General features: G+C 39.1%; 1 protein-coding gene across 1 annotated transcript; it reads left to right on the top strand.

The window, feature by feature from the left end:
• The first annotated feature begins 19,476 nt into the window (after nt 1–19,476).
• On the top strand, nt 19,477–29,531 carry LOC118247835 (endogenous retrovirus group FC1 Env polyprotein-like). The gene is given in 3 exon segments (XM_050708786.1): nt 19,477–19,489; nt 28,236–28,708; nt 28,710–29,531. Coding segments are annotated over 3 exon segments (1,308 nt in total).
• Nucleotides 29,532–72,089: the final 42,558 nt, after the last annotated feature.

The following is a 72,089-nucleotide window of genomic DNA, read 5'->3' on the forward strand; positions in this document are numbered from 1 at the left end:
AAATAGAATATGAGTGAATAAATAAATAAATAAATAAATAATAGCAGTTTTTCTCAAAAAAAAAAAAAAAAGTGCCTTCATTGGGTTCAAGGAATTTAAAAGATTATGTAATCTATGCAATCTATGATCTAGCAATCTATATTTTTATGCAATCTAGATCTAGCAATCTATGATAAATCACTAGAATTTTGCATAAAGAAAGCTTCCTTTTAGTTTCACCAAAAGATCAGAATCCAGCCCACTTCACATACAGGCCTAAAATAATGAGGATAACTTGTCTGGTTATTGGTTTTATTCTCTTCCATGATGGAATTTTTCATTAAATTCCACCTGTGCAAAACTAGTGTTTGTGCATGGAGAAACAGAAATACACATTCTCAGTTGATTTTTTTTTTTTTTCCGGAATTTTCAGACTATCAAATTATTAAATGACATATCTTACCTCCATGTATTTGTAGTCTTCTGCTTTGTAATTAAATCTCTGACCTGACCTAAAATCCTGTGACTTCTGCCTTTTCCTGCTACAGACTTTCAGCATATCTTTGGGCTGAATATACAGCCTCAAAGCCTCAAAGAGAGGTAGGTGTTAAAATTCAACTGACTTTGAAGCTTAGGAAAATTGTTATTCATTGAAGAAATCACTGAAAGTTTCACAAGCTGCAATCAATGCAGTCACCAGTGTTGTTTAGTGACAGCCATATATTACTCAAAATAATTGTTTAAACACAACCTGTAATTCGAAGAACATACCAAACAGTGGTAGACATTGCTAGGACAGTATTTTCTGTCTAGAAGACTAGAAATAGAAAGAAGCTTGAAAAAGCTTGGTAGATCCAAATGTTTTGCTGTAAAGGGTCCAGATTCCCTGGTTTTTCCTGACTTTGTGAAGCTTATCTAATCAACATGCAATATTCCCAAGCTTAAACCTAGAGTATTCTAAATGCTAAGAATTTTTTTTTTCTCAAACAGTAAAGCATCCTTCATAACTGTCACATTCTATCACAGTGTCATTGAACTACCTATCAAACAAGTTGAATGTATTCTAGATTCTTATCAGATAGGACTCACCTTAAATCACTCCTAAGATTTGCCATGTCACACAGAGCACAAGCAAGTGAAAGGGGTTATTACACAATACACTTCCATTAGCAGACAGCTCAGTGAAAGATTGGGAAATATCCATCTTCTAATAATGTTGTGGTTTAGCCCGGCTGGCAGCCAAACACCACACAGCCGTTCGCTCACCCTCCCCCCTCCCTCTCCGGGATGGGGGAGAGAAACGGGAAAGTGAAGCCTGTGAGTTGAGATAAAGACAGTTTATTAAGACAGGGAAAAGAATAACAACAACAACAACAATAATAATAATAATAATAATAATAGTATTAATAGTAATAATGTGTACGAAATAAGTGATGCACAATGCAATTGCTCACCACCCGTTGACCGATGCCCAGCCTATCCCCGAGCAGCCGGCCCCCCCACCCCGGCTAGCCACCCCTATATATTGTTCAGCAGGACGTCAGATGGTATGGAATACCCCTTTGGCCAGTTTGGGTCAGCTGTCCTGGGTCTGTCCCCTCCCAGCTCCTGCTGCATCCCTAGCCTGCTCGCTAGCAGGATAGAGCGAGAAGCTGAAAAGTCCTTGGCTTGGTGTAAGCACTGCTCTACAACAATTAAAACATCAGCATGTTATCAGCGCTCTTCTCATCCTAATCCAAAACATAGCACCCTGCCAGCTACTAGGAGGAAAATTAACTCTGTCCTAACTGAAACCAGGACAGATATCCACCCCTTATTCCATACCATTTATGTCATGCTCAGGCTACACTCTTTCCAATACCTTCTAATTAATCACCATTTTCATCTATGATATATAGCAACCATGGTAGTGATGACATACAGTGTTATATGATAATTAACATACTACAATTCAACTCATGGGCTATTCTCACCCAGTATTAGGTCCCCTTGAGGTACACACCGAACCTCCCCATTCTTTTGCATTACCCACCAAGTGCATCCAGGTCCCTGGGCAAAAGCAATCCCACAAATGGGCTTGCCTTTTCCTGAGGCAGGAGTAGCCCAGACTGTCTTACCCAGCATGTTTCTTACGTGCACTACAGGAACTTTATCCCCTTCTACAGTGCGTAACAGGTTTGATTGGGCAGGTCCAGCTCGGTTGGCAGATCCTCTAGTATTGACTAACCAGGTGGCCTTTGCCAAATGTGTTTCCCAATTTTTGAATGTCCCAGCACCCATCGCTTTCAGTGTAGTCTTTAACAGTCCATTGTATCGTTCAACTTTCCCGGAGGCTGGTGCATGATAAGGGATGTGATACACCCACTCAATACCATGTTCTTTGGCCCAAGTGTCTATAAGGTTGTTTCGGAAATGGGTCCCATTGTCTGACTCAATTCTTTCTGGGGTGCCATGTCGCCATAGGACTTGCTTTTCAAGGCCCAGGATAGTGTTCCGGGCGGTGGCATGGGGCACAGGATATGTTTCCAGCCATCCGGTGGTTGCTTCCACCATTGTAAGTACGTGGCGCTTGCCGTTGCGGGTTTGGGGGAGTGTGATGTAATCAATCTGCCAGGCCTCTCCATACTTGTATTTCAGCCATCGTCCTCCATACCAGAGAGGCTTTGACCGTTTGGCTTGTTTAATTGCAGCATATGTTTCACAATCATGAATAACCTGTGCTATAGTGTCCATGGTCAGGTCCACCCCTCGGTCACGAGCCCATCTGTATGTTGCATCTCTACCTTGATGGCCTGAGGTGTCATGGGCCCATCGGGCTATAAATAATTCACCTTTATGTTGCCAGTCCAGGTCCACCTGAGCCACTTCAATCTTAGCAGCCTGATCCACCTGCTGGTTGTTTTGATGTTCTTCAGTAGCCCGATTCCTGGGCACATGAGCATCTACATGGCGTACCTTTACAACCAGGTTCTCTACCCGGGCAGCAATATCTTGCCACAATGCAGCAGCCCAGATGGGTTTGCCCCGGCGTTCCCAGTTGTTCTGCTTCCATTGCTGTAGCCACCCCCACAGGGCATTTGCTACCATCCATGAATCAGTGTAGAGATAGAGAACTGGCCACTTTTCTCGTTCAGCAATATCTAAGGCCAGCTGAACAGCTTTCACTTCTGCAAACTGACTCGCTTCACCTTCTCCCTCAGCAGCTTCTGCAACTCGTCCTGTAGGACTCCATACAGCAGCTTTCCATCTCCGATGCTTTCCCACCATACGACAGGACCCATCAGTGAACAGGGCATATTTCTTCTCATTTTCTGGTAGCTTGTTGTACAGTGGGGCTTCTTCAGCACGGACCACCTCCTCCTCTGCTGATATCCCAAAGTACTTGCCTTCTGGCCAGTCCATAATCACTTCCAGGATTCCTGGGCGACTGGGGTTTCCTATTCGAGCCCGCTGAGTAATCAGTGCAACCCACTTGCTCCATGTAGCATCAGTTGCATGATGTGTAGAGGGGACCCTTCCTTTGAACATCCAACCCAGTACCGGCAGTCGGGGTGCCAGAAGGAGCTGCGCTTCAGTACCGACCGCTTCCGAAGCAGATCGAACTCCCTCATATGCTGCCAATATCTCCTTTTCGGTTGGAGTACAGCGGGCCTCAGATCCTCTGTATCCCCGACTCCAAAACCCCAGGGGTCGACCTCGAGTTTCCCCAGGTTCTTTCTGCCAGAGGCTCCAGGTGGGACCATTCTCCCCGGCTGCGGTGTAGAGCACATTCTTTACATCTGGTCCTGTTCGGACTGGCCCAAGGACTACTGCATGAACTATTTCCTGTTTAATTTGTTCAAAGGCTTGTCGTTGCTCAGGGCCCCTTTCAAAAACATTCTTCTTACGAGTTACTTGGTAGAGCGGGTTTACAATCAGACTGTAATTTGGAATATGCATTCTCCAAAACCCCACGACACCTAGGAAAGTTTGTGTTTCCTTTTTGCTAGTTGGTGGAGACATAGCTGTTATTTTGTTGATCACATCCATTGGGATTTGATGACGTCCATCTTGCCATTTTATTCCTAAAAACTGGATCTCTCGTGCAGGTCCTTTAACTTTATTTTGTTTTATGGCAAAACCGGCCTTCAGAAGGATTTGGACTATTTTCTTCCCTTTCTCGAAAACTTCCTCTGCCGTGTCACCCCACACAATGATGTCATCGATGTACTGCAGGTGTTCAGGAGCCTCCCCCTGCTCCAGCGCAGACTGGATCAGTCCATGGCAAATGGTAGGGCTATGTTTCCACCCCTGGGGCAGCCGATTCCAAGTATATTGGACTCTCCTCCAAGTGAAAGCAAACTGTGGCCTGCACTCTGCTGCTAGAGGGATGGAGAAAAATGCATTAGCAATATCAATTGTGGCATACCACTTGGCTGCCTTTGATTCCAGTTCATACTGGAGTTCTAGCATGTCCGGCACTGCAGCACTCAGTGGTGGCGTGACTTCGTTCAGGCCACGATAGTCCACTGTTAGTCTCCACTCACCATTAGACTTTTGCACTGGCCATATGGGACTATCAAAAGGTGAATGGGTCTTGCTGATCACTCCTTGGCTCTCCAGTTGACGAATTAGCTCGTGGATGGGAATCAGGGAGTCTCGGTTGGTGCGATATTGCCGCCGGTGCACAGTTGTGGTAGCGATTGGCACTTGCTGTTCTTCAACCCGCAGCAACCCCACAACAGAAGGGTCCTCTGAGAGACCGGGCAAGGTAGACAACTGTTTAACGTCCTCTGTCTCTAAGGCAGCTATGCCAAAAGCCCAGCGGAACCCTTTTGGGTCCTTGAAATATCCTCTTCTAAGATAGTCTATGCCAAGGATGCACGGAGCATCCGGGCCAGTCACAATACGGTGCTTTTGCCACTCATTTCCAGTTAGACTCACTTCAGCCTCCAATACAGTTAACTGCTGGGATCCCCCTGTCACGCCATAAATACAGATGGGCTCTGGCCCTTTACAGCTTGATGGCATTAGAGTACATTGTGCACCGGTGTCTACTAAAGCCTTATACTTCTGTGCGTCAGACGTGCCAGGCCATCGAATCCACAGAGTCCAATAAACTCGGTTGTCCCTTTCCTCCCCCTGGCTGGAGGCAGGGCCCCTCTAGTCCTGGTCAGAATCTTCGTTTCTGTGTTTAAAAGACTGCCTGCTAGAAGTTGGAGCAGCAAACTTTTCAGAGAACCCCTTTCTCCCGATTGTTTTCTTTTGCAACTCACGTACCCGTGCCTCTAGGGTCTCAGTAGATTTTCCATCCCATTTTCTCATGTCGGCTCCATGGTCACGTAGGTAAAACAACAGGGTGGCGCGGGGTGTGTACCCACCATATTGTCTTCTTTGCACGGATGCACTTTTACCCCTAATAGCCGAGACGCTGGTTTGTACAGGTGGGGAAGAAAATACACTCTCTTTAAGTTGGTGGACCTCTTCAAAAAGTTTCTCCAAAGTATTCTCTTTTAGTTGGTGGCCACTGGTTCGTTCAGGTGGGGGGGAACATAAATTCTCTTTAAGTTGGTGGACCTCTTCAAAAAGTTTCTCCAAAGTATTCTCTTTTAGTTGGTGGCCACTGGTTTGTTCAGGTGGGGGGGAAGATAAATTCTCTTTAAGTTGGTGGAACTCTTCAGAGAGTTTCTCCACAGCTGAGACGCAGGCCTGTAGGGAAGAGGAGAGATTTCCTTCGTACTCCCGGAGTTGTTTAGCCATGTCACCCACTGTGGGATCTTCACCGTCTTTCCAGGTTATTATTGACAATGTGCTGGCCCATGTTGATGGTGCATTCTGTACAAACTTCCGCCATATGGGTCGAGTACACTGGACTTCATCTGGATCTATGGATGTTTGTGCGTCGTCTAGGTCCTTATAAATTACTTCCCGTACGGCTAATTCCCTCAGGTACTGGATTCCCTTCTCCATGGTGGTCCACTTGACTGGTAGACATACAAGTTCTTCCTTGTAGGGATACCTTCCCTTCACAGCTAACAGGAGACGCCTCCAGAGGCTGTGAGATCGTGCTCCATCTCCAATTGCTTTGTCAATGCTTGCATCTCTAGCAAGGGATCCCAACCGCTTGGCTTCCCTGCCCTCTAATTCCACACCATTGGCTCCAGTGTCCCAGCACCGGAGCAGCCAGGTGACAAGCTGTTCACCTATACAGCGACCAAAATCTTTTCGCACATCTCGTAGCTCACGCTGGTATAGGGTTCGGGTAGTTACTGTTGATTTTCTGACATCCTCATCCTCATCTTCATCCTCCTGCACACTTGATGGCCCAGCCTCGTCTTCTCCACACCCAGACTTAGCAGAAGACTTTCTGCGTTCTAAACGACCTGAGTTTCTATACTATTTTTTCACCTTTTCTACAGGGGCAACTTGCACTGCTACAGCTCGCTTATCTGACCCAGCCACAGGGTCTGCCACAGGGGTTGGAATACCCTCTGCAGGGGCAACTTGCACTGCTACAGTTCGCCTCTCCGACCCAGCCACAGGGTCTGCCACAGGGGTTGGAATACCCTCTGCAGGGGCAACTTGCACTGCTACAGTTCGTTTCTCTGACCCAGACACAGGAGTGGGAACGGCTGCGGGAGCTGGAACGGTTGCGGGAGCTGGAACGGCTGTGGGAGCTGGAGCTGGAACGGCTGCGGGAGCTGGAGCCGGGACAGCTGCGGGAGCTGGAGCTGGAACGGCTGTGGGAGCTGGAGCCGGGACAGCTGCGGGAGCTGGAGCTGGAACGGCTGTGGGAGCTGGAGCTGGAACGGCTGCAGGAGCTGGAGCTGGAACGGCTGCGGGAGCTGGAGCTGGAACAGCTGCGGGAGCTGGAGCTGGAACGGCTGCGGGAGCTGGAGCTGGAACGGCTGTGGGAGCTGGAACGGCTGTGGGAGCTGGAACCGGGACGGCTGCGGGAGCTGGAGCTGGAACGGTTGCGGGAGCTGGAACGGCTGCGGGAGCTGGAGCTGGAACGGCTGCGTGAGCTGGAGCTGGAACGGCTGCAGGAGCTGGAACTGGAACGGTCGCAGGGTCTGTCACTAGGTTGATAGTAGCATCAATTGCAGCTCGATAGGCACAGGCCAGACCCCAGCACGCCACAGTGATTTGTGTCACTTTGGAACTGCCAGAGTCATGACACCTTTTTTTCAAGCATTCTACCAGTTTTTTAGGATTTTGCAGTTGTTCAGGGGTGAATGTCCAAAACACTGGAGGTGCCCACTGCCCTAGAAACCTGCCCATATCCTCCCACACTCCCTGCCACTCGCAAATATCCCGCCTCAAGACAGATCTCCGGATGAGATTCCTAAGTAGTTGTTTAACCTTAAACAAAACCTGAAGCGCATTCAGGAGACATAACAACAAGAACATGCTGGTCTGAGTATCCCAAGGATATTCAACATCTTGGAGAGCTACCGTAACTAGCTCGGGGGATAAGAGGGTGGTGAAGGAGGAAGGGAGAGTGAACAGGTAGGAAAAAATATCTTCCCCTGTCCCCTCCAGAGATTGACTCCCTGATGAAAAAAGGCAATAGGTGTAATTGCTAATAGTTTCTGAGATATGGTTTCCGAAGTATAGAGTCGACGACAGTGCTGAGTACAAATACCAGGTTAGAGTCATGACCAGATATCTCATCATTTCATAAGCCATCGTTACACCACACAGTACCATAACAATCTTAAACCAGGGCCCAGAAAGGATAAACAGCACGACAGGGAGCACATACAGAAAGTAACTTGCTATAAAACTCAATTTGGGAAACAGGCACAGCAGACTTGAGATTAAGGCAATCAACATTGTGACTAGCAACTATTAAGCAGGTCGAATGCTTATACCAATTTTAGTTTAACACACTCGGGTCAAATCTGTCGATATCTCAACCCTTCGAGCCCCACGTTGGGCGCCAAATGGACTGCTGTGGTTTAGCCCGGCTGGCAGCCAAACACCACACAGCCGTTCGCTCACCCTCCCCCCTCCCTCTCCGGGATGGGGGAGAGAAACGGGAAAGTGAAGCCTGTGAGTTGAGATAAAGACAGTTTATTAAGACAGGGAAAAGAATAACAACAACAACAACAATAATAATAATAATAATAATAGTATTAATAGTAATAATGTGTACGAAATAAGTGATGCACAATGCAATTGCTCACCACCCGTTGACCGATGCCCAGCCTATCCCCGAGCAGCCGGCCCCCCACCCCGGCTAGCCACCCCTATATATTGTTCAGCAGGACGTCAGATGGTATGGAATACCCCTTTGGCCAGTTTGGGTCAGCTGTCCTGGGTCTGTCCCCTCCCAGCTCCTGCTGCATCCCTAGCCTGCTCGCTAGTAGGACAGAGCGAGAAGCTGAAAAGTCCTTGGCTTGGTGTAAGCACTGCTCTACAACAATTAAAACATCAGCATGTTATCAGCGCTCTTCTCATTCTAATCCAAAACATAGCACCCTGCCAGCTACTAGGAGGAAAATTAACTCTGTCCTACCTGAAACCACGACAGTTTTAAATTACATATCCTTGTTCTGCGTGCTTTCTAATAATAGTAAAATTGGTACCCTTCCCCTAACACACAAAGAACTCATTTAATCTCACATTGGGCATTTCAGTTGTTCAGAACATAATCAGGAATATCAATTTTCTAAACAAACAAACAAACAAGGAAAAGTTTCATATTGTAGCACAACAGAAGCAGAAAGTCCAGGTATGGATAATTCAGATAATAAAGACAAATACACTTCTGCGAAATAAAACTGATTTCCTTCAGTGTTGTAACTCTTGTTGAGTTCCCACATTAGTCTTCTAACAAACTGATGTATGAGGTCCAATTTCCAGATTTGCTGTTATGTTGTAACACAATTTTTTCTCTATGGATGTCTCTGGCATGTTTTCTGAGCCCTTCTGTCTGTTACCCCTTCATAGTTAAAGGAGTCATAAATTTGCAAACATTCCACATGATGTCTTTGTCAATATCTCAATATCTAAAGAAAAAATAAATAAATAAAATAAAATAAAATAAAACAAAATAATAAAATTAAATTAAATTAAATTAAATTAAATTAAATCAGCAGATCAGCAGGGTGAAAATGGTCCTGGAGAACACTCTGTTTGTCTAATCTTTAAGGGAACAAATACAGCCAATGCCTTTTCAATGGAAGACATGCAATGGGGGAAGCTTGAATGGTCTCATCCACACATGGAGCCAAGTTGTCTGGGCTTCTGACCCCAGAAGCTATGACATTCCTTGGTGTCACAGGATGGCAATAACAGTAATACCTCTGGCATGAATTAGAATATAGAAGAGGTACACATGAAAATGAGTAAGTGGAAATATTGCAAGACTTATGTGAAAGAGTGAGGGAAAAAAATAGGGCCATAGGAGTGAGGCAAGTAGAGGGTCTGAAAGGTGATAAGAGATCAATATGCATGATACCCTTAACTAAAGCCACACAGACTGTTAATGAACTGCTTCTATCTCTAGCCCAGTCCACAAATGAATCAGAATCACCAGAACAGTGTCTATACTTAGTGACATTATATGAAGTGTGCTGAAAGTAGAAGAGTATGGAATTATACTTGAAAGGAGACTGAAAAAAAAAACAAATGTATGTGTGTGTTTTTTTTATAGCTTCAACTGGTTCTCCTTCTCTGTGCTTTTAATTGATAATTAAACTATGACAATTGTTTAATTATTGTCATGTGTATTGCCAAATGGTACTTTCCATAACAGTAATATTTTGATATATTATCTATTGATTAGCAGATTTCAAATATCTTGTCAAATATGTGCATTACTTAACAAATATAAGAATTATCACATTTTTCAGATGGGTCAACTAGGCTGTAAAAATTAAAATGACTAAAGGTTTTCAAACTATGAAGAGTAATGAGAAGTTTGAGATATTTAACCTATTTTGTTAATCTAAGAGAAGTCTAAGAGATAACATCATGATCACAAACCTGTCAATAGGGGTTATGAAATTTTATTAATTAAAAGTCCTTCATTTGGGAGACAAAGTTATAACACTATCCTATGACTTCAAATAAAGTTGAAGAAATTCAGACTAAGCATGGTTTCAGCTGACTTTTCTGAGCCATTGAAACAAGAGCTCAAGAATTCTGGTGGCTTCTATGATGTTGGGAACATTTATAGCAAGACTGAATGTTTAGCTAAAGTATGCTTTAGTTTAGCACCAGCTGTAGGACTGACAAATTGAATCAGGAAACTCATTAGTCCTCAGTTATGTCAGAGGTCAAACTGCAAGATTATAGCAGTTGCTTTGTGTCTAGAGTCTCTGAATGATGTGAAAACAACAACAAAAAAGTGTCTGTTTTACTTTCCACAGCTTTCCACAGCTTTCCACAGCGCTCAAGAGCAGTGAACCTGTTGTTACTCTTTACTAAGATCAGGATTTGTATATGCTATTCAGTCTCACATTGACATATATATCAGTGTATGCCAACAATAATAATAATAATAATAATAAATCATTATTTTCTAGTGCTTTTTCCCTTTGTTCAGTCCAAGAGATCCTCTTCAGGCAGTTTGACCTTCTACACAGGCAGAAAGCCTTTTCACAAAGTAAAATTTATGTAACATAAGTGTCTACTGATTAACATTTATTAATGAAGTTGTATTAATTTTAAACAACAGGCATAACATTTCTAATTGTATTTCTTATGTTTACTTTAAATACATTCAAGGTGTAAGAGAAAATGTCTGTCTCTGCAGATTAATTATTCCTGAACCATCTTGTTGGATTCTTTAACTAAGACTAACTTATAACTGACATCATGGAATTTATTTCTTTTTTAGTACAAAAGGATTTTGGTGCTGGTTTCATAAGCTGTACACTTACAGGTAAGTCTTTTGACTGTTCCACTCTGTACCTGATTTTAGGATCCTCCACCACACAGCTCAGTTTGAAAGTCTAGGATATTAAGAGAGATTCTGAACTACTTAAGTACATTTTTGCTGACCATTTCAATACCTTATAATTAATATTGTCAAGGAACCAAAGTATCTGAATACTGGGGGAATGCTTGCAGCAAGATTAATCAGCTATCAATAATCATATGCATTATTTCTTCTTTCATTTGCAAGTAAATTACTGTGTGTCAGGCAGACATTTATGGCATGGGTCCCAGTCCTGATATGTTGGTCTTTGCTCTGGAAGAAATCCAGGAGTAATTCAAGGACAACATTCAATCTTCAGTCTTCAAGAAAAATACTACCATCATTCAGCAGTGACTAATCTTAATTTGTAATTAAAGAACAAGTTAGTGATCTTGAAGGGTGTGATATCCAGTACTTTATAATGTTGACATTAATCGCACAACAGCTCACTAATGGAGGAGCACACAGCTCTACATGCCCTCTCCTTCCTTCCCCTCTCAACCTTGTTCTGACCTTTTTTTTCATGTATATTCCCTATGAAAAAGCTTCTTATCTCCAAATATTTAACACTATATTTTGTAGATTGTATAATACCAAAAAAAAATCTCAGGTCAGTCTTCAGAATGATGGAGATACGTTCAACATAACTCCATTTTCTGTCAGGTGCTCATTCCTGTAAGAGCCACATAATTATATGGGACATAGGTATCATATTCCATATACTCCACATTCAATTTTAATTGAATATTCACATATGTAATTATAATGTTCAATTATTTACACCAATTCAATTTTAATAAATATTAAATAATAAAATATTAATGTGCATAAAATGTATCTTTTTGTTGTTGTAGTTGTTTGAAAGGGTATCACGAAAATTCTTTGTTATTTTCTTTCAATTTAAGTATTCAAACTATAGTCTATGAACTGCTGTCAATTTTTGCAGATGTGAATGTGAATGCAGTATTAGCTCATTATTACAAAGCTGCTCTCACAGTTTCTGAGGTGAAATAAACAAAACAATTAACAAAGAAAGTCCATGCTTTTCCACAGATTAATTTGATTTTTTACAAGAGATGACTGTTTGTATTTCCTGTGGATTGGACTCAGTATAAAGGTTAATTTGTAGAAAAATTTTTTATAGTTAGAACTTTGGACTAACACTAGGATAGTTAAGCAGTGGACTAGACTACTTTTGCCACCTGCATCCATGGAGGTTATTGTTAATACTTAGGCAGATATTTGCTGGAATTTAGGATCTAAGGCCTCACTGTGACTTGAAGGTCATAGTGTGACCAATCCCTGCTCTTTATTGCTGTTTTCTCTTATGCTGCTTATTTTCTGTCATTAAAAAGGATCGGAATTTCTGATGGACTCAACAGCTGTATCCAAGGATTAAGGGAAAATTAATGCTGCATTTTGGAACTCCATCATAGACATCAAAGTGAATCTTCTATTACTGTCCAGATAAATAATAGCAATTATAGCTTAAAAAGACAATTAATTAATAGTTATTTATCATAAACTGAGAAACCAGCAAGGTATTTCTTAACTGTACTGATGAAAGAGGAAACCGTATTAGCTTGTGAAATGCTTTGCTACTTTGACAATAAATCATTAACAAGAAAAGACCATAAGTGAACCAAGTTTTGATGTCATTTGCAAATGGCAGCAATGAAGTGGAAAATTGTTATACTATGCAGAAGAATGCATTCTAGCAGTATAATAAATCATTTACCGAATACTATCACAGTTTAAATTAAATTCATTTATAATTAAGTTTAAAGGAACTTTGAATGTATTATTTGATTTCAAAGAGAAAGTTGTCTGATATAACTCCTCATAACTGTAATCCCACTGCGTATTTGCTTAGAAGAAAATACTAAGGATATCATTTTAAAAGATCCTATATATGTAACCAATGCAATCCTTGTTACAGAAATGAATAATTCTAAGAATTATTTTCTTAAATATTGCTCACAAGTAAAACAGTCCATATTAAAATGCGTACAAATTTAAACTAGGATGAAGTAGCATTTGAAATTTCATTATTTTGGTCAATTTTTTACTATATGCTATTTGCACTACATAACCAATGAAATAAAACAAGGAAAATTGTGTTCTGTCACAAAAGCAGAATCAAATGATATAACAGATTCACTTGACCTTCGGATGGTAATTATGGATTCCATAGCGAATAAGACAAAAGAGAAAAATTGTAATGTCAGCACTGAATAACAAGCAATTCCTAGAATAAAATGTGGAAATTATATGTATTTAAAATTTAGGGCAGTATCTTTGATAAAAGTAATATTGCTGAGAAGCTTTAAGGACTTTCCAACTTCACTAAAATCAAAATAGGTAAATAAATTGGTATTCTCCCTGTCATGTATTTGAAGATGTGAATAGGAAAGTTTCCAAACTGTATGACTAAGGGACTCCTGGTTAAACTGAATAACCATCAGTGCAATTCTTCATGAAATCATAAAGATATTTCTTGGTTTGAATGCATGTTAATGTGGAGCTATAATTTGGAATTAGATTTGTTTTACTCAGTGACATTTTGTTAAAATGTATCACAATAACCATAAATTTGCATATCACTTTTAATTCCCTTAACACTGTTTATAAAGATCATGTATAGTCAATATATGTACATAATAGATATACAAACCCATCTGGAATGTAAAAAGAGCTGTATTTCAAGAATGAACATTGCATTTTTGTTTACTTATAAAGACAATAAATATTGAAAACCATAAGCATAGCTTTTCATAACAGCTTATTTTTCTCGAAAAATAGGCAATTCTTGAACAAGCATTTTAAATATTTTCATGGGAGTTTTATCATCCAATTTTCACTTTATGAAGACTGAAGATAGTATTCTTATATTTCTCAAAATAATACATCATATTTTAATGTTTCCTGTTTTAAATTGATTAGAATATCCTTTTGTATACTTTGCTGATACATTTATTATCATGTGCAGATGTTTAGTAGTTCACAGCTTCACCAAGTATGATAAATTACCAATTCTGTAGACATAAACTTTGTTTCCTTAGATTAAAAGAAATCAAAACCACCACCCCCAAATTACTATCTTTCTTTCTGTACATCCATTTTCTCAACAGTAAAACATTTTATATGTTGTTTTCCCATCTACTGTATTGAGATAGATGACAGAACTAAATATTAAACCACAGGCATCCAAAATATTTATAGCTGAAACCTTTTGGGCTGTACTTACTGAAGATTAAAATTCTGAGAAAAAAAATAAAATCAAAATGCCTGCAATTAGAAGTAATTTGCCTGAATACATTTAACAAAAAATAATTAATTTCTAATATTTCATCCAAAAGTCTTCTTGTTGCGTTGAGCAATATGCTGTATTTCCCTCTACTCAGTATTGGTGAGTCTGCACATGGAGTGCTGTGTCCAGTTCTGGAGTCCCCAATATGAGACATGGACCTGCTGGAAAGAATCCAACGTAGGGCCACCAAGATGACAAAGGACTGTGGCATCTCTCCTATAAGGTGAGCCTGCTAGATCTGGACCTGTTCAGCCTGGAGAAGAGGAGGCTCAATGAAAATCTTATCAATGTGTATAAATACCTGAAGGAAGGGTACAAAGAGGATGCAGCCAGGCTCTTTTCAGTGGTGCCCAGTGCCAGGATAAGAGGCAATGGGCACAAACTGGAACACGGGAAAAAAAACGGAGCACTGGAATAAATTTCCCAGAGGTTGTGGAGTCTACCTCTTAGGAGATCTACAAAAGGCACCTGGTCATGGTCTTGGGGAACCTGTTCTAAGTGTCCTTGCTTGAGCAAGGGAGTTGGACCAGATGGACTCCAGAGGTGCCTTCAACTATTCTGTGATTCTATCACTCTGTAAAATGTTTAAATTTTGATCAGTCACTAAGGTCTATAACTCTGCAATGATTAGGCCAATTAAATTATTTCAAATCAGTGCACTGAACTACAGCATCAGTTTCTGTGGTTTTGGCCATTATAACCTGTTGTTTAAAAGCTAAGGGGAAGACTGTGGTATAAGGTTATTGCATCAGTAGCAGAAATATATGTGTAACATAAAAGAGAAGCTGCTTGCCCCATGTTCCACAGTGGTTCAGTGTGAGCTACCTACAGTCTAGAAGCCACAGAGACATTTTGAGAGATATCTGCACAATCAGCTGTAATAACCCAGCCCTACCACTAACAAAGCTATACAGTTAAGTATCTCCTGAGCAGAAACTGGTATGTATCTGTCTGACTGGGCTCAGGACACACCTCCTCTCTTTTTACATCCATCTGTGAGGAATCAGCTGGTCATTGGACTCTTCTGTGCCTTTGTTTCTCGTCTCCCAGCTATTTAGACAGTAAACTGGTAACTAACTATTGGTTCGTACTGTGTACGACATTTAGCATAATGGATCCCAATTTAGCTTAGAGCCTCTTCACACTCCTGTAATTCTTTCTGCTACTAACATTTGGCAGGATAGGGTTTATTTTGTCTGTGATGTGAATTCTGAATGCTCCTCTGAACTGCTGCTGAAAGGCTGCATAATATCATTCAGGTATGTGTTGGGACAGCACAGTTGTTGAAAACTCATTTTTCACACTTTTTTCTTATCTAGTCCAATTATCAAACAGGGTGAAATCTATAAGAGTTAGACTTTAGTCATTATTCTATGTAAATCTTAATTCCTCAGTTTCCTGACTCTGATAATGATTATTGCAAAATCAGTGGGAGAATACTAACGAGGACACTGTCCAAAGAACAAAGTCATCCTATCTTCACCAGATGCTGGATGGGCTTATTACTGCCTCTGCTAAGCCACAAACATATCACTGTAAATTTTGTGTTTTGAATGTTTCTGATCTTTAGTCATTGGATTTTTTTTTTTTTTTTAAACTGGTCTTCACTTTTGTCTTTAAATATGTGCAAGCCTTATGGCTTTTATTTCTCTTGACTATAACACCAATAACAAATAGAAATATTTTGATTTTATTTATTTCCCACAAAACTACCACTACCACCACCACCACCACCTGTTACTACTACTACTACTACTAATAATAATAATAATGCAATGGTAATAGAAGCAAAAAAATATATATATTGTTTCATTTCAAGTATGCTTTCTTTGATCTTTTCAAATTATTTTGTAGCAACTCCCTTGTTTGTTTATTTGTTTGTTTTAAATAACTTCCAGCAAATGTTTCTATTCTTTTGTAGGCAAATCTCATGCAAATCATGAAAATAAATATAGCTTTATGAAGTCTTGCTTATTGAATGCTTTCCAGTTACTAGGTCACAGATGTGTCCTTTCTTGCCTACAGCAGTGACTTGAAGAAAATAGTTGCATATTTAAAGTAGCTTCCAGGTCCTAAGTCAAAATCTAGATGATTCATCTTTCTTACAAGAAAACAAAAACAATTGTATTAAATATTCACAAAATGTAAACACAATATTTTACAAGGATAGATGCCAAACCAACAAAAGTGTCAAACAAGGTATCTCAGAAGAATCAACATAAACTTTTAAAAAACGTAAACACCCTCATAATATAAGTTTCTTTTTTATCACTGTATAATGTTTAAGGAATCTGACTCTGTTAGGGAAACAAAGAATCTTTTCTTTAGCTCAGCCTGAATTATATTAATATTAAAATACATTACTTGTCTACAGAAATCTGCATTTGACTTTCCAGGAACAATTTAATAATTGCTGCAATTATTTTAAAGGGATTAATTTACATTCTTATGTAGAACCTTGGTATGTTAGCACTTTGAAATTTAAACTGCAATCTGTTTTTTCTGTTGTTGTTGTTGTTGTTGTTTTTCTTTTTTTTTTTTTTTTCCCAAAATTAGCTACATAGTCGATGTTGAAGATGATAAAGATCAATAACATCATTCAAGTCAAAGAAAGCATATCTTAAACCTACCATGATTGGCTTAATTCCAGAGCATGGTTACTGCATTTTCATACGCATATTTAACGAAAAAAAAAAATCTGGTTAAAATAAACTTACGAATAAAAAATTAATTTAGTACCACTACAGATAATGTGTAAGTTTATGTAGCACAAAAGGAAATTTATTGTGGAGTCCCCATTGCTAGTTACACTTGCTTTGTCAGAGCCCTGCAGACGTTTTTTTTTTTTTTTTTTTTTTTTTTTTTTCCCTTTCTTTCTTTTATTCACCTCTCCACATGGTCCACAACCCTTTTCTCAAGTATTTTTCTTTCCAGCCATACATTTGCAGGATATATAGCTAAGGCATACAGTAAGGAATACAGTGCAAAATAAAGAATAGTATGAGTTTTGAGTTACCTAAGTGCACAAGTTATTCAGGGCTCAATATATGCAAAGACTTATTTTCAAGGAAAAAAAGTATTGTATTAATGATGTGCATTTATATTTGATATAATTACATGCAAACAAATCACATACTTGCATCCTATCCTTAGTGAACAGACACATTTCTTAGATTAAAAGAAGATGAATTTATAGTGTTTGTTTTGTTTTGTTTTGTTTTGTGTTCTTACTCTTCCTTTAAATACACAGACCACTTCAGTGTTCATCTAGGTGTTCATCATGGCTTTATGCACAAGCTTCAACTTTTCCTCTAGTTGTTCTTTTTGATTAAGACAGAAAACATCATGAAAAATAATGCTATCCAGATTCTACTGCTTGGTTAAATTACATAGTGTCTTCTGGATTACTTAAATTAATTTGCACACAGATCATACCTGAAATACAGGTTTATTTTTACAGATTTATTTTTAGTGTCATATTTGTTCTGGCAATATATTTTCTTTATTGCTGTTATTATTGTTATTATTATTATTATATTTTCTATGTAAGATAGACTGTCTACATATATGAATAGCAATATAGGCATGTCTGTGTGTTTATGTACATATATACACATACATAAACATACATATATATATATTCTATTTAAGGTTACATACACTTAAACTGGGACTTTATTTTTTTTTCTCACTCCTTTAAACTTTTCTTCAAACCCATCTTTTCATGTTGTATTTGCTAGATTTATAACCAGAAATAGGAGAATGTCCCTTGATTGCACATTAAATCAAAACTAGCTCTTTTTATTTATTTTTTATTTATTTATTTTTTAATAGCAAATTAGTATGGAATAAATTGTTACACTTACAAACAAAAATAAGAGAATTCATGATAGTAATTACCAATTTATTTGAAACACAATCGTATATATATCTAAAGATAGGGAGAAACATCTTTCTGGAATGACATAGATATAATAGATTCTTTCCATTTTGGGACAGCACTCTTGTCTGCTACCATACATCATCTATCTGGACTTCTGCAAAGCATTTGACACTGTTCCCCATTATATCCTTGTCTCTAAATTGGAGAAATGTTGATTTGATGGATGGGCCACTCGGTGGTTAAGGAATTGGCTCAATGGTGGCACTCAAAGAATTGCATTCAATGGCTCAATGTCCAAATGGAGGTCAGTGACAAGTGTCATTTGGTATTAGAAGTGGTACTATTTAACATCTTTCTTGGCAACATGGACAGTGGAATCGGGTGCACCCTCAGCAAGTTTGCCAATGCTATCCAGCTCTGTGTTGTGGTCAACATGCTGGAGGGAAGGGATGCCATCCAGAGGGATCTGGAAGGCTTGAGAGGTGGGCCTGTGTGAACCTCTTGAAGTTCAACAAGGCCAAGAACAAAGTCCTGCATCTGGGTTGGGGCAATCCCAAGCACAACAACAAAAGGAGTGGTGAATGGTTTGAAAGCAGCCCTAAGGAGAAGGACCTGAGAGTGTTGGTTGACAAGAAGCTCAACATGAGCCTGCAATGTGCGCTTGCAAACCAGAAAGCCAACCGTATCCTGGGCTGCATCAAAAGAATCGCGGCCAGCGGGTCAAGGGAGGTGATTCTCCCCCTCTACTCTGTTCTCATGAGACCCCACCATTGCATTCAGCTCTGGGGCCCCCAACATAAGAAAGACATGGCCCTGTTAAAATGAGTCCAGAGGAGGGCCACAAAGATGATCAGAAGGCTAGAACAACTCTCCTATGAAAACAGGCTGAGGGAGCTGGGGTTCTTCAGACTGGAGAAGAGAAGGCTCTGGAAACACCTCATTGCAGCCTTCCAGTACTTAAGGGGGAGGCCTACAGGAAAGCTAGACAGGGACTCATTGTCAAGAGCAGTCATAGGAAAAGGGGTAATGGCTTTAAACTGAAAGAGGGTAGATTTAGATTAGGTAAAAGGAAGAAATTCTTTACTATGAAGGTGGTGAGTCAGTGGCACAGGTTGCCCAGAGTTGTAGATATTCCATCCCTAGTAGTGTTCAAGACCAGGTTGGATGGGGCTTTGAGAACCGTGGTCTAGTGGAAGGTGTCCCTGTCCATTGCAGTGGGGTTGGAACTAGATGACCTTAAAGGTCACTTTCAACTCAATCCGTTCTCTGATTCTATTATTTGTACTGCATAAAACTTTTACTAGGGTTTTTTATGAGGGTGCCACCACAGATGGTCTAATGAAGATTTTCTGTGTTGTTCCATTGCTATCAAAAATGTAACAAACAGAAATCACGATGTACAGAAAAGGTATGACACAGGCCAAGAACTAGAAACAGATGTTTCAAACTGCTTTGATCAGGTAGCTCAGAACAGAAACTAGCTGCATGTCTAAGCAGAGGCAACACGGCTTTCCAAATAAGTTAGTGGAACTGCTAGAGGTACTTACGTATGTGATGTGCTATAGGCATAAAAGGAGTGGTTGCATAGCTTACTGAAATGATTAAGTATGAAAGACGAATTTGCTGAAGTCATATTAATTAAAAGAAATTTTTCACTCTCAACCCCCCCTGTGGTGGTTTTACTCGGGTGGGTGGCCGAGCTCCACCACAACCGCTCTCTCACTCCCCCTCCTCACAGAGGAATGGGGAGAAAATGCAATAAAAAGGGCTCAGGGGTTGAGTTAAGGACAGGGAGATCACACAGTAATTATCGTGACCGGCAAAACAGACTCAGCATAGGGAGATAGTAAGATTTATTGCTTATTACTAACAAGCTAGAGAAGTAAGAAACAAAGGAAAGAAACCAAAAGCACCTTCCCCCCCAACCACCCACTTCCACCTCCTCCCCCCAAGCAGCGCAGGGGAACAGGGGAATGGGTGTTACGGTCAGTCTATAGTGCTTCTTTCTGCTGCTCCTTCTCGGTCACTCTCGTCCCCTGTGCTGTGGGGTCCCTCCCACAGGATGCAGTCCTTGCCAAACTGATCCGACATAGGCTTCCCTCAGGCAGCAGCTCTTCAAGAACTGTTCCAGATATGGGTCCGTACCACGGGGTCCATCCCTCAGGAGCACACTGCTCCAATCTGGGTCCCCCACGGGCAGCAGCTCCTGCCAGGTCACCTGCTCCTGCATGGGCTCCTCTCCATGGGCTACAGGTCTGACCCGGAATCTGCTCTGGCAGGGGTCTTCCCCAGGCCACAGCCTCTGTCGGTGCCGGTCCACCTGCTCCACTGTGGTCTCCACAGGATGCAGTGTGGAACCCTGCTCCACCGTGGTACTCCATGGGCTGCAGGGGGACAGCCTGCTTCACCATGGTCCTCACCACAGGCCGCAGGGGACTTCTGCTCCGGCGCCTCGAGCACCTCTCCCCCTCCTTCTTCACTGACCTTGGTGCCTGCAAGGCTGTTTCTCACTCCTCTCACTCTCCCAGCTGCTGTGTGGCACAGCGTTTTTTTTTTTCCCTGTCTTAAATATGCTCTCACAGAGGTGCAAAACAACATCGCTTATTGGCTTGGCTCTGGTCAGCAGTGGGGTCCTTACTTAACATGGGGCAGCTTCTAGATTCTTCTCGCAGAAGCCACCCCTATGGCCCCCCACTACCAAAACCTTGCCACGTAAACCCACTACACCCCCATGGCCATTTATAGCAATAAATGAAAGGCACTTATCATGAAGGACAACTATTTTTGTTGTCTGTAGCAGAAAGGAACTTATCATATTTAATTAGTTAATGTTTGCAAAGCATTTTTGATCTTTGAGTGAAAATTAATAGATAAATACTAAGCTTGTTCATTATTCTGCTTTTTCCATGGAAAGTCTACTAACATAATTATGATGTCTGCATGGTCTTTCAAGCAACACGCTATGAGAAGTGTTGAATTTTGAGATATTTTTACTTAGTAGTGTTATACATCAACAAGGCTGAATTGTCTTTTTAGGTTCATTTACAAGATCACTTATCATTGCCTGCTTGGCACACAGCTAATGACTATTGCTGGATTTTCTTCAAAAAAAAAAAAATATATATATTCCTATATATTTGTGGAAATGTTTGTCAGCACCTGAAACTTTTTAGAGGAAGATTTATTCTTGATTATAACTTAGATGTTGACTATGGCTTCCCATGAAATAAATTAAGGAAAAAAAATCAGCTGTATGCTATTCTATTTTTTTCCCCTTTTTTCTTCATAAAATATGTAGACATTTTATTTAAGATGTGTATCATATGATTCCACTGATGAGGTGTTTTGAGATTCTTTGAACTTTACATAGTTCTTTGCAAAAGCCTAACCCTAAATACAGGATCCAATGCTATAACTGAGGCTTTTCAGTGTTTGATCTGAGTAGGTGATCTGACAGACCATCTCTCTCTTATATGTAATCAGAACGTTTTTAAGGATAATTCATCCCACCTACCTTGAATGTCCCCTGTCTTCCTTCTGCAAGACTCACTGAAGGAAGGTGATCCTTCTTCTAAAGAACTTCTATTTTAAAAATAACCAGAATAGCAAACACTTCTTCCATTAAGTATCATTTTGATGTTCCGCCTCAGGAGAGCAGCTGAAAGAGATTACGCCAGTACCTTCTTCCCCCTAAAAGATGCCTTCACCTTTAGATGTATGCTAGTTTGATTCACACAAGAAGCACTATCCATCTTTCCAGAGGAAGCTTTGCCATAATGAAGAAAATAAATACAGTTCAATAAGGAAACTGAAGTCAGATTTGGAGAAAAAAATGAAGGAAATGTTGCAGCAAGAACAAAATGGGACGTTGACTAGAAAGTAGGACACAGTCGCAGGAAGGTTAAGGAAACAAGGGCTCAAGTTTCTGCTCTCAAACACTTTCTGTATTTTATCCAGTGATAGTTTAGCAACAAATCTGGGACACTTGTGACTTGCACAGTGATAAATCTTTAGGAACCTGTGGACATGTCATGTTAAAAAGTTCAAAGAAGTTACTTAGCACCTTTTAAAAGTTTCAGCAATGGAGTTAGGAACATTGATCTAGGTAAGTACTTGTCCTGGTTTCAGTTAGGACAGAGTTAATTTTCCTCCTAGTAGCTGGTAGGGTGCTATGTTTTGGAGTAGGATGAGAAGAGCACTGATAACATGCTGATGTTTTAATTGTTGCAGAGCAGTACTTACACCAAGCCAAGGACTTTTCAGCTTCTCGCTCTGTCCTGTATATAACTTCCTGTACTTAATGCATAATTATCAGTAACCAAAGATAATTAAGACGATAACATTTTTTATGTAAATTGAAAGAAAAAAAAAAAAACCAAGAAATTGTGTAAAATAACATGACATAGGGTACAAGATAAAGAAATACCAAATAATGAGCAATATGGTTATGCTAGAAATTTCTTAATAGTAAAACCATGATGTAAACTGAAAGCCAGCACATGTGTATACTGATTTTATCAATTCATCATAAATTCATTCTCAGTGAAAATAAAAATAGGGTCACAGAGGAGACATGCATTAAAACAAACCAGATGAGTAATTATCACCATAACAAAGATAGATTAGAAAACAAGTGGGATTTCATTCTCTCACCTAATGTACTGAACAAGACAGAACTTGCAATGTACAGATGAAATAACAGACAGATAAATAAGTAAAGAAAGAGGTAGAGTGGGCAAGTAGAAAATATCTAACCAGTGTGGGAATAGAAATGTTTTTGCAGTGTTACATTGTTTAGAAGGAAGGAATGTGGTATTGAGATATGCTTACAGTGATAAGAAAGCTCAGCAGGTGACCTCGTAAATGCAGACAACCAGACTCCTTAGAGCAATCAGGTAAAAATCACTATGTTAAGTCAAGCCAGATAAGGGGAGAAAACATTACCACCTCAAAAACAGGCCGGCAGCTGAAGGCCAGGCATTGTCTGTGAAGCATCAGATAGATTGTGAACCTGGATTACCCACTCCAGTGGGGAAACAGGGGAGGGTCCTGTCATCAAAAAGTATATAAACTGTGTTTTGGAACTAGTAGGCGCGCTCTCCTGCTTGTGGGGCGCCCGCCATTGCAATCGCGAATAAATTACTACTTCACTGAGATCCTTGCCTGAGCCTAAGTTATTGGCTACGGAGTGTTTCTCACAATTTGGGGGCTCGTCCGGGATCCAGTCACCTACTGGGGAGCCCCACCGCCGCAGCAGCAGGAAGGCATGCCCCGCTGATTTCAGCGGTCCTGTGCATCGACGGTGGCGGTTCTGCGGAGAGCTGACAGAGGGCCCGAGACTGATTAAAGAGGCAGGATCCGTGAAGTATTGGGGAAAGGAAGAAGGCAGGCACTCCGGGTTTTAAGAATTGATCCGGTAACTCTGTGCACAGACCAAGGTAAGAAATATTAAGTATTGCCTTGGGGGTCGGGTGAGACTCTGTGTGATGTGTGATTGAGACGTACTTTTGTACGAAGCGAGTGTGGAGTCCTGATCCGCGGTTCCGTAACTCCGCGAGGGGTGCGGCGGACGAAGCGTGAGATAAGGGAGAGAAAGGAAGAGTCTCGGGAAATTTGGTGTATGGTAAGCCCTTGCACAGGGAAGTGCTTGGCAGTACACCAGGGAAATTTGTTGTGCGGTAACCCTTGCATGGGGAAGTGCTTGGCAGTACACCAGGGAAATTTAGTGTACAGTAATCCTTGCACGGGGAAGTGCTCGGAAGTACACCAGGGAATCTGGTAAACTCATAGGTGTGCGGTAGCCCTTGCACGGGGAAGTGCTTGGCAGTACACCCCCATTTTCCAGAATAGGAAAAATGGGAAATATGAGTTCCAGGGGGCAGGGAAATATCCCTGGGGGAGTGCCTACCAAAAGTTCTTCCTGAAGAATTATAAGAAATTGGAAAAATAATCTCAAAATTAGAGGAGATGATAAAAGAAAAAAAAAAAGGTTAAATATTGTGTATTAGTCTGGACAAAAGAACCAATTAAGGAAACAGCAGTATTTTGGCCAAAATACGGGCCTGATGAAAATTCAGGCTTTAAATTTATGTGTAAACAATAAGATTCCTTTTTTTTTTCAGAGGAGGAGCCAAGTTATGCTCCCTATAAACCTAATATTGCACCGGTGGCAGCAGCAGTAGCTCCAGGAAGGGAGGCAGGGACTGCTATTAACACTGTCCCTAGAGGAGAGCGTACTCTAGGCTCTGGCAAGAATTAGAACAAGGTAGAAGAGGTACTGAGAATTTTGCCTTCCCTGATACTAACAGTGCTAACACTAACTGTGTATCCTCTTAAGTGAACTTCCCCCTCTCCTTACCAGCAGAGAGGTTAGGAGTTTTAAGGAGATGAAGTCTTTAATTGAGGACCCCAACAGGGTAGCTGAACTGTTAGACCAGTTCCTAGGACTTAACTTATACTCTTGGGGGGGGGGGAATTATGTATATAAGTATTTTGTTTACAGGGAAAGAAATGGGAATGATCAGGAGGAGAGCTGCTATACAAAAATGGGAAAGAGCTCATCCTCCAGGACCAGGGGTAATGCCGGCAGGGCAGAAATACCCACTTGCCGATCCTGGCTGGAATAATAATAGTGTGCAACACAGAAATCATATGAGAGACTTGGGGTCAGAATGAGAAAGTACTTGGGGATGAATCCTGAGGACCTGGTATCCCAAGGGCTCTTGAAAGTTCATTTTGTGATTAAAGCCTGGCAAGATACACAGAAAAAGCTCCAGAAGGTGGGGGGATGTAGTGAACAGTCACTGTGGGGGGCCCTCCTGCGGGAGGCCCTGGAGAGGTGTATGTCAGGAGGGGAGATGAGAAGGAAAAGCAGAGAGTGAAACTAATGGTATTAACAGTGTAGCAGGTAGTCAGGCAGAGGGTTGGAGAAAGAGGAAGAAAATCTTCAGGGGGAGTCAGGGCCAGGATGGAAAAGAGAGGAAGAGAGATGAAGGAATGGCAGGCAAGGAAAGCTACCTGTGTTGCGGCCTGAATCTTAGCAGGGACAGGCTTTGATGGGATGTTTTGATGTTTTAAGTGTGGCCAGGCTGGCCACTTCAGGTAGGAATATCCTGAGTGGAAGAAGGAGGAGAGAAGGAAAGTGGGATGAAATATGTTGTAGTGATGTGTTGTTTCAGCATCCTGGAGGGAGAAAGGTATGGAATTAAGTTGGCTAATGACTGAGACTTTGGTGAAAGTACAGGCTGGAGAAAGATAAAAAGAAGTGTTAAAAAGGGTTATTGAAGGTGTTAAAGGTGTGGTATGTAATGTTTGACAGAGCTGTTTTTTGAATGAATTGGGAAAGTTGAATGAGCAGGGAAAGAGGATGTAGGCATTGTCTAAGTAACAGTCTAGAAGTTTTGCTCTATTTGCTGTGGTGTTTGGTCAGTTTCCCAAGTATCGAGAAGGGGGGGGACGGGGGGAGCAGCCTGCTCCACCAGGGGCCTCTCCACATGCCGCAGGGGGCTTCAGCTCCGGCGCCTGGAGCGCCTCCTCCCCCTCCTTCTGCGCTGACTTTGGTGTCTGCGGGGAGGTTTCTCTCTCCTCGCTCTCCCAGCTGCTGTTGAGCAGCAGCTTTTTGTCTGTTCGTTTGTTTGTTTTCGTGGATCTGCTCTCACAGAGGCACGGACTGTGTTGCTCATGGCTTGTCTCTGGGCAGCGGTGGGCCCCTTTGGGGCCGGATGAAATTGTCCCTTATCTGCCACGGGGCGGTTTCTGGATTCTCCTCGTGGGGGCTGCCACTGCAGCCCCCCCAGAACCTTGCCATCAAACCCAATACACTGGGGCAGCTAGGTCATTACTGGCTTGTAAAGTATCAGGGATTAAATTAACTAATGAAACCCTAAAAGTGATGGGGGTAGAAGGGACTGGGATAACAGTGCCACCTTTGGGGGATACCAAGCTGAGACTAGGGGATAAAATGATCTCTGGGCAATTATTGTATGTACCTAAGGCAGGGACTAACTTGTTGGGAAGGGATTTGATGATGAAATTGGGCATTCAAATAGTAAATTGTTAGACTGGAATAACAGTGTTATTAATGGAGTGCTCTCAGGTCCTGAGAGCAAAGATATATTCACCTCTGACTGGAAAGACCCTGAAATGGGGGCGGAAGCAACCATACATATGGACAGTTTTACCTCAGGGGTTTACAGGGCCACTGCCCAAATAAATCAAAGTTCTAGAACAGATTTTGGAGCAATTATAACCTCCAAAGGAGGAATTACTGTTACAAATATGTGGATGATCTTTTATTGTCAGGACAGGAGAAAACAGTTGTGAAGGAAGCTACTAACAAGCTATTCAACTTTCTGGGAAAGCAGGGCTTGGGAGTATTGAAAAATAAATTACAATATGTAGAAAGAGAAGTCAGGTATTTAAGGCATCTAATGTCTCAGGGAAAACGGGGAATAAATCCAGAGAGGATTCAGGGAATTGTTGAAAACTAAGAAAGAACTAAAAAGTTTTAAGAGAAAGATTTTTTTAAGGAATCAGGAGCCACAAAGTCTGAGGGAAAATGGATACTCCCTGATGGGAGAGAAATGCTGAATAAAGCACTAATGAGGCAAATATGATGTTTTACACCGAGAGAGTCATTGGGAGGTGCAAGCAATGTTTGATGTTGTGCTAAGAGAGTATGTCTGTGTAGGAATATACACTTTAGTGAAGCAAATATGCAGAGGATGTACCATATGTCAAAAGGCAAATAAAAAGGTCATCCGTAACTCACCTAGAGGGGGACGGGAGCCAGGGATTCGACCTTTCCAAAGTATACAGGTAGACTTTACTGAGTTACCTAAAGCAGGGAGACTTAAGTACTTGTTTGTCCTAATTGACCACGTGACTGGATGGGTGTAAGCTTTCCCCTCCGTATCTGCCACTGCAAACACGGTGGCTAAGGTATCACTGGAGCAAATAGTCCCTAGATATGGGATAGCTGAAAACATTGATTCAGATCAAGGAAGTCATTTCCGTTGACAAGTACTGCAAGGGTTAATGCAGGCTTTAGAGACTGAGTGGGATTTTTACACCCCCTGGCACCCCTCCTCTTCTGGGAAGGTAAAGTGAATGAACCAGACATTAAAGAAGCAATTAACTAAATTAGTGTTAGAAACCCAGCTGCCTTGGGTAAAATGCTTACCTTTAGCACTTCTACAGGTTCAAACAGCACCAAGAAACGATATAGGAATTTCACTGTACGAGATGCTGTTCGGATTACCCTATCTGGGCAGAAGGGATGAGATACCACAATTCGAAACAAGAGAGTTTTCTTAAGAACTGTATTCTGGGGTTGTCCTCTTCTTTGTCATCTCTCAGGACCCGTGGGAAATTGGGTCCTGATTCAGACCTGGAAAAGATCAACTCCGGCCTGAATGGGAAGGACACTTCCAAGGACTACTAACCACTGAAACAGCCATAGGAACTGCGGAAAAAGGTTGGACTCACTATGCTCCAGTGAAGGCATCTGTCGACCCTAGTACCTGGGAAGCTGTTCCTACAGAAGACTTATTGGAAGCTGAAATCGAAGAGAAAAATCTCATAGTGGACTCTGAGTGGGATAAAAGCTTACAATTGTAAACTAACCTTTTATTTTCACAGGTAGCTAATGAGTGTGACTTGTGATTGAGAGAAAGGACAGACCTATAGTGAATTGAAGTTCTCCCAAGGGGGGTTTGTTATAGTAGTAGTGTACATCTTACTCTTTGTATTGATAATTATTTGGAAACCTAAGGTTTAAAAATAATGACAGGGAAAAATCAATTATTAATTTTGTTTTTAGTGATTGTAGGCCTCAGAGAAAGCCTTGGTCAATTGGCAACTTGGAAAAGGCATGACCAGATAATAGTAAGACGGGATACCCCATAAAAATATGGGTGAATGTGACAGAGGGTTATGTACCACAATCTGTCATGTTTGATGCTTGTGAGGTGTTAGCTTGCGGAGATTTAAATGCCCAACGACAATTGAGCAGAGAGAACAAATAACTGGGAGAGACCCAACAGCCAGATTGAGAATAGCTGTATGGAAACGATCCTCTATTTCCATCAGAGAAAGGGAGAAACTGAAGGAGAAAACAGGAGAGAAAACAGGAGGCCCTCTTTGAAATGCGGCAGTTCAAACATTTGAGATTGAAACAGGGTGTGGCGATGTGAATGCCTGGATAGAATGGGTCAAATACACTGTCCAGAGTCTCAACCATAGCAATTGCTATGCTTGTGCCTCGGGATGACCGATTGCCCAGATAGTGCCCTGCCCATTGAGGTGGACCAAGGATTCCCAGGGGATGCGATGTATGATTGCATTGTACCAAGAAAAGACTGCCTGGGGAAATGAGGCCTGTAAGTCTCTCTCTTTGCTGTTCCCGTCCTGGCTTGATAGCAATATCAGGGTTCCCCCTGTATTCTCTACAGCTATAGGTAACCATACAGCTTGCCTCTCACGGCAGGGTGTGAGTGCTACCCGTCACCTGGGAGAATTTGCCTTATGCATGAGGACCTTGAATGCTACCAAGGACTTGATGGGAAACTGCTCAAGACTTGAGATCCCCAGGGCAGATCTCTGGTGGTACTGTGGAAGTACGTATCTTACGGTCCACCCTACCATCTAACTGGGGAGGCACTTGTGCACTTGTTCAATTAGCTATACCCTTCACCCTGGCATTTGAAAGAGAAACATCACAAATACCCAGAAGAAGTAAAAGAGGCTTAGGAATATCATTTGATGATAGAGTATACATAGATTCTATAGGGGTGCCTAGAGGAGTTCCTGATGAACATAAAGCCAGGAATCAAATTGCTGCAGGGTTTGAGTCACTGTTCTGGTGGGTAACAATTAATAAAAATGTGGATTGGATTAATTATATCTATTATAATCACCAGAGATTCATAAGCTATACAAGAGATGCGATAAGAGGAATCGCTGAACAACTAGATGCCACCAGCAAAATGGCTTGGGAAAACAGAATAGCATTAGATATGATTCTTGCGGAGAAAGGTGGTGTGTGCTTGATGCTGGGCAACTGTTGTTGTACTTTTATCCCTAACAATACTGCCCCAGATTGCACAGTAACTAGAGCATTGCAAGGGCTTACTATCCTTGCCAATGAATTGGCAGAAAACTCAGGAGCAGACACTCCCATCACAGGATGGTTGGAATCTTGGTTTGGTAAATGGAAAGGGATGGTAGTGTCCATATTTACATCCTTGATTGTAGTAGCAGGAGTTTTGACAGCCATTGGTTGTTGCATTATCCCCTGTGTAAGGGGACTTGTCCAGCGGTTAATTGAAACTGCACTTTTGAAACAAATGACCATGGATCCACCACCCTACTCAGATAAGATGATGATATTAGAGGAAATGGAAAGCAAAGAAAGTGAAGAAGAGGAAGACATCTACCAAATTACACCTTAGAGAAAAATTTTGCAAAAATCAACAAATTATAAAAAGAGAAAAGGGGGGAATTGTGGGAATAGAAATGTTGTTTTTGCAGTGTTACATTGTTTAGAAGGAAGGAATGTGATATTGAGATATGCTTACAGTGATAAGAAAGCTCAGCAGGTGACCTCGTAAATGCAGACAACCAGACTCCTTAGAGCAATCAGGTAAAAATCACTATGTTAAGTCAAGCCAGATAAGGGGAGAAAACATTACCACCTCAAAAACAGGCCGGCAGCTGAAGGCCAGGCATTGTCTGTGAAGCATCAGATAGATTGTGAACCTGGATTACCCACTCCAGTGGGGAAACAGGGGAGGGTCCTGTCATCAAAAAGTATATAAACTGTGTTTTGGAACTAGTAGGCTTTCCTGCTTGTGGGGTGCCCGCCATTGCAATCGCGAATAAATTACTACTTCACTGAGATCCTTGCCTGAGCCTAAGTTATTGGCTACGGAGTGTTTCTCACACAGCCTTGCAGGTGGACAACATTTTTGCCTCACTATTCTGTGTTGCTCTCACAGTAGTAATGAAAGTGACCAGAGAAACTAAACCACAGGATGTTTCAATAAATCAAGCTCAGAGTTTGGCTTAACAGTTTAACTGAACTACAATGTTCATTGATTGTTGCGTAAACATAAATTTCAGTATTTTATTCTCCAAATAAGCACTCTAATTTCCTCTTTCTTTTATTTTAGTCTTTGATTTTAAAGGCTTTGTAGAGAATACTGATGAAAGTGAATTTAGACAGAGCTGAAATCCATATTTTCTCTACATATTATAAAAGAATGTAAAAACCAGAAATGTACATGCACTTGCATAAATGGAAATAGAATCATGAGAGAATTTGTCTGTTTCAGTGAGAGCAAAGAACTGTTTGTTAAATTATAAATGGCAATTACCTTTATAGAAGCCAAATCATTTTCTGTAAAACAAACATTCAAATTAGCAAAGGGCCTGATTCTGTTTTCCCTTTGCAAAGTGTTAATTTGCATCTGAAAATAGCTCTGCTAAACACTGAATCAGATGGACAGTAAAATAAAATTTAATATGAGTAAGCTCTGAGTCTGATTTGCCTCTGAATAAGTACTGGATAAAAAGGATGTAGCAAGCATCTGACTCAATAGGACTTTTTGTTTGTTTGTTTGTTTGTTTGTTTGTTTCATATGGTTAGCTAATCTGTTCTGGAAAAGGCTATCACATATAACCAAAAGAGTCATTCAACCCAATATGAAAGAAAAATAGCCACAGAATGAAGATAGACAGCTGGTGAAAATTAAAAGAAAAGGTGCATTTTGAGAGAAAAGTATAGTCCATGTTTGAATTCTGTTTCCAGTTTCACTTAAACTATCATGGAAGTAGGATGAAATGAGACCAAAATATGTTATGGTACAATAGCTGTGAATAGCATGATCTCTACTCTGCCTCTTCCAGAATTCAGCTGGTTCATTAGGAACTGATATGAACAACTTGCTTTTGTTAGAGTGGATCAGAAAATATGAAGATATTAGTCAGAGGTACCTGTATGTGCATTGTTTTATTTGGGGATAAAAGCAAATAACTATGAGCCTGGAGAGAATACTACCAGCTACCCATCTTCCCTGAACCATACATGTGCCAGGTCCTCAGATACTATAGCTAAGATGCTTAGCAAGTATAAATTAATGACGTCAGTTGAGCCAATGAGCTTCTTTTAAGCTCTATTTCATTCAGAGCTGTAATGGATGAGCAGCACGGATACTCTCTCCAAATGTATTCCTATTCTGGAATGTACATTAGAGTAAAACTTTTTTTTGGTCACTCTGCATCTAATTTTTAGGTCATAAAGCTTTGTATGGGGAAATGGGTTTATTTTCCTGGAGGATAACTGGAGCAACTTATATTGTTAGGTCTTTGGTAGAAGCAGAGTATAAATAGGGTTTATATTGCATTCTATATTGAAGAAGCTGTTCTCAGCATCTGAAAAGTTTTTTATGAAGGGTGATTCAGTCCCTTCACCACCTGTGTGGCCATACTTTGGACAAAATGCAGTATGACCATATTGATACTGGGGAGCCCAGAACTGGACACAGTACCCAGATGTGTCTCACCAGGACTGAGCAGCAGCAAAGGATCATCTCCCTTGATTTGCTGGCAATGCTCTGCCTGCTGCAGCCTGGAATGCTGTTAGTCTTTTTGCGATAAGGGCACATTTCTGGCTCACGCTCAACTTGCTGTCCACCAGAACCACCAGGTCTTTTTCTGCATAGCTGGTTCCCAAATGGTCAGCCCCAGCCTGTACAGGAGCTATTCCCCTCCAGGTACAGGACTTCACAGTACTCCTTGTTCAACTTCATAAGGTTGCAGTCTGCCCATTTCCACAGCCTGTCAAGGTCACCTTGAATGACATCACCACCAGTGGTGAATCACTCTTCCCAATATCAGTTCACTGCAGACTTGCTGAGAGGACATTCTGTCCCATCACACCATCATACATATAAATGGTGCACATCAGTTTCTCAGCTCTGTAGGTAAATCTCAGTCCTGCTCACAATGAAATGCACTGGCTGGCAGTGTGTTTTCTTTTTCAACGCATCAATAGGACACAAGCTTAAAATAAAAAGAGAGAAAGAGAGAGAGAGAGTAATCTGCCACATGCCTACATGGTCTGACAAGCCTGTCATTTTGATGGCTAAATGTGGCTTATGAAGGAAATAATCATGTCTGTAGCTATTGGCTTTCCTAGAGGGAAAATAAAGCTGTCCACCTTATGTCTTTTAATCAGATGTTACTTAGTGAACTTTGCTAAGCGAGCTACTCAGAGTCTGGCATTCTCTTCTAATTAAAAATGGTATCCCCATGAGTTCAGTGCAAGTCTTGTTAAGATTAAATTTTCAACGGTTGTCTGTTTCTGTTGCTGACTGTGTTTTAGAAAGTGTCAGAATGCTTACTATCCCGGAGCAGCTATTTGTAGACAAATTTACAGGGAACAGCTGTAGGTAGCAATCAATCATATTTGGTTCAGTGACAGAATTTAATTAGCTGACAACAAAGTAAAATACTCTATAAAATAAATGAATTGTTATTCATGTACAAATATATTTCCTTTTCAGTTCTTTATTTACCATGTAAGAGACAAGCAAAAGATCATCATATTATTATGATCCATGATTGCCTCCAAAATCATAGCTAAAAGTATCACCCCTCCCCCCTGCTTACTATTAGGATGCTTGGATTGTAATTAGTAATATTCAGCTTCTTTCACTGCCAAACTATTTCTATTTCTTTATTTTGTTCTTCTCAGCATTTGTCTGAAATATCAGCCGTTTAATTCATCATTAATGCAAAAAGGGTCATCTGATTGTGGATATATTAATTCAAGATAAATGCAAGACTTGCTGTCTCCACATGAGTGAAGAGTGGGGTCAGATTGCAACAGTGATTCATGAAAGGCAATTAAAAAATCAAATATTCTGTTTTCTTGGCATTTTGCTGTCTAGCTGAATTTTCACCCCAGTTGGGTACTTTCGCTATTACATGGAGAAACCTGATATAATGTAAGAGTTTCCTAGAAATCAGAACTTTGAGGAAGATGGTTATGATGAGAAAAAAATAGGTTTTATAATCATCTGTTGGAAAGGACAAAAAAAAAAAATGCTCTCTGTTTTCACATTTGTGAATCTCTCCTGGAGAAAGACATCAATAAGAGGAGTTAGAGTTTTCTTGAGGTAGAGGTAAGGAACAATAGCAAGAATTTCTTGTTATGTATAATGCTGCAGTACTGACTTGAACTGAGATTTGGGGAACAATCTTTATGTTTTTCCTCTGTGCATTTTCAAGCAGTATTTTAATGTTATTGAGTAATAGTGCTTTTAAAGGGGCTGTTCTGAATAACTCTTTGTGAAGTTAATACACTATAGAATACAAAGAATATAAATGTTACCGAATATTACATGATTAAGCCCACAGACATTCAGACTCTGGCCTGCTGAACCATTATGTCATGTCTCCCATCAAGGCTTGAAAGGTATGAACTAAACATGAATGTGTTCAGCTACATCATATTTTTGTTGTTGTTGTTTTGTTTCATTTTGTTTTGTTTTTATGTTAACCCAGTGGTTAGAGGTGGCATATTTCTGTCTGGAAGTCCATTGGCAGACATATATTGTCTTTGTTGTTCTTCCCACATTTACAAACTAATTCCCCAGACTCATTACACTTCCTGTTTTACCTCTCTTATAACACAGTAGCTCTGATCATGTACAGAAGGCCTAGACGTAACCAGAGTGCATATGCTCTAGGGATAGCCAGGTTCCCCAGATATATGAAAGATCAATCCGGAAAGGTCCGGAACAGATCTCAGAAAATATAGAGAATATAGAAAAATATAGAGAGCTGCATCACATTGATATATACAGAAATGTATTTATTAATTTATTTATTTTCTGGAAGAAGAAGGTATGTGGGAAGACTTAGATGTGTATGCACAGTATCCAAAGTATTCTGAATATCTTATATTTTCTTTAAATGTATGCATTCTTAACTGCCCTACATTTATCATTTTTCATTTCAGGTAGTAGCATAGAGATGGCTTATAGTTTTCATCTAACTCCTGTTGCATTCCAGTTGGAGAAAAAGTGGCGCATGTTTGCATTTATCCTGTGCTGTTTCTGAACAGTGTTTATGCTTTCCAGTTGCATCTGCAGCCCAGCATTAGAAAGAAGAGCTCTCAAGTTATTGAAAGAGAGCAGAGAAGTGAAGTGGCCTGTTCAGAGCAGAAGGCAATGCAAAGGTGAGCTAAAAGTCACACTTTCACATTCCTTTTGACTTGCCCCCAGTGATCTAACAAGCCACTGACACATACTATTCAAAGAACACAGCATCTATAAAAAATGTGCTTTTGTGGAGAAGCACCATCAGACTGCAGTAATTCTTCCTTTCTAAAGAACATAAAAATACTTTTAAATGATACATTTAAAAAATGAAAGATATTACCCTGATATGCCCTGGACAAACTCTTCTGTAGCTCTTCTTGATTCTTTCTCTCGTGCTCTTCTGTAATGCATTATTGAAAACAGCAAATTTATTGATTGTATGTAGTATATCACAAAAGATGTGTGTGAACTAATGGTGTGTCTTTATCAGTGAAGAATCAAGAAAATCTGAATTATTCATAATATAGTGCAAGTGAAATGCTCACACTTTTCTTTATCACAGATATCAATGATAACAATTCACAGATTTATAACACATTTATTTACAACTTCCTTTATAAGCACAATGAATACAAGTACTCTGAAGTAAGATGTGAAGGGAAAAATATTAATGTGCTACATTTCCCTGTGGATTTTTTGACCATATGGTTTAGTAGAAAAAGTTAAGAGTGGCTACAGGAATTGCTCCTCAGGTAAGGCAGCTGGGACAGAGGTAAATTCCCGTTTTTACTAGGGTTTTCTATTGATATTAGGACATTTTTGATTTCACCCTTTTGATTGCAGGGCAAAATTTTGAAGGGCAAAATTTTTAGCCTATCTTTACAAAACTATGTGAAAAATACAGCTCAGGTACTCTATTTTTGGCAGCATAGTAATTGAACAAAGGGTCATATTGCTTCTACCATCAAAAGATTACTGAGAATTAACTGGATTTAAAAGACCATCATTTTAGATATATTAGACATGCAATTGCATACCTACTCTGCAAGATCAGTTATCCTGATTGTATATGTCAATCAGGTACATGTAGGCTTAAATTCCTATTTATATGCAAGAGCAGTTTATCCAATATACATAGATAATTACAGATAAAGCATATGTGAATGGAGTTCACAGTTGTGACTGCAAAAAGCACATGGGTTTGTATATTCACTCTGTTAAAACATAAGAATTTGGGACAAAAATACTGGTGTTTGACTTGTGCTTTATTTTATATTTATTTTCAACTATGGAATTATGAAACTAGACAAAACAATCCAAAACATTTTCAAATATTTGGTTGACTACATTCTGTGCCACAATCTTGTGTTTCAACAATGAGAAATATCTAAGAAATGACACTCTTCAATACATTTTGGCACTGCTTTATGTAGGTTTTAGAGCTTGTCAATCATATTAGAACAGTGAAAAAAAAATAATGCAAAACTGAGGGCACAATTAATGAAGAATGTGTAAATGCCAGATGTAAAATAATGCAGAATTACAATAATAATGTTAAAAATTGAGAGCATTAATTAAAATAGATAGAGTACTGAGGATTGTTCAGAATAAGTTGTAATGATAACCTTATGAACATCACTTGGAAATAAGCATCACTATAGCTTCTTGGTACCACACATACATATAGCTTCTATGGTATCTGCCATCACTGGGGAATGCAGCTGCCCCATTCCTCTTTGCAGGTACAACTAGTAGCAAATCTCAGCACGTATGTCAGAGACACACAGGCACACACAGACAGAGACAGGACTCAGACACAACAGACAACAAATTCTGCCTTAGTCAAGAAATGGCTGCCTTCCACAATACTTACACAGTGGACTTATATAAATGCAGAAACGAGAGAGCTCTGGCTGGTAGAGACAGTGAAGGTACACACACAGAACTCTCTAGGTTCACAAGCACACACACATTCACAGATCCTTTGAGTACCTTACATGGCTCTCTGTCCAACCAGCAACACCTGGCCAAATCCTCAAGTATTTTCACAGCCCCTTTGTCTGCCCAGGACCTCTGCCCAGATCCTGGGCCCTCTTACGCCCTTCATAAATTACCTACCCATCTGCTAGTCCAGCTTGAAGTTCTCTGTATGCACACACACACAAACACACATACACACACACATCCCTCATATACACCACATTAACAAGTCCTCTCGGGTGTACCTGCACAGACCCCCTGCCTGCCTGATACCCCAGTCTGGATTCAAGGACCCCACTACTCACCAGCTAGTCCAGCTTGAAGTTCACTGCTGTATGTAAAACTACGGTTTATGTGGCAAGGTTTAGGTAGAAGGCAGCTGCAGGGGTGGCCTCTGTGAGAAGAGTTCAGAAGGATCAGGCCCAGTCAGCACAGATTCATGAAACGCAAGTCCTGCCTGACCAACCTCATCTCCTTCTTTGACCAGGTGACCCACCTGGTGGATGAGGGAAAGGCTGTTGATGTAGCCTACCTAGACTTCAGCAAGGCCTTTGACACAGTCTCCCATAGTATTCTCCTGGAGAAACTTGCAGCCCACAGCTGGAACAGGTATACTCTTTGCTGGGTTAAAAATTGGCTGAACGGCTGGGCCCAGAAAGTAGTGGTGAACAGGGTGAAATCCATCTGGTGACTGGTGTTCCCCAGGGTTAGGTGTTGGGGCCCATCCTCTTTAATATCTTTATTGGTGATTTGGATGAGGGAATTAAGTTTGCAGATGACACCAAGTTTGGGGGAAGTGTCAATCTGCTGGAGGGTAGGAAGACCCTGCAGAGGGACCTAGACAGGATAGGTGAATGAGCAGAGGCAAATGGGATGAGATTTAACATGGCTACCTGGTGTGTCCTGCACTTTGGCCACAACAACCCCATGCAATGCTACAGGCTTGCGGGAGAGTGGCTTAAAAGCTGTGCAGAGGAAAAGGGTCTGGGGGTGTTGGTCGATGCTCATCAACATGAGCCGGCAGTGTGCCCAGGTGGCCAAGAAGACCAATGGCATCCTGGTTTGTATCAGGAATAGTATAGCCACCACGACCAGGGAGGTGATCATTCCACTGTACTCTGCTCTGGTAAGGCCACACCTCGAGTACTGTGTTCAGTTTTGGACCACTCAGTACAAGAAAGACATTGACGCCCTGGAACATGTCCAGAGAAGGTCTACAAAGCTGATGAAGGGTCTGGAACACAAGTCCTATGAGGAGCAGCTGAGGGAACTGGGGTTGTTTAGTCTGGAGAAGAGAAGGCTCAGGGAGACCTTATTGATCTCTACAACTACCTGAAAGAAAGTTGTGGGGAGCTGGGTGTTGGCCTCTTCTCACAGATAACTAGTGATAGGACTAGAGGGAATGGCTTGAAGTTGAGCCAGGGGAGGTTTAGGTTGGAAACTAGGAGACATTTCTTCTCAGGAAGAGTAGTCAGGCATTGGAACAGGTTATCCAGGGAAGTGGTGGAGTCACCGTCCCTGGGGGTGTTCAAGGAAAGATTGGACATGGTGCTTAGGGACATGGTTTGGTGGGTGACATTAGTGGTAGGGGGATGGTTGGACCAGATGATCTCAGAAACCTTTTCCAACCTTAATGATTCTATGATTCTATGATGAAGATGTCCTGCTCTAGATAAGAGCCAGTTTCAGCCAGATCTGAAGGGGCCTGCTGCTGGCCAGAGCCATGGCAGTGAGCCACGTTGTTTGTCTCTCTGTTAGATCAGATTTAAGAAAAGGAAAAAAAATGCTGCACCACAGCAGCTAGTAGAGTGAGGACTGAGAAATATCCCTGTAGGCACCAAGGTCAGTGAGGAAGGAGGGCAAGAGGTGCTCCAGGCACAAGAGCAGAAGCTCCCTGGCAGCCTGTGGAGAGGTCCACTGTGGAGCAGTTTGTCCCACTGCAGCCCATGGGTGCCACCGCGGAGCAGATCTCCATGATGCAGCCTGTGGAAGAACCCACAGTGGACCAGATGATCTGTCAGGAGCTGCCACCCTTGGAGGACCCATGCTGGAGCAGTTTGTTCCTGACGGATGGACCCCATGATACAGACTCCTGTTGGAGCAGTTCTTGAAGAGCTGCTGCCTGTGGGAAGCCCATGCAGGATCAGTTCGGGAAGGACGGCATCCCGTGGGAGGGACCCCAAGTTGGAGCAGGGGCAGAGAGTGACCATGAAGGAGCAGTGGAGATTAAGTGTTAGGGACTGACCACAACCCCTATTCCCCATTTCCCTGTGCTGCTCAGGAGAGAGGACATAAAAGAGGGTGGATGAGGGGAAGGTGTTTTTAGTTTGTTTTAGTTTCTCACCTCTCTAGCTTGTTAGTAATAGGTAATTAATTATATTAATCTCCCTATGCTGAGTCTCTTTTGCCTGTGACTATAACTGTTGACTGATCTACTTGTCCTTATGTCTAATCTTGAGCACTTTTCATCATATTTTCTCCCCTTTTCCATTTGAGGAGGAGGAGTGAGAGAGCAGTTGCAGTGGAACTCAGCTTCACAGCTGGGTAAAACTGCCACAGTTGCACACACATACACACTCACACATTCATCCCTCAGGCTTAACACATTCACAAGTCCCCCCAGGCATACCAGCATCCACCCCCTGCCTGCCTGACAGTCCAGCCTGGACCTGAGGCCCCCGCTACCTTCCAGCTGGTTCAGCTTAATGTTTGCTAATGAACACTGTATTCAATATGAGTAAGGTAATAGATGTTCTCTTATCAGTTCTAATTGAAGGATGGGTCAGAAAAAAAAAAAAAAAAACGAAAAAAAAAAAAAAACATTTTATTCTCCATAGCACTTGAAAGACAACAAGGTTGGAAAGAAAACAACTATTCTATTTTCCAATATTTCAGTGCTCTTCACTTTGCAATTCAGCATATTCTCTATTGACTTTAATAAAAGAAACTAAAAAAAAAAAAAAAAGTGGTTGAATTTGGGAGTTATACTGTATGTTTGACATGATCTCTCTCTTGCAGTTTTCTGCTTGGATGGAATGAATAGTTCATTATTGCTTAACAGCTTGTTTTCTACAGAAGTGCTATTTGATGAAATTTTGAAACTCTTCTTCAAACTGCTTCAAGACACTGTTTTGTTTTACAAAAGCTCTCAGTATTTAACAGTTTACAACCTCAGTCCTACAGGAAACCCAGATAAAGAAAGGCTGTGAGAAAAAGAGGCATTATGTAAAACAAAACAAAACAAAAACCACTAATGTCTTCATTAATGTCTTCATTAGTGTCTTTATCATTGAATGAAATCTCAAGAGGTGAGATTTCACAAAGAGCTGGTATTGTGTCTTACAGTATGCTTTCTGAGTCAGTTATATTCCCAGTCATTACATTCCTTTAAAAGTATGCAATTAATCAATTCCAGGGAAAAGCATTTTTAAAAGGTGTTCAGGAGGGACAAATCCATGTTTAATTTATTTAAGAGTAATCATGTAACTCCCACAGGAGTAAATTCAGAACTATGTGCTGACATCAGTTTATGCTTAAATTAAAAGCCCTTGAAGGTCAGAAACTATATGACTTTTACAACATTTCTATGTAGCCACATATACAATCAAAACTTTTCTGCATGAAACCCTTAAGAAATATATATATTTATTCAAGAAATATTTTATTTTGCATTCTTATGGATAAACCAGAAAGTTTTTTACCATGAAGATCAACAAGTCAGGGAATATTTAAGCAGACTGGACATTCATAAGTCCATGCTTCCTGATGGGATGCACGCATGAATGCTGAGGGAGCTTGCAGATGTGATTGTGAAACACAATCAAAAAAATGTTTGCTCTATTTTGGCAGTTGGGAAAAGCACACAAAGACTAGGGGAAAGCAAATGTCACTTGTATCCTCAAGAAGGGCAAGAACCCAGAAAACTACAGATTGGTCAGCTTCACCTCGATCACTGGGAAGGTGATGGAACTGCTAATCCTGGAAACCATTTCCAGGCACGCGAAGGAGAAGAAAATCATCGGTAGTAGTCAGCATAGATTCACCAAGGGGAAGTCATGTTTGACCAACCTCATAAGCTTCCATAATGAAATGACCAGCCTGGTGGATGATGGGGGAGCAGTGGATATTGTCTTCCTGGACTTTAGTAAGTCCTTTGACACTGCCCCCCATAAGACCCTCCTAAAGAAACTGGTGAAATATGGTCTGGATGAACAGTGAGGTAGATTGAAAACTTGCTGAATAGCTAGGCCCAGAGTGTAGTGGTCAGTGGTGAAAAGTCTAGTTGAAGGTCAATAATGAGTGGAGTACTCCAGGGGTCACTACTGGCTCCAGTCTTGCTTAACATGTTCATTAATGATGACAATGGAGTAGAGTGCACCCTCAGTAAATTCACAAATGACACAAAACTGAGGGAGTGGCTGGCTCACCAGGGATTGTGAAGAGGGACCTCGACAGACTAGAGCAGTAGGCTCTCATGAAGTTCAAGAGGAAGTGCAAAAGCCTGCACCTGGGGAGAAGCAACCTCAGGCACCAGTACACACTGGGGACCACCCAGGTGGAAAGTAGCTTTGCAGAAAAGTACCTAGGGGTCCTGCTGGTCACCAAGTTGAACATGAGTCAATAATGTGCCCTTGCACAGAGTATTCTTGGCTGCAATAGTCAAATTACTGTCATCAATTCAAGGAAGATGATCCTTCCCCTTTACTCAGCATTTGTGAGTCTGGACCTGGTGTACTGTGTCCAGTTCTGCACTCCCCACCCCCCCCACCCTCCATGCCCCCATCCCCTCTCTCCCTCCAGTACAAAAGAAATGATCATACTGGAAAGATTCCAACAGAAGGCTACCAAGATGATGAAGGGGATGGAGCACCTCTTTCCAATGGGGAAGGGTTGTGAGAGCAAAATCTGTTTAGCCTGAAGAAGAGAAGGCTTAGGAAGGATCTCATCAATGTATGTAAATACCTGAAGAAATGGAGCCAGGTTCTTTTCAGTGGTGCCCAGTGCCAGGACAAGAGGCAATGGGCACAAAGTGGAATACAGGAGGTCTGTCTAAGCATCAGGAAGAATTTCTTTACTGTGGGTGATGGAACAGTTGCACAGGTTGCCTGGAAAGATTGTGAAGTCTCCCTCCTCGGAGATATTCAAAAGCTGCATGGACATGGCCCTGGTCAAATTTGTGGCCAAGCTAGAGCAGGGAGGCTTGGACCTCCAGAGGTCCCCTCCAACTTCAACCATTCTGTGATTCTGTGATTCTATGATTTTATGGATGTTTGCACTAACCAAAGACACCAAAAGTAAACTTACTGAAAAATTGTCTGCAATACTTACAGGTAATGTTATGTACAGCTGTTAAATTTCTATTTTGTAAGAAAATGCTTGCTAGTCATCATCTCATATCTCTGTAGCTGGACAACGTCAGGCATAAGTATCTCCTAAATATTCCTTTTTAATGTGTGATGATACAATTCACTTTGGAAAGGGTGCAGAGACCTTGAGATAAATTTTTCATAACCTGACAGGAAATTATATTTGTTTTTATGTTGTATTTTAAGAAAAGTCAGAAAAAAAAAACAACTTTTTAATCAATTATATATATTTTTATTACTTAGAAGAAGAAAGTAAGGATTACATATTATTTTTAAATGGTGTCAATCAGCACGGGATCTGTTTTGTGCTGCCTGTTTTGTGGTTTAATCCCAGTAAGCATCTGAACTCCACATAGCTGCTCTCTTACTCCCTCCTCCCCCGCTTCCCCCACCCCCACCCCCCCACCCCAAGTAGGATGCAGGAGAGAATCAGAAATGTAAAAGTGAGAAAACTTGTGGGTTGAAATCAGAGAATCATATAATGGTTAGTGTTGTAAGGGACCTTAAAGTTCATCTAGTTCCAATTCTCCTGGGCATGGATGCCACCCACTAACTAGACCAGGTTGCTCAAAGCTCCATCCAACTTGGCCTTGAATACTTCCAGGGATGAGGCATCTACAGCTTCTCTGGGAAACCTGTTCCAGTGCCTCACCACCCTCATAGTGAAGAATTTCTTCCTAGAGACAGTTTAATAGGTAAAGCAGAAGCTGTGTGCGTAAGCAAAATAAAACAACAAGTTCATTAATTACTTTCCATTAGCAGGCAAATATTCAGCCACTTCCAGGAAAGCAGGGCTCCATCACACAGAATGGTTTCTTGAGAAGACAAATGCCATCACTGTCAACGTCCCCCTCTTCCTTCAGCTTTTACTGCTGAGCATTACAAATCACAGTATGGGATAAACTTCTGGTCAGTTGGAGTAAGCTGAACTGGCTGTGTCCTCTCCAAATTTCTTGTGCACACCCAGCCTTCTCACTGGTGGGGGAGTGTGAGAAACAGAAAATGCCTTGTTACTGTGCAAGCACTGCTCAGCAATAGCTTAAACATGAGTGTGCTACCAACACCATTTTGGTCACAAATCCAAAACATGGCTACATACAAGTTGCTGTTAAATAATTAACCTCATTCCAGCCAAAACCTGTACACATATATATCATGTTTAAGACATATAGAACAGTGTACAAGATGATCAGCATGGTTGGAACAGGATATCCAGAAAGGTTGTGGAATATCCATCCCTGGAGATATTCAAATGTTATCTGGCTATGGTCCTGGACAGCCTGCTCTAGATGATCCTGTCTGAGGAAGTGTTGAATTCCAGAAGTACCTTCCAACTTCACTCATTCTGTGATTCAGTGAGTAAAAAGTTACTAAGAGCCAGGAATAGCAAGATAGCAAGTGCTGAAAACAGGATTTGGGGATATTACTGGCATGTGGGAGATACAGCTTTGTGTACCCTTTGGCTGGATATCCTTTCTCCAACTTCATTGACTAACTAGGTTTAAATGAGAAAGTAGGTAGAGAATGGCAGTGCAATGTATGAGTAACTATCTTCTGTCAGGTACAGTAGGTGTGTCACAGGACTGAGTGCATTAGGAGAACTAGAAGAAAATATCTTACTTTGAGTGTCAGTCAGGATTAGCACAAGTTGTTTCAAGTTTCTCCTGCCTGTCAGGCCAGGAGAAGTTCTAGGTAAATGTGACTGATAACATATTTGCTCTTCATCTGCTGTATACTGTTTTATATTAAACTTCATTAAATAAGACAATCATTTGAGCTATGGAAAAGAAGTCCGGTGGTTTTTTGATCTTAGGCTACTTGCTGCACCTCAAGTCAGGTAGAAGTCTTGTGGGATAGGGTGACATTACTTCTGTCATGAGAAATTGAAGTGTGCTTGGATTGAAAAAACCCTCTGAACTTAGCGTGGAACCAGCACCTCCTGGAGATTTAGCAAGACCAGGGCATATATTGTTTTTATTAATATGTTTACCTCAAGAAAATGATATAGATAATGATCATTCAGAACACTGACTCACAGAGACTTATCATGGCATGCAGAGATGCTCAGCCCTAAGAACCAGACGACCACTACTGAAAATAGATTGCCTGGGTTGGACAAGGGTTAGGATACATGTAAGTGTTTAAGGACCACTTTATGGTTTTAGCTATACATACAGCACTCAAGGGAGACAGATTAGAAGCATTAAATATATTAAGTATCTTAGAAACAAGCAAACAAAGCAGAAAGACAAAAAAAGAATGGCAGCTGCTCTCCTCCCTGCCTCTCTCACCCCCTCCCCCCCACTCCCCCTACCCCCCAACTCCATCTTTTGAAAGTTCTTTTTTACCAAATCCTGATATACTACTACCCAGAGGTGAGGTTATTGTTTGTTGGGATTCTTTTTGAACATGCTACTTATTTTTCTGAGTTTACCTTACAAGTTCCAATGGTATGGAATCTTGGAATATTTTGGAATACTTAGTTTAGATGGAATAGTTTTATTGTTAAAACAGCTACACTCTTTTTCTTGCTGCAAGATTTCATATGTATCACAGTAATGTTATTTTCAGAAGACCTGAATATTGCCTTGATTTTAACTATTTTTGACATTACATTCAACTTAGCATTTTTTGGCTTATTATGTCTGTTAAAAACATCATAACATAACACAAACATATAACATAAGTAAAGAGCTCTTTGCTTGTTGTTCTCTTCGTGGACACTGATAGTGGTTTTATTAGCTTATGTGGACATAATACAAGTAACTAAAGACAGTTTCTTCATATCTTCTAGAAAAATATTTACAAACAAATTATTAAAATAAACACTTTAGGGGAAATTTTAATGTTTGGATAACCTTGAAAGAATGAAAAAAATACTAAATTTAAAACTTTGGTAGATTGAGAAGATGCTTATAACTACTCCATATACAATTACATATATTCAATCGTATAGTGTATTTGTTACTCATTCATATCTTCATCATTATTTTCTTTTGTATAAACGACAATTTTACTATTTAATGGTTTAGGGGTTTTTTTGCATATTAAGTTCACTAATCATGTCTAATCTGTGTAGCCTGGCTGTACCATTCTCATAATGTTTGTTTTTCTTGTTGTTTTTAACAAACAATGGACCCAGTCAACCCTTCACAGTGAAGGGTTGACTGTGAGATGCCTTCTAGCTACCTCTGTCTGTGTGTGGTAGTTGTGGACAGGTCTGTCAGCTGATCTCAGAAACTAAGACAGCTATACATGTCCTTCACCTAAATGGTAAGAAACAAAAGGGGAGGGGAGAAAGGAAGGGGTGTGGGAGTGGGGGAACAAACTTGGAAGAACATCTGTGTGCTACTTACTTCCTTGGTCCTTTTCACTATTGCAGGACATTTGTTTTCAAGTCACTGGGCAATGACAGAATTTCTGGACATTAAGCAACTAAAATATTGAAAATGTTTTTTTGTCCCTATGTATATTGCTTTGCCTGTATTGCTCTTCTGCCTTTCTGGCAACCCTTAGGGCAAGATCATTTTTGTCTCTCACTCCTGGCTATTCTGGCTCACACCTGGCTCACACCTGGCTATTTCTACAAATTACTTGGCAGCTTATGATCACCTAACTGTGAAGTAACATTTTACCAGTGTGGTCCTCTGTCAGATGCGTGTTCAACATATTGTTCTCAACTGGAGAAGCTTTAGGTAATCAGTATGGGAAAATGCATCTTGGGTTGGAACAATTCAATTTAATATTACTCCTAGTTATTGTTTCAGCTGTTGCTTTGGGTTTGTCTTACAGCCTGTTCTCACAAATTTCTTATTGTAGCTATTTTGCTGTGCTGCTTATGATAACAACACATTGCGTGTATCATTAAGCATCCTTAATGTATTGGACAAAGCTGCTTTATACATCTTAGAGTTATTATTATTATTTTTTTAATGTTCATTAGGAAAAAAAAAAAAAGCTTGAAATAACTCTCTAGTGGTAAGCAGTTCATTTTGTAAGTTGATGTCTATGTATTTTGAAGCAAGTCAATAAAAATTAATCCAATGTTGAAGAATACCGTACATGATTGTTTTTCTCATGTTAACATGTATAGCTTTTTTTAAACACAGACTAGTTCTTTTTCCTTTACAGAGATGGTATATGAGAGAGAAACATTGACTGAATTCTGCAATTATGGTGCTGTCCCAGAAATCTGTTAAATTAAATCTGTTAACTTAAAATTAAGTTATCTGGTAATCAGTCAGGATTCTATCTTTTTTCTAATACTTTTTAATTAAATTATGTATTTATTTTAAAGCAAGGATTTTGAAAGGCTAAAAAAGGAAGTATAAAAGGAAGTATAAAAGAAAGGAGATAAACATGAAAGCAAAATCATCATCCAGTATAGACCAGTATAGACCATCACGCCAGTATAGACCGGTGTGCTTGGAAAGAGAAAAGCACTCCTGTCTTGCTTCAACAATGAATATATAGTCTTTATTCCAGTGTTTATATATGCAATATTTTTCTTCTGCATTCTAATTGAAAAAAAGGATCCATTTTAAATACCCAACAAAAAGTCATGTGGCATTATTTTCTTGATTAATATGTGTATTGCGTATTTCCTTATTGGAAAAGAAATATGGAAAACAAAATAGATCATTCAGATAAAATCTTTGGGGTTTATTTGTATGTATAAACATATTTTTTATATAGTTTACTTCTTTTTTAAATTATTTTTGCTTTCCCAAATTACATATTTCATGCTTGTCCTTTCTTCTCTGAAATTTAGAAATATTTGCTTAAAATCAATCCAGTTAATGGCATACAAGAGAGGAGGCATATATTTTAATTATTATTTAACATACTTACATTTTCTTTAGTTAATTGTCTAAATTTCAGTGTTGAATATTGATGGAGATCAAAGGCTTTATGTTGACCTGAGACAGAGAGCTTCATGTGACTGTCTTCTTATTTTAATAAGTATCTTCAAAAGACTATTTATGGCTGCACCAAATCCCCAAAAAGTTGTAGACTAAATTAATTAGCTAAAATAAGGCAACTAGCTAAAATGTCTTAATGACTTGTCTTTGTTATGTTACCTGAAGAGAAATTCTAACAGCTACCCTACTGAGTACCATTGGAGCAGAGATTTTATTACTGGGTAATTGCAGGTGTTAAAGTTGGAACATGATATAATGAGTTTTCTGAGAAGAAAATACAGCTCTTGTGTTTTTTCTTTTTTTTTCCTTTTTTTTTTAAGCATTTTTATGCATTTCCTTACAGTAATATGCAGTTTTAAATCTTATATATTAAAATTGTTGTGGTGCAGTTCTTCCACTGATCCACCCTTATCACAGAAGTTATCAGACTATATCTATAAATTGTAGAGCATGATTTCAGAATTTGGCTTTAGACTTCCATAATTATCCAATATCAATCATATGTAACACAGAATAAAAGAAACAACAACTTATTTTAGACATGTCTAAGTTTTTAACCTAGTCTTCCTGAAAACTTAAATTACAAGATTTTATTAAGTAATCTATACCACACTATCTTTATTTTGATGAAAAATAAGCTTAAACTCTGCTTTAAAAATTCTGTGTGAATATGAAAGCTGCATGACCATACAGAAAATTACCAGCAAAACCTCTGCAAAAGAGACTTTTCCCTTTAACATTTATTTCTGTGGGAGAGTAAACATTTTTCATATTCTGAAAGAAAAATTCCTAACTTTTTTTTTTAACTAAATAAGCAAAACTATGAAATCAGACTCTTTCTGATGAGGAATCTGCTTATTTTCAAGTCAGAGCTACACTTATTTGTACTGTTAAATGGATTAAATAAATCTATTTCTACTAACTGTAAGGATTAGTTCACAAGGTAGCATATTCTGCAGCTGCTATCTTGATACTCATTTTTATGTTGATATAGCCCATCAGCACCTCATATTATTATGTTACTTGTACTTTTTTTTTTCCCTGTAATATTTCAAAAAGACATAATGGAAAAAATAATTATAGCCAAGAGAGCTATTTTATGCTACTTCTTCTAGTACAGACACCTTCCCCCATGTGCACAACTAGTAATTAGTTTTGGTTTGTTTTCTCCCTCATATGGGAGTTAGCAAGAATTTAGTCATTACTAATAAGTGTGTGATTAGTTTAGAACCTTTTAATCCATACACTCCTTTCTACTGGCATCCCAAATAATATTTCTAGAGGCCCTGCCGGGATTCTTAGTGGTGTAATCACGTTAACACAATCACATATTGCATTCCAGTAATCATGCACTTACTAATGGATTCCCATTAGAAGAGTAAATGCATTTATTCTCATCATTTGCAGATTTCAAGAAAAAATAAGTTACTTATTTGAGGTCTTCTACTATTTCCAGTGGTTCACTAGCATTTTCATACAAATGAAAGATTTACCCAATGCAACCAATACTTATTCTGAACTCAAATGTAATTTCTGTTCCCATCATAATATATATATAACATTTACTGGTAATAATTTAGTGTTGTGGGTGATAAATAAAAGTTGCTGCCATATGTCAGCATTCAGATTACATATCTGAGACCAGGAACCTCCATGTTCTTAGATGTACTCAACACAATGAATGAATGTCATTGTATTGAAAAGTTTAGACTGTAAAAAGAAATACTGTATACTTCACAGACTGGAGCTGAAGTAAAGAGAGGCTAAATCAACCAAGGTCAAGCTAGAAGCCTAGAGCAGGAAACAAAAACCCACTTAACCACAAAAATTATTTAACTGGTGTTTACTGAACGTAAAAACAGTTTGAACATAAGGTATATCACAGAATCATAGAATTATATAGATCCCAAAATCATGTCGCTTAGTGCCACGTCCACACATCTTTTGAATATCTGCAGGGATCAGAGTTTCACCACTTCTGAGGGCAACATTTTCCATGAAGAAATTCTTCCTAAAACTCCCCTTATCATCTTATCACTTGTCACCCCCAAAAAAATGACTGATACCCTCCGCAGTGCAACCACCTTTCAAGTAGTTGCAGAGAGAATGTATATAAGGATATATATGTATATCCTTAGATATTCCTCCTGTTGAAACAACAAAATACTTCTGGATTAAAATGCATTTATACATATGAGGAGGTGTAAAATTTTTCTTATGAATGTGTAGTGAGGAGTTGGCCAAGTAAAAACTGAATATTATTAGGTAATTAGTAATTAGGTATCAGTATTTTTTGAAAAGAAAAAAAAAATTCTAAATGATTAAATATGTTGAAATTACCTTGAACAGATGTGCAAAACAATACTGCAATTCATTTGTACTACAGCACTGAATTACTTTTAATCTATACAAAGACATTTGAACGCTTATTGAAGAGGTTAATTTAATCATAATTGGGCTCTAATGTTACTATGGCTTTTATTAGCATGTCATCCAAGAAAGCTTGACTTCTGTCATCCAAGAAAGCTTGACTTCAAGTCTAGCATGAATATATTGATTTTTGTTCTTGGAAACCTCTTAACTCTTCCCCCCCCCCCCCCCCCCCATTTATGTATGTATGTATTTATTTATTTTTCCCTCCTAACCCCGTGGAAAAAATCAAGAATATAACAACCAAGGGGGATCACATTCCATGAGTTACATTTACTTGGCAGCTGGTGAAGAAAATATATTCAAAGAGGACACATATCCTCCAGAGTGCAGGCAGAGCATAAGTATTTTCCTGTCAGATGCTTTTACCTTGGGGACAGCACTGTGCTTCTTGAAAATAGGATACTGATGAATCATTCTAGTGAAAATGAAATAACCTTTTCCATCTCTTTCTTCATAATTGATCCAATTACAGAGTTTAGGGTATTGAAAAGAACTGTGAATATTTAAGACAGACATAGGCTAATTCTTAGAAAAATGTGCTTATCTGGAAAGCATTTGTTTGCTTTATCAGCTCAGGATGTTGGTATCAGCTCTTCTTGAACTATTATGCCACAAAGAAGAAGAAAGTTGTATAATTACTCCTCCTTAAAGTTTAAAAGACTGCTGAAACTCCTCTCCTTATTCCCTATCTTCTATATCAATAAAGGAATACCAACATGGGAGGTAAAAAGGGATAGTCTAGGCAAGTATCATAAAAAAAGTAAATTACTTGTACCAGTAATGTATTTTATTTATTTCAATTTTACTAAATCACTTTGTGAGATTGTATTTTTTGCTAGTTATAGGACTATTTAAACACTCCCATGAAGAGAATTCCTCCAATCATACCTGGCAAGAAACTATCAGCGGACTATTAGCAGGGAAACCCTGCTAATGCACAGAACAAATAACAGTTATATGCACTTACTTACCTTCATTCTCAGTCAGGTTTATCTACACACTAGGTATTCCTGCTGCCTAGAATTAGAAAAAAAAGAAAAAAAAAAAAAGAAAAAAAAAAAAAGACTTCTTCAGTCTCATAATTCCAGTCACCAGGAGACATAGACTTCATGCTAACCTGGTGAGATTTCCCTGCCAGTTCTAAACATTTAGGGGACAATAAATAAATAAATAAATAAAAGTATTAATAATAAACTTAGCACTAAAATGCTAGAATCTTTTTATTTTACAGTGGATGGTTTGTGGTCTGTATACATCACTTCTAGTTGCTGAGGATTTTAAAGTATGTTATGAAGAATTTGTTTCCTCTATGGGCAGACAGCAGAGACAGACAGCATGCATATCTACCTTTCCAGAAGACACCAGTTAGCTTCAACGTAATTTCCCTATTTACAGTGTTTTGCAGCTTGGTGTTTTTTCCTAATGAATGATAGCACCAACAGAAATAACAAAACGAGTTACAGGATTTTGCCAATGTATGTCAAAGATAACATACATTCATCTTCTGTAAGTGAGACCTCTCCTTTAAGTATGCGACTTTGCAGGGAACTACATATTTTGAGAGAAGATGCAGTATGCTTATGATAGTGACAAACTCGTATTTGTTCTGAGAAGCTGAGACAATGCTGTGTACTAGACTGAGGTAAAAAAAATAAAGGTATTTTACACATCTCATGTGATCAATGTTCAAGTCTACATGAAGCAATGAAGCCACTACTAAATCTTCAATTCTAAGGTTTTACAAGAAATATAATAAAATAATAACATCTTTAGAAAGATTTTTTTTCTTTCTTCCTTTTTTTAGGTAAGGAAATAAGAAGGAAATCAGATTCCTTCCTTTTCAAAGACCATCTAAATTCAGTCTTCAGATTTCGTATTTTAATAAAAATTAAATATAAACTTCAATATTTCTGGTCAATCTAATTAAATTTGATGCAAGACACATATCTAAACTCTTTGTGAGGTCTCTTTATTGGCAGATACCAAGGTAAATGTCAAAAACAGACCAAAAACCAACCAACCAACCAACCAAACGGACAAAAAAAAAAAACAACAAAAGACATGCAGGCTAAAAGCATATTGACACTGAAGTCTATATATACATTTTTATTTTTTTATTTCTATTTATTTTTATTTTTTTCCCCAATAGAGTGAAATCATAATCTCAAAATACCACTCCTGTTCTGGGTATTTGAATCCATCACTGCATAATGTTTGGAATTACACATGTTTTAAGCAGAATATTGCCAAGCTCATAAAGGTCTTGAAGGAAGCCAAGCCATTAACATTCTTAAAATTAGAGATTTATTTAATACCTTCAGGAAGAGTTGAGCATGTTAATCAATTAAGTAAGCAAAATTGTGGAAGATTGCATTCCACTGATAATGAGATAAAATGATATCTACAAAAATCAAATTCTTGGAATATTGTATGAAACACTAAAAAACACAACTCAGTAAATATAAATTGATTCTCTCCTAATTCAATGAAGGTATATTGACCAAATAATCTCTGTCAGTTACTCATCGAAAACCTAGCTTGTCCAGGCACTAATGGATGCTGTTACTTGGACACAGCAGTCATAAACACAAAGACCCAGTGCACTGACTTTAATTAAACTGAAACCCTACAATTAGTTCCTCAAGCATGTGATGTAGAATTCTGATTTGATTCTTAGATGCCAGCCCAGGTTCACCTCTGCATATAAATGCTGACAATTAATTGCTATGACAGCCACTTTTGTGAATACTAGTTTCTGTGAAGATAAACACAAATGCTTGATGAATTATGTATGTTTATATTAAATTGATCTTATACACGTTGCTGGGTTTGCTCCTATGGAAGAAATTACAACACTTATGGTTTGGTGATTAATCTCCTGTAGGCTTTGGAAAAAAATAGCAAGTTGAAACCAATAGTAGCAAGTGGTTCAGTGTAATATATAATTTCCTGTAAAGGTAGTACTTCAAGAGGTGAATATTTTATCCCGTAGTAAGAGTAGGAACAAAATGTGTTTCATTAGGAATTTTGATGCATTAGAAAGAGAGAAAACTACCTGACATACTTGAAGGTCTAAACAGGCCTTTCTAGATGAAAGAATGCTAGTAATAATAACACCTTGTCTATCACATATGATCCATGGTTGACTGAACTCTCAGTTGAATTGTACTAAAGTTGTAATTTAATTGACATTGAAGAACTCATTAACACTTAACACACAGGCACATGACACAAAGTTAATACCCTAATGTCAGAAAAGATTTGATTAGAAGTTTAGCCTTTCCTGGATAACAGAATATTGTTGTGGTACCAGTTATGACTAAATAGAAGACTCCAGTGTGTCTGAGAATATAAGAGTAAATATTTTTCAACAAGAAGGTCACACACAATCCTTTCCTTGCCTATATCTTCTCAAATGAGCTAAGCATTACTTTCAATAGTGTGATGCATTAACAATAGAATATGTCCATTTGCTGTTGTTTTTTTTTTTGGTGGTGGTTGGTTGGTTTGTTTTGTTTGTTTTTTCCTCATATCTGCTTGTCTTGTAGAAAGTTAAGATCCTGGAAATCATAATTACCTGAGATAATATCAGAGATAAATGCTTCTCAAAGTATTCTGAGAAGGAAGGTCTGAGAATTATCTTTGTGGTAAGTACTTGCTGCCATTGCAGGGAAATTTACAGGAGTATTTCATCCAGTAACATCCAGAAGTTCCATCTAGTAAAAACACAGCATTATGTGGTTCATTATGGGTATACCTTCCCCATTCACTATGGGATAAAACAAACAAACAAAAAAAAGAACAAAAAAACATAGAGACATTAATACCTATTTTAAAAAAATTTTGGAAAATCTGGAAGTCCAACTATGAAAAATTGTCATCCTATTTAGCTGGTGTTTGAAAAGTGGCAGTCCACAGATTCTATACTCTAAATAGTAACTGTACAGGATGCCATTGCATTAAAATGTATTTGTTCCCTGAAGAAGTGAGCTAATATCTATTGATGAACATATCTATGTACTTAATGCTAAAACCTTCACCTTTCTGTCAAAAATATCTCTGTTTTCATATCAGACAATCAAGGGGATTTAGTTAGTAGATCTTAGGAAGGAAAGAACATATTCTTGACCAAAGAAGTAATAGAGAAGTTATTTAAAGGAAGTGTGCTAGCTGCTTATGTGAACATTCCCAACCTTTAAAAAGGTAAAGAAGGATTTGCTTAAACCATGCTTAGTCTTTAGCTTAGACTGACACAGTATAACTGTACTTGAACAACCTTCATTATGACTCCATAGTATTTCACTAACTGTAGTTTGGACAATGTGAAAGTCAGGAAACAGAGTCAGGAAACATATGGATGTTACTTGAGCCTATGTATCACTTTGCCAATAAACTAACTATTCTGGAATCAAACTCTAGACTCCTTTTAATCTCAAGATTCAGCATACTTTGACCCAATGTGGCAATGTACACTGGAAATATTAATCTATTTCAAGTATAAATGAAAAATGTTATGCAAGATGAAGTCCTTCTGAATTTCTGCAGCTTCCGAAATTCAGTGAATATGCACATGTAAAACGTAGGTCTTACAGTAGTACCAAACAAGGAAAAAGTGAATACCAGATTAAAGATAAAAATTCCATTTGGGTGCCTGATTTTTGACTTGGTTCAAATTGGCATGATCTTATTTGTTTTTACAGTTTTAATTTTTACCTCTATTTGATTCTGCAGTACTCTAAATAATGTTAAATCCAAGGATGAAACCCTTTCACAGCTCTGTTCAAATTCTTTTTCTTATAAGAATATCTGAAGATTAAAATGTCTTGCACTTCTATATCTACATATTCATTTCTCTCTGTTATTCTATTAGCTTGGTTTCAGTAGTTCACAATACTGTCTTAACCTTAGCTTTTATCTGGTTGTTACTTACAACTTGGATAAAACCATGAATGAGACTGTTTTAAATCTATTTCTGAAACAAGAGGATAAACTACACTTGTGGTTAGCTTTATACAGAAATGAAATTTAGGTGAAAATATTGAGATATCAACATTGTCTTGTTCATTTGCAAGAGAATGTAGCAGCTACTACAGAACAGAAGCTTTGCTTTCCGGAGAACTTTAGGCAAAACTTAGGCAAGAGAGTATATGAAAGGAAAGAGGTAGATGCATTAGAAATTAATCTAGGCTAATGCTTCTATTTGTAAAGAATAGTTTAAAATAAAACATGAATGTGGCTATGGAAAAGCATGCATCCAAACAAAGTTTGTGCGTTCCCTTTTCTCTCTTTCTCTCCCTCCCCCCCCCCCCCTTTTTTTTTTTTAATGTATTGTGAAGTGAAATAAGTTAGTTTCTCATAGGAAAAAAATGTTGAGTGTATTAATTTTCTTCATTTCATTGATCCAGAAAGCATGCAGCTCATTATGTTAACATGTAGAAGAGGGGGTGTCTCCCATCCATGTGACTAAAGACTCCTCAGAAGTCTTTATTTTATGTTAATTTTGAAAGCAGATGTTTTCTTTGACTATAAAATAGCTTGCAGTTTGCTCTTTCGTTTTTCCATCCCATGTGATCTTGCTGCCAACAGAATACCAGCAAAATGAAGTCCAGCTGGAGAAACATTAGCTGTGTTGCTTTTCAAGATTAAGATTATTACATAATTTTAGCTACGTATGTTTATACGCTTGACATCTTGCTAATAGCCTGCAGGAGCAGGACAATTGCTAGACAGTTTCTTACAAAGCTATGCACTAAAGAAAAAGTTAGTTTCTAAGATGGGGTTACTTAATACAAAAAATAAAATAATAATTAAAAAAAATAATATTGGAGCTTAGAATCATAGAATGGTTTGGATTGGAAAGATCCTTAAAGATCATCTAATTCCAAGCCCCCTGAATGGGCAGGCACACTTCTCACTAGATCACATTGCTCAAAGTCCCATCCAACCTGGCCTTGAACACTTCCAGGGATGGGGCATCCTCAGTTTCTCTGGGCAACCTGTTGCAGTGCCTCACCACCCTCTAAGTAAAGAATTTCTTCCCAATATCTAATCAAAACCTACTCTCTGTTAGTTTAAAGCCATTACTCCTTGTCTTATCAGTACAAACCCTGACAAAGGAGTTCCTCCCCAGCTTTCCTGCAGGCCCCCTTTAGGTACTGGAAGGCTGCTATAAGATCTCCCTGGAGCCTTTTCTTCTCCAGGCTGAACAGCCCCAGCTCCTCAGCCTGTCTTCGTAAGACAGAGGTGCTCCAGCCCCTTGATCATCTTTGTGGCCCTCCTCTGGACTTGCCCCAGAAGAACATGCAAGTATTAGAATGAGTTTCTTTTTCTAGTAAAATTCACTTTTATAAAGGTTCTCCTTGGGCCATATTAAACAGACAGCCGCAAGGAGTAGCAAAATAAAACAAAATGAGAAATCCACCTCTGGCTCTTTCAATTAAAACTTTTTTATACCTCTCTTTTTTTGTCTCATTTTCACTACTGTCCTGTCACTTACACTGGTACTTCAGATTGTTAAAATGTACTGTAATGTGCAATATGTTCTGTATGGATTTCAAGAGACTTCAGCTACTTGAAGCAGCTGGGGAAAAAAAAAAAGGCAAGGATTAACTTCTCTTGAAAATGTTTTTTAACTCAGAATTTTGACTAATATTCTACATTACTGTAACTTTAATACACCTTAATAGTGAAAATACTGAAGAGGGAAAACGCATCATACTTAAATGTACCTTATTACTATTGCTACTGTTTCTAATGCTGTGACTTCATTTCTTCATCCTCTATTTTTTTTAAAGTAGCTAAATAGATATATATTTTTTCAGTCTTTCTACATTACTACAAGTTCATAAACATAAATGGCACATCTTTTTTTTTTCTCCAGATTTTAAACCTCAATTATGTTTATTTATTTATTTATTTATTTTTTAAAAAATTAGATAATCTCTATTTTACTATTTGAGACTGAAAATATTTGATTTTTTTAATTTATTTTTTGTCATAGAATCATAGTATCATATAGATATACCTACTTTTGACCCTAAAATGAGAAATCTATATGCACCACAATGCTCAACTTTATCACCCATCAAACTAGACAAGTTTTGACCTAAGTGCATTTTAATCTAAAACACCCTAAAAATAATTACGATGAATCAGGGAAAACATTTTTTTAAACCAGCCTTCTTTCTCTTCAGTAGCTGATACTGGATGAGTAGGTAAACCATACAAGGAACAGGACATATATAATGTGATTCTTTTCCAACCATATTCTTGCGAAATAAAACATCTGGGGGAAAATTCTGAGCCAGAGACTTTAGCTATGTTTCTGACTAATAGTTACTAATAGATTTATTAATCACTCTACTTCCTTTTGGAGCCCATCTGTACTTTTAACCTCAGTAATGTTGTATAGGAATTTCCTTGTAATGTATGAACAGTACTTTGTTTCTTGTTTTGAACAGATCACTGTTGTTAATCTGTGAGAAATAATAAATGGTCAATAAATGGTTAATAAATTATTATTCCCTTCTTTCTGTACTATTTGTGTTTTTATAAACCTTTGGTATATAATTTTTTGTTATCTTTTAATTGTTATTATTTTTCAAAGTGAGAAGCCCCAATCAATTTAATTTCTTCTCATATGAAAAGACTTATCATTACCTGACTACTGTCTCTGTTAATCCTTGCCACAGGCATGTATACACTTTCAGTTCTACTTTTTGTAAATGAGGTTACCATAATTCTGCACACTATTGAAGAGGGGGGGGGTGTACTGAGTTTACGTGGCAAGGGTTTGGAAGTAGGGGGCTGCATGGGTGGCCTTTGTGAGCAGAGCTCAGCAGCTGCCTCATGTTAGATAAGATCCAGTTCCAGCTGGCTCCAAAAGGGACCGACTGCTGGCCAGAGCCAAACCAGCAATTGACATGGGTTGTGCCTCTGTGAGAGCAGATTTAAGAAAGAGAAAAAACTGGTGCACTACAGCAACTGGGAGAGAAGAGTGAGGAACATCTCCGCAGACCACCAAGGTCAGTGCAGAAGGAGGGCAGGAGGTGCTCCACGCACACAGCAGCAGTTCCCCTGCAGCCTGTGGAGAGGCCCCTGGTGGAGCAGGCTGTCCCCCTGCAGCTCATGGGTCCCACAGCAGAGCAGATCTCAATGTTTATGCCCATGGAGGAGCCAAAGTGGAGCAGGTGGATCTGACATGAAGGAGTCTGAGGCGCATGGAGAGAACACACAGGAGGAGGTGATCTCACAGGTACTGCTACTCATGTTGGAGCAGTTTGCTCCTGATGGATAGACCCTACGGACACATATTGGAGCACTTCTTGAAGATAGGTACGGACACATACTGGAGCAGTTCTTGAAGAGCTGCTGCCTGTGGGAACCCCACATAGGATCAGTTCAGGAAAGACGGCATCCCATGTGAGGGACCCCACATTGGAGCAGGGGCAGAGCATGAAGAGGGATGGAGAGGAAATGTTATGGACTGACCGCAGACCCCAGCCCATTGCAGTGCTCAGGGGAAGGATGTAGAAGAGGGTGGATAGTGGGGAAAGGTGTTTTAAGCTTGCTTTTAGTTTTTCAGTGATAGGCAATATGTTATATTAATCTCCCTATGCTGAGTCTGTTTAGCCCGTGATGGTAACTGGTGAGTGATCTACCTGTCCTTCTCTCAACCCTTGAGCCCTTTTCCATTGTATTTTCTCCCCCTCTTCATCTGAGAACGTGGAGTGAGAGAGCAGCTATGGTGAAGTTCAGCTGCCCAGCAGGATCAAACCACACAGCGGGTTTATACAATAGCAAAAAATTATCTTCAAGGTTTTTTATTTGTTTGTTTGTTTTCTTTCACTTTCATAACAGTATTTGGTGTTCTGAATTTATTTCCCCACCCTCTATTTCTTGAGCTGTGTTTTCCAAAACAAAGCATTCTGACTTCTACAAAGGTTTGTTTGTTTCCTTTCTCAGGAACAATTAATGGAAAGCCCCTGAGTACGTTTATATTTACTGTTATTTGTGTATTTACTTTGCTGTTTGGTGCTTATCAGCCACCCATATACAGTTTCAATGACTTTTTTTTCAGTAATGCATCAGAGCTTTAGATCTGAAAAACTTTATAACATTTATCTGCAGACTTTCCTTCCTTGATATGACGGATTCTCCTAAATATATTGGGCAACACAGAAGCTGACTCAGATCTCTGTCAGATCCCCAAATGAATACCACTTTGTTGTAAAAACTGGACTTTTATTTTTGTCATTTGTTCCTATCGTTCACTGTGTATTAATCCACAAGAGAACATTTAGTATTTTTGGTATCAAGATGTTTTTAAGGTTTTGACATCTGGCCTTGCTAAAATCTTTTGAAAATACAAAAGTACAGTGTAGAGTCATAATTCAAATCTGCTTCAAATAATTGATTTGTGAAGCATGACTGGTCTTTGCAAAAATTAAGATGATTCTCCCCCCAGAACATTTACTCTTATGTCTTCTAATTACATTTATTCTAGAACTGCCAGTTGGTTTCACATGGAAATTGCTGGTCTGCAATTCTCCAGAAAATATCAGGAGATATTTATGACTACTCACTTTATTTGTCACATTCCATTCTTCTCATTTTGAAGCTAATTTAAAGGGTATTTTGTACATCATAGTTTGCAGTTCAGTGAGTTCATGTTACTTTAGCATTTCCTGAGTGAATATAATCAAGCAGTGGGAAGTTATTATTATTTGAATTACTAGTTTTGAATCCCTTCTATTGACACTTTTGAGGCAGTTCATATTTATTCTCTTTTCTCTGCTGTTAAAACTCCTTAAAATTCGCTGTAGTAAACAGCGAAATAATCTTCCTCAAAGATGGCTTTTCCTGTACATACTCTTTTTGAGTATGGCTGCTTTTTCATCTAACCATATACCAACATGCTACGTTAGTGCTTGTCTGTGGAAAGCTGTTTTCATAATATAAATTGAAACATTTTATTATTAGTTTTAATGCTTTAAGCATTTTTTTTCCCAAAATCTCTAAAAGGTTTTCTATTCTACTCATTTTGCTACGGTTTCTACTTTGAAAGGGTGTTTTTTTTTATCACTAATGGCCTCTTCTTGGCTGTTGCCTAACCAAGTTAAAGAATTATTTCCTTCTTTATGTGGTCTTTTTAAAGTCCATTTTTTACAGCAATCTACATTTAGCCTAAGCTTCTATTATATCCTTCTACACATGCAATGAGTAAGCATTTTATTCTTTCAGGTGAGCAGCTTAATTTTTTTCTAATGCACCCTTAATCTTTAAAGTAGAATTTTTGGCTTTCCCATTTTATGTGCACTTTTTCTTTAGTGTAAAGTGGCTTTTATATTTGAACAGCTTGAACTAGGTGTTGGGTGCTTTTCAAGATGAATTTAGGTACTTTTTTTTTTTTGAGATTTCCATTTAATTGCTCCAAGAAACAATGATTGATAATTTTTAAACACCTAATCTTCATAATGTTCTGATGTGGAATTTCTCTGATCTGTACAGTGCCAGTCTACAGCTATTATCTTTTCTCCTCTGTCTTCACACATTGTCTGATCACCTCTAGTGCTTCCTGGTCCTTCTTCTAAACATTGACCCTTTCCAGAAAAAAACAGTCATGTCCCTCCATACAGTAGAAGAAGGTCAGGTCAGGAATTGCCTTCTCTGAAAGACTACAGAAAATAGAGGCAGCCACAGCAGAATAAATGTTCTAACTCTGTATGCATGTACCAGCTCATATGTAGTAACACTGGGGGAAAAAGAAATAACAAAGAATGAAATGAGTCAATCCTTGGCTGACACTTATTTCAGTGGTTCCTAGTGACAGGACAGAGGCAATGGGAACAAAGTGGAATACAAGAGGTTCTGTCTGAACATCAAGAAACACTTTCTCAATTTTTTTTAAACAGTACACGTTAAAGCACACAAATACATAAAGTTAAACATAGCTAGAGCAAACTCAGTAAAGGCTGTGTGGTTATTAGAAAAAATGTTGTTCTTGATAAATAAGTGAAAATACAGTTATGAGCAAGACAAGATAATTTCAGGGAAAATGAGCATGATAGGACAGGTCCTGACACCTATGACATTAGCTCAATAAAAAGAATATGGCCTGTTACTGTGAATACTGCACTTTATTTAATGACTACAGAGATAAAAGGTCTTTGAAAAGGAACAGCTCCTTTTGTCTCTCAAATATTTCTACTAGAATCTGTTCCAGCTTCATCTGAGATAATTTTCTTCATAGTGGCTGGCATGTTGCCATGTTTTGGATTTAGGAGAAAAAATAATGATAACACACGTTTTTCGTTGTCGCTGAGCAGTACTTATACTAAGTCAAGGACTTTTCATCTTCTCATACTGCCCTGCCAGCAAGGAGGCTGTGGGTGCACAAGAAGCTGGGATGAGACAGAACCAGGACAGCTGACCCAAACTGGCCATATGATGTCATGCAGAACAATAAAAATTGGGAGGGTTGGCCAGGGAAGATTGTGGTCACTGCTTGGGGTCTCACCTGGCATCAATTAGCAGGTGCAAGCACTTGCATCACTTGTTTTGTGTGTAAAGCATCACTTGTTTTGTGTGCGTATATATATATATAAAATAATGAGTATTCATTTTCTTTCCTTTTCTGTCCTATTAAACTGTCTTTATCTTAGCCTATGAGTTTTACTTGTTTTCCAGTTCTCTCCCCCATACCTCTGCAAGGAAGTGAGTGAGCAGCTGTGTGGCACACAGCTGTCTGCTGGGTTTAAACCACAACAAAACCAAGTTTTGTTTTAGCTTGATCTCAAGTGTTAACATAAAAAGAAGGACAAAGATAAGTGAGCTCTTGATAACAAATGTAGCCACATGTCACAGTGGATTGTTTCTTTTAAACCTGTCAAGAAGCAGCCATGGAACAGCTAAGGGAAGAAGTGACTATCAGGGTAAATTTACTCTAAATGATTCTCCAATAGTTTGAATCTTCGGTACTTCAAAAGAACTCAAGTTGAAACCTCTTTAATACAGCAAAATGCAAACTGAAACAAAAATAACACCATAAAGGAAGCTACTTGTTTTGAAGACTGAATGATTGTGATGACTCTCTAAACCAATCCGTTCATTAGTCAATTTGTAAAGAATAAGCAAAAGTTTTGAGCAGAGGTCCTTGTATTTCACATAAGTTTTCTTAAAATATCTGATAGCAGTTATTGCTCATAAAAATAGAGCATTCCAAATACAAGCCATAGATAAGATCATATTATGCAGCCAATATATTCATGTGTGTGCTAGAATTTATTTCAGGTTTAAATTTGTCCTCTTCATAATTGCATAATATCAACAGTTCTTGTTTGTATTGTGATCATAGAATCATTACGGTTGGAAAAGACCTCCGAGATCATCTGGTCCAACCATCACCCTACTACCAACGTCACCTGTGGCGTAAAGACCACACGGACACCAGGGTTCTTTTGGGATCAGTAACTGCTATTTCTTTATTGATGATGTAACTTAATTATATATATCTGTTGCATCCCCTATTGAGGACAGGCTCCCTTCTTATACCATTCCCCCACAGCAGTACTTTCCCACTAACTATTCATTGGTCAACAACTTTGCCCGGCAACCAGCAAACACCCAGCAACTTCCATGCCTTAACGGCTGGAGAACAAGCAACCGGAGACGGCAAGGGGTCTTCTGAATCACCCTTCTTTGTTCCCTCTAAACTCTTTACATTCCTGATGGCCTCATCGTTAAGAGTCTGATGTTATCACTAACCATGGGGCTTGTCGACCCCCATGGCCACACTCCCACAGTCACCCACCAAACCATATCCCTAACCACCATGTCCAATCTTTCCTTGAACACCCCCCAGGGACGGTGACTCCACCACTTCCCTGGATAACCTGTTCCAATGCCTGACTACTCTTCCTGAGAAGAAGGAACCTAAACCTCCCCTGGCTCAACTTCAAGCCATTCCCTCTAGTCCTATCACTAGTTATCTGTGAGAAGAGGCCAACACCCAGCCCCCCACACCTTCCTTTCAGGTAGTTGTAGAGATCAATAAGGTCTCCCTGAGCCTTCTCTTCTCCAGACTAAACAACCCCAGTTCCCTCAGCTGCTCCTCATAGGACTTGTGTTCCAGACCCTTCATCAGCTTTGTAGACCTTCTCTGGACATGTTCCAGGGCGTCAATGCCTTTCGTGTAGTGAGCGTCCCAAAAGTGAGCACAGTACTTGATGTGCAGCCTCACTAGAGTTGAGTATAGGGGGGTGATCACCTCCCTGGTCATGCTGGCTATGCTATTCCTGATACAAGCCAGGATGTCATTGGTCTTCAGTTAATATATCCATATCTTTATTCTCCTTATTTTCCAGAAAAACACATTTCAGCTTATCTGAGAAAATCTTACTGGTCTGTAGAAATATGAGACTTGTGCTTTATATATCATTCTACTTCTTTTATCTGTTTTCATGGCCAAGTGATTTTTTAAATCCACTCTTTATCTTGATCCACTTTTATATTGATTCTATTTTCTTTGTGCAAGATCATCAATGGACATATTAAACTAAATCAGTCCCCCCAAAATATCCACCACCTTCCTCTTTGGGATACCAACTTTCTCTTTGTTCTAGATCTCCAAATTTTGTAATTAGACAGCAAGAGAGGCATATAACGTATACCAGTCAGTAGGTTATGCAATTATTTCTTTGACTTTCCTGTGGCAGGCTACCTATATTTAACAGAATTTTAAATTCGGATTGTTTTTCTTTTCAATGAATTATTGCATGACATTGGTCTTTAATTCTTCTGAAAATTTCAGTTAACTAAGGGTTCAGTTGAGAAGGTAGCTCTGCATCAAGTGTTATAATAAAGAAAAATTTTAATTTTCTCTCACGTCAAAAAAATCTAAAACAATATGTAGGCATCGTGCAGTTTGTAATTCTGTCTTCAAGCATGTCATTCTGTAAATCAAATTCCTGATATATAAGCATATTCAGAAATATATATATATATATATGTCATGTTTATCTGCTAAACCCACTAACACTCCTCTTTAAGAAAACAAAATGATCTCCCTACCAAAGTAATTTTTCCAGGTGATAAAGTTCCTTCCCTGAAATATTTATCTGAAAAGATATTTATCTGAATATAATTATCTGAAATATTTATCTGAAAGAAAACATACATATGGGAAAAGGGGAAAAAGAGTGTGACAGCGGACAAATGGTTAAACGACTGATCTCATAGTAGTGAAAAAGTGTGCAGGGATTTAGAATAAGGAAGCCATGCCTATAATGACCTAATGGACATCCATTTCTTGAGAAAAGAAACAAGCTAGCTAGTGGGTAATGGAGAAGAAAGAACTCCTTACAAAAATAAAGGAAAAATACCTAGATTATATAAGGTAAATGGACCAGGAACAGAACTCTATCAATGGAGCACATAGAATGTCCCCCATAAAAACAGACTGTGTAAAATAATGAATTCTGAAGCTATTGCTCGATTTTTTTTTTTTTAATGGAATCAAAACATTAACAACAACAACAAAAAATCTATAGTGATAAAGTGCTACCAATTTATTTATAAAACAATCCTATAATTTTTGGTAAGAGATTTGCCTACAAATAAAATAATCCCTCTCTGATTAAATTCATCTCGTTGCAGTAATTTTTGTAACATTCCTTGAGAGCTTGGTTTTCTTTGCCTTTTTTTTTTGAGGGGTTGGGGGAGGTGGGTGCAGGGGGTGAGACAGTGGCATGATGTGAATACTGTCATAGAAGAGGAATTGAAGGCAGAAGGGATAACAATGCTTGAATAGCTTTCCAAACAAAAGTGGCTTCGATATAAAAACAATCATTTCCTCAGTTACAGGTATTCCACAAAAATGCAGACATTCCTCCAGCAAAAGAACTGTCTCTGTAGATGGGCCCATCCGTCATCTTCCCTAAGAAATTCCATTCACACTATTCATCCTTTTCTATACCTAACCACACCCACAGACCAATTCTGCTAGCACAGCTCTTTATAAACTGATCCATCAGTCAGTCCTATCTGTGATCATTACTTTTATCTTATTCTCCTTCTCAATATTATTTCTCCATTGTAAGCAATTTTCCAGAAGCCAGGACACTGAACAACTAAGTAAATGCTACATAAGCATTACAGAGAAAAATAAAATAAAATAAAATAAAATAAAATAAAATAAAATAAAATAAAATAAAATAAATTCCAGTGTAGTAAGACCATTGCATCCAGATTAGAACCAAATCTCTGAGGTGACAGACCAAAAACACCATGCCATTTATATGGGATAAAGAAGCATACTGTTCATGTCAATCCAGGAGCACACTGAGAGTTTTAATAGATTCCTAATAGTCTAATCAAAATTTATTATTATTCTGGTTTCAGTGATACTAGTACTTACTTTCTAAAGTTCCCAACAATATTACTGATTAATCCAACATATGGTCTTTCTTGAATCTACCCCATTCACTCGGCATTTCACTCATCCTTCCAGTACGTTCTGTGTCCTAAAGTTCATCAGGCTGTTTTACTCAAGAAGGCAGGAGAAAGGCTTTATATTATATTGCCTTCATCATGATTTCTTTTCCTGAAGGACTGTGATATTGGTGTTAAGAGTTTATTCTTCCTAATTCTGAAATTTGCTTTGGATTTTGTTTAATAACATATTTTACATATTATGTAACAGTTTTCTAACATATTTTACACCTTGGTCTTTCTCCACTGGTCAGTAATTCCACATGATGTCACAATTCTCTGTATGTGGTTCCTTTTACACATGCTGGATAATTGCTCTGCGTTCCCGTTATTATCCCTAAACCCAGTATTACCCAAGACCTCATTTCTTTAATGGCCAGTAATTGACCACTAATAATTTCTATCTTGCCTAGAGATTCTAGTTTCACGTTGTGCTCCTCATTTCAAGATTTCTGCTGTCAGCCTGTGCTTATATTCCTCAGTGTGAGCAAACAAACAAACAAACAAAAGTTATTTCATATTAGTTATATAAATGTATGAAAATTGTAAAATTATTAGAACAGTAGGTACTACATTGCACAATTGCCCAAAATTAAACTCTAGCAGGTAATAGCTACCAGGTCATTACATGGTTGTTTCAATGGCTAAACATGCAAGATGCTGGCAGGCCAGTGTAAATCCAGACAAAAGAAGCTTTACTAATCTGATTTCTGTGGCCTTCCAGAGTTAATAAAAAGCCTGTGGTCTTTTAAAACCATGGCAATATCATACTACATAGTATAGAAAAGCCATATGGCTCACTGAGGGAGATGAATCTTGTTAAATAATGTTAGAAGTCAGTGCCAGCTCCCCCAGCCACTCCAGACAAGCACAACTCCAGCCTGGCCACTGCAGCCCAGCCCTGTGCCTGGGGACTCGGGGTCTTTGTCCAGGCTGGGGGATACAGCTGCTGCTCTGCACTTCGCAGGTTCAGCCAGTTGCAAAGCTGACCATATATCCCAGAGAGAAACATAAAGTCACAAGACACGGACACTGCTGGTCACAGGCTGCCACAGATGAGGTGCTGCCTTCAACAGCACTTTCCAAAGGACTCGTGAAAAAGACAAAGCTAAGTCCCTCCTCCTCTCTGTTTTGCAGAGACACAGGTTACTAGTGAAGGTACACACACAGCACTTTCTACATTCACATGCACACACATTTGCAGATGTCTCAAGTACCAGCATAGTCCCTGTATCCACCCAGCACCCCTTCCTGGATTCTGGGCCCCTTACCCAATTCACAGGTAGCCTACTCACTGGATAATCCATCTTGAAGTTTGCTGCATGCGCACACACACTTCTCTCTCATTCATGCCACATTTACAAGTCTCCTTGGACACACCAGCACGGACCCCCAACCCACCTGATCCCCCAGCCTGGACCCAAGGACCCTGCTATTCACTGACTGGTCCAGCTTAATGCTTGCTAGCAAATACACTCTCACACTCCATGCACACCAGACGTGGGGTACATACAGACACTCGTCCCCACCCCTGCCAGCGGTGGGCACCAGGTACACAGGCTGTGACCTGTGGCCCTGTTCCATCCACTGGTGCAGGGCCCACACTTGCCTCACTCATCCTGGTTCTCCAGTGGCTGATTTTGGAACACACACCACTCCTACTCCAGTGGTTTGGAGTAGAAGTCCCCACTCACTCCAGTAATTGATGCTAAGACCCAATAAGCTTCAGTAGCTGGCACCACAGGCTGAGGCTGCCTACACCCCTGGTCTGACTCCAGTACCTTCCACTAATTCCACTCATGCTGGTCCCCAACAGTAGCTGCATTCAGGGATCAAAGTTTGTAGAACCCTCCCTAGATCCAGAAACACTCTTCCAACTACTGATGCTAGGACCCCCATTTACTCTAGCTGGCACCACAGGACAGCCTGACCCCAGCATCTCCACTAATTTCCCCTCACACAGACACAGGTATCATCACTAGCTGGTGCTTAGTCATGCAGCACAAACACAAGACAGAATGTGAATACACAGAGAGAGATAGATAAGGGAAAAAAAAAAAAGATCTAAAAAGATAGGACAGACTGCAGTGATCGGATGCAGGATTCAGTCAGACATGTGTTGATCGACCCCATTTTACATATGACCGGCCCTTTTATAACCTTTTCTACATACCCACATCTTTGTTACTCCTTGCACCACCTTCCCTCTGCACATCCCACTATAGATTTGCAGAGCTCTACTTGATTCCCACACTCTTCCCTTCCAGGGCCCATCCAGGGCCCCCCTGTTTCACAGTCTCATCAGTTGCAAAGTGCAGGTTGATCTTCCTGGAAGTGATGCCTGTAGTTTGATAACCCATCAATTGTCATGACTGGGAGGTTTGTTTCCTGTCATTTTCTCCATGCTTGTTTTGTCAGGTCTATATCTTGTTATATTTTGGGTTTTGGCTTCTTCTTTTTCCCTTAGTTTCCTAATTGACAAGGTCCCCAGACAGATAACCTCACTGGATAAACATTCTCAGACTCTAACATGCCATCATGTGACAGTTACCAGTTTTTTTTCCCATCACTGCCTCCCTTACCGTTTGTCAGTCAGGTTTGTGCACCTGAGTGTTCTTGATTATGGCATCCTCTATTTCTTATTATCCCCTGTGGTACTGAAAAAAGTCCTTGACCATGCACTCTTACAGGAGCAGACACTCTTCTTCCACAAACCCTTACAAATTCCTAATTGGATGTTAATTACAGATACAGGACAACTATGGACCTTACAGATAGAATGCATTTTAAATGCTGCAGTAATACATTGTGATGTAAGAGAGGATGTCTTGACCAACATGGGTTGCTCAAAAGAACTCTCTCTGATGGACTGTATCAAAAATAGCAACCATGTATGTGGTTACTAGCACTTACTACAAGAGGATGTATCCACTATAAAGTGATTATGTTTAATTACACGAGCCTTGAAAGGCAATAAAAGCATTAACCATTGAATTTGTATTGAGCTAAATACTATAGGAATAAGCAGGGCTTCTTTAGCATACTAAGAAATTATGATGGCAGCTACAGGTATTCACAATTCCCAGGTTACAGCATGTTGTATTTTAATATTTCATTCTCAAAATGTCAGGCTGATCCTGAATCTTGCAATATTCTCAGGCTGTAGTATTATGCCAGGACTCCTGATCTGTGTCCAGTTTATGATTTCACCATCTGTTTAAACACGGAATTTACCTTCACCTTCATGCCAGCCACCAAAAGTAGAACCACTTGTTAAACTGAACACTGATCTGCATAGTTTTTTTTCATTAAGCTTGTCCAGTGCTTCCAGTGTTATGCCAAGTCAGAGCCTAATCCAGATTTTAAGTCCAAATTACTCTTCTTATTTATATGAAAGAGCTACAAACACTTTATTATTATTACTGTTACTTTTTCCATAATGAAAAAAGAACAAATTCAAAAGCCATTACTCGTTTTAGGAGGATTCTGTATGGCTGCAAGAGCATGCTCAGAAATAATGCAAGATAAATGTTTAAAGCAGACTTCAACTAGTCCCACTCAAAGAATAATGACATATATTTATCTTCATCAACATTTCCTCTGTGAAGGCTCTAGGCTAGTGTAGACACTTACAGTGGGTGTCTCTTCCAGCTGTAAAAGAATCAAGACTGGAAAGGAAAAAAAAATAAAAAAAATGAGCAAGAGTTTTTCATAATTCAATATGTATTCATTCAATTGACATCATTTTTAGGGTCTGTTTTTCAGCCTTGTGAAAATTAGGCCTCTTACAGAGTTCTCAAATTGCTGAGGGTAATTAATTTTATGTGCCTAAAAGTTTATTCAACTGTGAGTCAAGATGCCTGCATTCACTGAACAAGCCCCAGTTTCCCTGTACAGTTTGGGGGCTTTTGTGGTTGTTGTTGTTGTTGTTTTCTCCTTCTTGACTTTATAATTTACATTGTCACCAAGGAGAGAAAATCCCTTTTTGTTTCTTTCAGAAAATATAAAATTTTCTTTATGTATCTATGCCTCTTTGAAACCATAGGGCATAGTACCCTACATTTATACATCCAGTGTTTACAGCCATTTGTCTGGTACTTTACATCTTCAGGCAAGTATGCTGCTTGTTTTATGGATTATGTCAACTTCGGTTTAATTCGTAGCACTTTTGTCTGTCACAGATTGCTTGCAAAAAGACTGCCCTAGGAATGTATACTCAAGTCACATATGTTTAAATATCATAAGTGGTCGTCCTGCTGTAATACAACTTGCTGAGGGGCAGTCATAAATGACCAACAAATTTACCTCTTCTCTTTACTTACTGTCAAATATCCTTTGTTTATAAGTATGAAAGATGAAATGCCTGCTTGTTTCTTATCTTAACCAAGTGTGTTTCTATGTATTGTGAAATCAACCTGACAATGCTAATAGCATTCATCTGCTACATCTGCTACATATATCATAGAAAAAATATTCCTCTCGAAATGTTCTCAGAATAATTAAAAGATCTCTTTGGGATTCTGTTATATGACTAACAAAGTTACCAAGTCTGCCTATTTGTTATATTTTTTTTTTCATTCATTTTAAAATTTTCCTTTTCGTATTTTGCAATAATTGTTGTAAGAATTAAAAAAAAAAAAAAAAGTGATCGATGACTGGCTTGTGATACTGTACTTAAAATCTTCAGCAAAATTTAGCACATTGCAGAGAACATCCACTACTTATAGCAGTATAGCATTTAGTAGACAGCCTTAAAAATAATAATAATAATAATAATAAATAATAATAATAAAAGGCTGCTCAATGGACTTAGGTTGGTTTTAGTCAACACTGTTTGCAACATTTCATTAATTGCCATAGCCTGTATATTAAGTTGTAGAAATTCAAATCGAGAAGTGAAAAGAAACCAAATAGTAAAATGCCTTTTTGCCTTTTTGTTGTCTTTCTTAATACTAATGGCCTTATACTCGTAATTACTATAGATTTTGTTGTTGGTGTTGTTTGTTTGACTGATTGATTCTGTTTAAGAGGATTTAGACTGAGCCCTTGCTATTTTCCTAGCACTTGTAGCTCCAGTCTGTGTCTTTTAATTTGCATTAATGAAATTTTAGTCAGATTTAATGAGATTTAAAAGCATATGTGACATGTGTCAATAACCAGAATGACAGTGGCAGCAAGAAGCTTCCTGTCAAGAAAATAAAAACTGTGGTCTGTTACTTGATTATGAACTTTATTTTACATGGATCCAAGTGACACATACATATTTTTTACTTACTTCTCTCTGAAATTAATGTTTCTGAGTGGGGTCTAGTGCTTAGGACATACAGTACCTTTGAAGTATCTCAGGAGTCAGAAATTGTGAGAAGTTAATACAGCTTGGGAGCTATGTCAATAAATATTTTCACAGTTTGAAATGCTTCAGTCATTTTTGCACTTTTTTCTGCTCTACAAACTTGTCAGTACTATATTTTTGTTTGTTTGTTTTGCTCAGATCTTTGAGAAAAATGATGTTTCTTATTTTTAGCAACACTATTCTTTATTTGGTGATCATTTTTTGTGTAACACCTGCAATTCTTTCTCCTATTAAAGCCAATCTCGGGAAGGTAATCTGTGGGAATACTCATATCAGTGTGAGGTGTAGTTGGGCAAACCTGTATGAATGAAGTTTGAATGAAATATCAAGTTCTAAAAGCAGTTTAGTCCTTCATCCTTAAGAATTTCAGACCTGTCACTGGATGTCAGTCTCATCTTTAGCTGGTGCCACAATTACTGCAAGGGAAAAAAGCTTCTGTATGTAGCCGATGGAAAGAGAAGCATTCCACTGTGTTGCCAGACTATACAAAGATTTGAAAATTTGTGTTAATTTTGAACTTTGTGGCCAAAGTGCAAAATCAGGTAGAATAGTGTTAGTGCACTAAATAGAACAGAGGAACTTAAGTATGGTGCATTCTCGCCTGTATTGGTTATTGAAGGGGTACCTGTAGTGAACTATCCCCAGAATCAAGCATTTGCATTTTGTGTTAAAGAGCTCTCACCAGAAAGACACATATGCAGTGTAGCCAATCAGGAGAGTGGGACCTGGGAATGAAATTAATTATTTCCTAGTGCAGATATTCTCCTAATTTGATTGAGGGAACAACATAAAATGGCAACATGAAATGATCTTCTAGCTAACTGTTAGCATTAGCAAGAAGCTTCAGCATGCTAAACAAATATAATTTCCTCAGATTTCATAGAAACATAGAATCATTTAGGTTGGAAAAGACAAATTTACCACTAAACCATGTCCCTAATCACCACGCATCTTTTGAATACCTCCAGGGATGGTGACTCAATCACTTCCTTGGGCAGCCTGTCTCAATGCTTCACAACACTTTCAGTGAAGAAATTTTTGCAGGCTCCATTGTGATAGCCAAAGGAGTAGAGCTATGAAGTACAACTGTGTTGTACAGATTAAAGAGATTGTGTATGGTCCAATAATGTCATATGTCCAATAGGGAAATCTGGGGTTCTGTGCAAGATAGCCTTGAAGACAGTACCTTGCTAAGGAGCATTAGATTGCTGTATAAACATAACATAGCCTGGAAGAATTATCAGTGTATTCACAGATAAAATGGAATCCTACCTCTACCGAAGGTTAAAACAACAACAACAACAACAACAAAAACACTATATTTGTCAGATTTGTCTTTGTCACAAATACAGCTGTGTGAGGCACATCCAGAAGCCTAGAGAATCCAGTCTGCAATCCAGTCTGCATGAAAACTGAAGGTCCCGTAGTCCTCCATGCTTACTTGGTCAGCATGTCTGATTTTTCCTAGAAATAAAAATGACTCTATCTAGTGCATACTTTTTGCTATTAAAGATGAGCTACTGAAGATGAGCTGTTTAATCCCATGAATACATCATCTGCATAGAGATGTCAATAAATAAGATTGCACTCATCAGTAAAGATGATTTGCACTTCTGCAATAACTTGCGGTTTGGCACCTTGATGTGTGTAATCATTACTGAAGTCACACAGTGTAAGTTCATTGTAAGAACTGTTATTCTCCACAAATTGGTTAGGTATGTCTCAGAAATTTTCTATTTGAAGTTAATCACAAAATGAGTTCATTACAAGTGTGCTAGACTAAATGCACTTGGAGAAAATGATTGAGCTACTGTGTTTTTTTTTTTTTTATAGACTGTTAATGACACTTAACTCTCACCTCTCACACCGTTGCTCTCTGATGTCTATCTTTATGATTTATACAGTACTGCTATATACAGTTGACAACTGTCTACGTTCTAAGAGCAACAAACTACTGAAGAAATAAATCCTGAATTTCTCCATCAATCTCTTATACTTTCAATACTAGGCATGTACGAAAGAATGAAATGTAATCTACTTTGGCAAATGGCAAGAGAAGAGCACAAGCTGACATGATATTTTGGCCTGTATCCTAGTGTTTATAATACCTCCTGTAAACTGCTGAAAGAACAAAAAGAACATAGAGTTTACATATTTTTGAACTGCAGAAATTTGTGACATTTCCATTTCTCATCTTGTCTCTTGCCTGAAACCCTTGTGGATGGGAGGAGTAAACACAAAATGCATGAAAAGTCTTGAACTTTTAACATAAGGTTATGGAAATATTTTAGTTTCAGCTACTACTACTACTACTACTACAAAAAAAAATTACTTACATGGTTTTATGTTTTGATTCAGT

The sequence above is a fragment of the Cygnus atratus genome, chromosome 2 (genome assembly GCF_013377495.2).
Source record: "Cygnus atratus isolate AKBS03 ecotype Queensland, Australia chromosome 2, CAtr_DNAZoo_HiC_assembly, whole genome shotgun sequence".
In the NCBI taxonomy this organism is placed as follows: domain Eukaryota; kingdom Metazoa; phylum Chordata; class Aves; order Anseriformes; family Anatidae; genus Cygnus; species Cygnus atratus.